The 72,089-nt window shown below is 35.0% G+C and overlaps 1 pseudogene; it reads left to right on the top strand.

The window, feature by feature from the left end:
• The first annotated feature begins 50,022 nt into the window (after positions 1-50,022).
• On the top strand, positions 50,023-50,412 carry LOC110197626 (small ribosomal subunit protein eS17 pseudogene; annotated as a pseudogene).
• Positions 50,413-72,089: the final 21,677 nt, after the last annotated feature.

The following is a 72,089-nucleotide window of genomic DNA, read 5'->3' as shown; positions in this document are numbered from 1 at the left end:
GGGCCTATCCTAAAGGTCCTTAGGATTTAGCTTCAGGGTAAATGGTAAGGCCTGGCGATCCAGTGCAGCAAGTCAGAGGGCAAGGTTTTTGACTCATCTTTTGGCCCAACAGGAAGAGCATATGATTCAGCACATTACTGTAGGAGATCACATTCTCTTTCACCATGGGCTTCAATTCCTCCCAGTTCAAAATGTGATTATAGTACAATGATACAGAACTGAGGAAAAGAGAGTCAAGTGATTTACGTAGGGTCATAGAGAAACTTTAACAGTATAACTAGGAGAAAAACATGTTTTTCCTCATTCACAATAGCTTTTTGACACAGTTCAATATATGCTAATAAATGTTTTAAAAAAACAAAAATGAAACAAAACTATATTCATTTTCAAATTACATGCTGGATGGCACAGCAGAGTTGGGAAGACTCACATTCAAATATGATCACAGACATTTAATAGCTTTGTAACCTTGAACAAATGACTTAACTTCTGTCTCAGTTTCCTCATCAGTAAAATGAAAATAATAATATCACCTACTTCCAAGCATTGTTTTGAAGATAAAATTTCCCTGGCTGTTCTCCATGCTTGAAATGTTCTCCTTCCTCAGCTCTATCTACTGATTTCTCTAGCTTCTTTTAAGTCCCAACTAAAATTTCATCTTTTACTAGAAGTCTTCCCCAACCCCTCTTAATTCTAATATCTTCCCTCTGTTAATTATTTCCCATTTAGATGTCATTCTTTCCTTCTTGAAGTTGATTTCTGGGAGAAGCCAAAAATAATTTGACTGAAACAAACACTATAGTAGACTAGATCTGAGATGAGACGAGACAGTAGATAGTAGAGATATCATAATGGTCCTGGAGATGAAAATCTTGGTTGTAATCCTGTCTCCAACATTTTCATACTATGTCACCATGGAAAGAAAAGTTAATTAACCTTTAAGAACTTCAATTTGCTCATGTGTAAAGACAAGGTGATTACAGTATCTATAGGATCTACCCCATAAAATAGTTATGAGGCTCAAATGTGATAATACATATAAAACATTTGTGAACCATAAAGCCAATTTAAATTATTGAAAAGGTTAAATCTAGCGTAATCTGTTCTGCCATCAAATTTGTAAAACGTATTTATTAAGCAATGCTACTTGTGTTTAATCTAACATCACTTTTTTAAAAAATGGCAGATCACTATAGCCCTAATTGCACTTCCCCACTATGAGTGAATGCTTCCAATAATGTTCACTTTATCATAATTTGACTTTGTTTTCTCTTCCTCTGAAGGTTTATTATGGCTGTCAGTCTTCTCAAATAAATTGTTTATGTTTTAATGTCTCTGTAATGAAAAGAGTCTGTTTCTGTATTTGCAAAAACAAATTCTTTTCCCAAAGGATTTCTTCAGTTTTATGTATGTCATCGAAATTTCAAAGAGAGTCACAAATTGTTAGATGAGCTTTAATTACTATAAAGGTATGTTTTACAGTATTTTTTTAAAAGGAGTAGAAATCAACTTTAATATCTTACTAAATATGGGAGTATTTTTATAGAATAGATACATTGGAGACCTGAAAGAGTAAGAAGTGGCTAAGAAGACAATCCAACTTCATCTTAATTGTTTAAATATGAGGTGTTGACCTTTTTGATCTGCATTATTTACTAAAAAAAAAAACAACAAAAAAAAACAAGGACACGAATGAAAGATGACCAGACATAAGGGAGAGGTATTGATACTGAGATTAGCAATGCGGAGGGAATATGTGTGTGTGTGTGTGTGTGTGTGTGTGTGTGTGTGTGTGTGTGTGTGTGTGTGTGTGTGTACACACACACATTTTATCATATATGTGTGTATATATATATATGCATATGTATATGTATATATATGTATATATGTGTGTATATACATATATATATAATATTTTTAATAGTTTTAATGCTGGTTCTGCCACTGGTTAGCTGTGTGACCTTGGGCATATCACCTAATATCTCTCAACCTGTTCTATAATAAAATGAGTGTGCAGGACCTTTCCAACTCTGAAATCATGTATTCTTATTTTTTAAAAATAAATTAGAACTTTAAGAACAAACATAGAATCTGCAATAGAACGTTGTCTTTTATCAGATTCAAGAACTTGCACAATCGAAGAAGCAGTAAAGTAACAAAGCCATAATTCAAATTAAAATCCTCTGACTCTAGGGCCTTTCCTTCCATAGCACCACCTGCCATCTAGTCAAATATCTTCATTTTATGGAAAAGGAAAATGATGCCCAGAGCAACTAAGCTATATGGCTTAATTCTGACAGGTAGTAAGTAACAGAATAGCACTTAAACTCAGTTCTTCTGCTTCCAAATAGAGCAATCTTTCTGTTGCTTCCAAACTAACACTGAAGCTAAGATGAAGGCAAATCCTTCAAAAGGGACTTCTAGAGGCTGCCCATTTTGGTGCCTTCGGCTTATTCTTGTTCTTGAACCTCTCCACCAGCAAACTCTTCATCTTTAATTCAATAAGGCCTCCTCTTTTGAGGTTTATTCTTTCCAATTTTTTTGCCCAGTTCATATACTAGTTGCTATTATCTCTCAGCCCCCAAATCATTTCCCCTACTTTCTAATGGAATTTAGTGTCTGGCTCACAGTCTTCGTCTTCACCACTGCTTCCTTTATACAAGGAGATTTCAACATATATGCTAATATCTCCTCAAACATTCTAATCTGCATCTTTTCAAGTTACTTAACTCCCATGACCAACCACTCCTTCACACTATCTCATCTATACACAGAGATGGCCACATCCTTAATCTTCCCACCATCCACAAAAGTTCTGCTTCCCAAGTAAGGTCTTATAGTTTCATTCTTTTGATCATAATCTCTTATCATTCCATTTCTCCATATGCTTTATTCATCCTAAACTAATTCTTCATCCTCACCATGATCTCCAGTCTCTTTATCCCTCAACGTATAACCAGACCATCTGCCAGGCTCTAAATTTACTTTCACCCTTTTCCAATATTGACCCTTTAATTAAGTACTTCACCTCTGTACTAATCTCAACTCTTGAATCCTTTCATCCTTGTCCTAATACTGCTCATGTATTCCTGAACCCAAACCCTGGCATCGTCACACCATCTAATTCCTTCACTATTATTCATGAGTATAGCTAATGAAAATGAAGCAACTATGCTTACTGGGTCCACTACAAATTTATGTTATCTAACCTTAACTGGACTCTCAATGCAGCAAGGAAGTATTTTTACTGTTCTTTAACTGATTCCTTATTTCAGTCCCCTCAGCATGTTTTCCAAATCTCCTCTTTTATCTTGAAACCTCTCATTTCCCTGCATTCTCACAGCTGAGAACCTCACTTCACGCTTTACTAAGAAAATAGAGGCCATTCTCCATGAGTATTTTATCCTCCCTTCCTATAATTTCACTATTTGTTGACATTCTCCTACATTCTTTCCTTCTTTACTCCAGTTTTAGATGAAGAGGTAAAAAATTTCTTTAGGAAGGTTAATTTCTCTACATGTGCTCTTCAGCCCATCTATCCCCACATTCTTCAGAAAATTTCCCCTCAGAATCATCCCCTTTCTCCTCCTTACTTTAAATCTCTTTCTATCTCTATTGTCTACTTCCCTATTGTCCATACATTTACCTAAGTCCATCATTAAGAAACTCTCTCAAGACCCTACCATAACTTCAAAGTATCTTCCTATATGTCTCCTCCCTTTTTCATCCAAACTCCTAGGAAAAATTGTTTATGGTTTTTCTGAACTTCCTATCCTATCATTCTTATCTTGGCCTGGGCAATTTGAACTCATTGCCAAAGACTGCTTACTTGTCTAATCTGATGATTTTTTTTTCAGAATCTATATCATTCTTAATTTCTATTCAGCTTTTGACACTTTTTTATTTCCTGCACATTATTCCCTCTTCTCTGGGCTTCCATGGCCTCATACTTTTCTTAGTTACTACAGGCAGAAATACTTCTCAGTATCCTTTCCTGTCTTATCATTAAGGTCATGATCTTTAATTGTAGGTGTACTCTCAAAGGATTTCTTCTGGTCTTTTTTTTTCTTCTTTCTCTTATATTCTTACACTTGATGATTTTAGTAGAAATAATTAACACACCCTTGGCCAATCAAGATGAAATAAAATTAAATTCAATAAACAGTCTTTGAAGAAATAATTAAAATATTTTAAAAACTTAAATAAATGAAACAACAAAGAATAAATCATAGAAATAGTAGAAAATTGTATCAAATAAGTTGACAGTAGGAATTATGTTTCAACTAAACTGATAATAAATTAAATGGTTCAATATGTACAAAAATAAGATTAATGTAAAGTGTAATCAGTTGTATAAATAACCCCATATCATAAAAAGAAATTGTACAAAACAAATTATTTTCTAAGAATACACAAAAGAATACAAGAAGAATCTCCAAGAAATGATTCCTTTACAAATGAATTTCATCTACATTGAAGGAACATTTAATTTCTATAATTAAAAAAAATTATGAAAATAGGAAAGGAAGGAAACTTTAAAATTACTTTTGCTATTATAACGTCATTGTGTTACTTAAAACAGAGATAAAGCAGAGAAAGAAATTACAGACCAATATCTACAGTGAACCATAACAAAAATGTAAATAATGAATTAGCATATAGGATATAATATATTGAAAGTATTATACAATATGATCAAGTTGTTTTTTTCCCCCTAGAAACAGAGGCTCATTTAATGTGAGGAAATTTATAAATATGATAAGCCATATTTATAGCAAAAATAATGAAAATGACATATCAATAGATGCTGAACAAAATCCAACTTTTTTTCTGTTTAAAAATACTAAAAAGCATAAAAATAAATTAAATTTAGTTTCAGGTAATAATTATCAGTTCTCCAAAACAAGGAATAAATTTTGTATGTAATGGCTAAAACGTGGAGACTTTTCAAATAAGAAATAAGGTAAAGCAAGAATGCCCATTATGATTGTTAGTATTTAACTTAGTGCTAGAAATGTGAAAGAAAGAAAGAGAGAGAGAGAGAGAGAGAGAGAGAGAGAGAGAGAGAGAGAGAGAGAGAGAGAGAGGAGGGAGGGAGGGAGGAAGAGGAAGGAAGGAAGGAAGGAAGGAAGGAAGGAAGGAAGGAAGGAAGGAAGGAAGGAAGGAAGGAAGGAAGGAGGAAGAGAAAGGAGGAAGGAAGGAAAAAGGAGAGAAAAATTGTGAGAAGTAACATAGGCAAAGAAAAAACAACTCTCAATTTCTTCAGATTATATGATGGCTTATCTAGAGAATGTCAAAAAAAATGAACTAAAATAATAGAAGTAATATATCCAGAAATTTAGGTGTGATATATGTCTGGAGATTATTGAATGTAAAATATGGAATGTACCCATTTCTCATAGGTATATATAATCTTTACACAAAATGCACTCTATTCCAGGACATAAAAACAGGAAGATCACATACATAAAAGCAAAGTTTTAAACTCATTTACTTATGCCAACACTATAAATACCATCAATAAAGCATATTTGAAGAATTGATTCCAACTAAAATACTTACTGAAAAGTTTACTCATAAAGAAATGGTTAGTTGATGAAGAAGTCATGAAAACTAAAGATTATTTTATTAAAAGAAAGACAACCCTGAAACAATAAAAGAAGACTTTAAGAATGTAACTACAGCAGTCTTTGGCGGGAATTGGGGGCATTATTTCACTAAATACTTTCATCAATAAAAGGTAATAAGAACAGATGAATGAATTAACATGTAAGTTTGAACAATAGCAAAGCAACAAATAAAAATAATATAATTAAATACAAAAATGGAGACACCACAAATGAAAAAATAAAACCACAAGTAAAAATAAAGTGATAAAACTAAAAGATGGTTTGTGAAAGTAAAAAAAAAATAAAAACTACAATTTTTAAGTTCAAAGAAATAGAGTATGTAAGTAACCCAGTCTGAGGAAAAGGAAATTCAAGAAGCTACAAAGGAAGTCTCAAAGAGGGAAAAATGGGGCCAAATCATTTGCAAGTAGATTCTGCTAAATTACTAAAGAACAAATAATTCCAGAATTACTTTAACTGTTTATGAAAGTAAAGAAAAAAAAATCTGACAACTTGTGTGATGCAAATTTGAAACTGATACCCAAACCATAAGTAAAGAATATGTATTACACATCCATCTGTAAAGCATATTTATGCTAAAATATTTGTTGAAATATTAGCAAAGGAGTTAGCAACATAATAAAAAAATTATCTTATGATATGACAGAAATAAAAAGTTGGTTCAATATTAGAAAATTTGTGAACAATAAATAATATTAATAATAAAAATCATTTTCTAGTAGCAAAATATGGAGGAAAAAGCTTTTTAATAAAATATAATCTCTAATCATGTTTAAAATCTTTAAAAGCAAAGGAATAAAAGTAGATATTTCTCAATATGACTTATCTGTTAAAAATAGAGGTTTATAATTATAAATTATGGAGAAACATTATCTTTCTTTCCAGTAGGACCAGGTATAAAGCAAGGATTTTCATCATCCCTTGTTTTAGAAACAAATTTTTAAAATTCTACCTATAGGCTAGTATAAGAAAATAGCTTGTGGGAATAGGGATAGGCAAAGAGGAAAAACATTTCAGTTTTTGCTGCCAATATAATAATTTATTTAGATAATCTCAATGACTCAACTAAAAATAACAATCATTTCAATAAAGTTGCACAATATAGAATGGACCCATATAATTCATAAGCTTTTCTGCCTATAAACAACAAAACAAACACACACAAAAAATAAATTAATTTGATTCAGAATAATTTTAGAACACATAAAATATCTAAGAAGCCATCTACTGACATACATACAAGAGTTACATAAATACAACCACAAAACACACTTATCTATAGTTGCTTTATGCCAGTGTAGCATCTGGTATGAAGTCTGTCAGAAGCTTGCTCTGAAGTCTGCTTCACTAACCCCAGAAATACACTATCACTGGTAGGTCTGGGTTTGCCAATATGGACTGTTTGGCCATGACTCAAACTTTTGCAGCATTCTGGGGGAAATTTTTTGGGGAAGGTCTAATCATCACTATAGTTCATGAGCTCCCAATTTTATGGATTTTTTTTTAACCTTCTTTTGCTATGTTGCTTTTTCCATTCAAACTAGAGGTGTGAAGTAAGAAGCAAGCAGATACTTCTGAGAGAATTTCATCTATCTCAAACTATGGTCCTATATATTTTCTTCACTCAATACACAAAATGTTTCTCCTCTAATCAATAGCCTACATGAAACCTTCCCGTTAGCTGTCTGCTCCTGATTCCCTCTTCTTAATTGCTTTCCTACTTGATTTTTCATTTTTTTTATAGCTCAAAGAAGAACTGGATTTTCTGTGACTCATTTTACTTCATGAAGTAAAATTCATGAATCTAATATTCGGCTAATCATGAAACCTAGAGTTACTATTTAACTTTCTAATTTTCTTAAACAAGTATTGTATTAATCATTTTATAAAATTTAACTTTTCATTCTCTAAAAACATTGAATGCAAATTTGCTAAGAGACCACAATGACCTGCAGCCTGGGTCATTTGCCTGCTCTTACGTTCTGTCATATCCCTGCTTCCTTCTCCTAGGTCTATCTTCATTATTTTCATGGAAAAGAAATGTGTTCCTTCATAGACACGTTTTACTAGTTTGTTTTCTTTTGCAACAAAAGTTATTTTTCTACCAGTTTCAGCAAAAGTCCCTACAACCTTAAGAAATCAATTTTTTTTTGCTTCAGATAACAATTTATTTTCTACCCCAAAGCTCATTTTCTGTACCTTTTTGTAACCAAACTATTTACATACAGGGAATTGCCTTACAGTGAGATAGTCAAAGTTATAATACTATCTAATTAATTTATAGATTCAATGCCATTTTTATCAAACTACTAAAGAATTAGTTTATAAAACAAAACAAAATAATCATGGAATTTATCTGAAGGAACAAAGATCAAGATTCTCAAATGAAATCATCATCAAAAAGAGAATAGGAAGGAAGGGGGCCTAGTAGTATTAGAACATAAACTATATTACAAAGCAGTAATCATCAAAACTATTTGGTACAGATTGAAAGATAGAGAATCTGATCAGTGTGTAACACCAATTTCAAAAGTCTCTCTCACAGACAGCATAGTTATTGTCTGTTCAAGACTTAATAGAATCTTGAGAGACTGTCAGTTTAACTATAATTCTGCAGTTGTCTATCATTGTTGAAGAATGACTGTGATACAGTAAGAAAAGGAATGAACAGAATTACTTTTCTGAGAGTATTATTTTATAGCCTATCTTATAAAGAACATAAAGAGAATTCTTCAATCAATAAGCAATAATTCATTAAGTACCTACTGTTTTTCAGGGACAGTGCTAGGGGTTTAGGATACAAGAACAACAACAACAACAAAAAAAGAAATAATCCCCTTTCATAAAGTTTACATTTTTTTTTAGGATAGGCAATGGGGTTAAGTGACTTGCCCAGGGTCACACAGCTAGTAAGTGTTATGTGTCTGAGGCTGGATTTGAACTCAGGTCCTCCTGAATCCAAGGCCAGTGCTCTATCCACTGCACCACCTAGCTGCCCCCAACACAAAGTTTACATTTTAATGGTGAAACAAGTAGATATGCAATTATATGCACCATAAATGTACTATGGAAAATAGAAATTAATCAAAGAAGTTAATTATAGTGTAGTGAGTGAGGAAGAAGACTAGAATTTGGGGAGGCATGATCAAAAAGGATTCATGAAGAACATAGTACTTAAGCTCCAGAGAATTCTAAGGATTGAGTATATTCTTGGCATGTGGGTCAGACAGGGCAAAGGCACCAAGATGGGAGATGGGTTATCATGTATGAGGAATAATGAGAAGGCTAGTCTAGCTGAATCACAGAGTACTTGAGTGAAAGCTTCAGTGATACTTATATGATGGATTGAAGTGAAGCCATCGAGGCATAAAAAATAAACAGCTAATATTATATTTTATTCTATGAACAATAAAAAATTATTGACTTTAGTAGTTATCCCAAGAGAACTGATTGAAATGCTACCAGATCTGTTTTTTGTCAAAACATGACTAATATAGAAATATCTTTTGCATGACTGTCCATAATCTATATCAAATTTCTTGCCTTCTCAAGGAAGGGGGAGAAGACAGAGGGAGAAAGAAAATTTGGAACTGAAATTTTTTTAAGTGCTGAGATTTTTTTTACATGTAATTGGAAAATAAGATAAAATAGAAATCAGACAGAAAAAAAAAGAAAAAGAAATGATACCAGAATTATATGCTTTCAGAATTTAGAAGTCAATACTTGTATTGAAGAGATGAAGATGGCTGGCTATGATCTTTCTCACAACTAGTACATTAGAAATTATTTCTATAATTGTTTATTTATTTGTCACTCTGCTAATAAACAGTTTAGGCAGTAACCTTGATGCTTATTTAATAAATCAATAATACTTCATAAGCAATAATATTTAATGAACTGCAGTTGAGACTAATTAATTAATTGATGAGTGAGATGTTACAATTTTAATAATTTATGTAGAAGTATCAGAAGATAATTCTTGATTACCTTAGAATTTGGGAGGGGATGAATAAGGAAAAATGAACCATTAAACAGAATAATGATCACTCCACATACATAACATGTGACTTCTATTGATTATAAAAGCTGACTAGAATTGGAACAGATTAGGTACACAATATGTAGAATAAAATGAACATTAATAGTAAAGTTTTCAATTAAAGATGACTATTAGAATAAGAAGTTTGTTTTCAACAAACAGCTGGCAAAGCTGGAAACTAATCTGGCAGAAATTGGTCTAAACCAATATCTCATACCATATAGCACAGTAATTGATAAATGAGTACATGACCTATTTTGTAATTTTTTTGTACTTTTCTTTTATTTAGATTATATTATAAAGAATCTAAGGGGCAGCTAGGTGGCGCAGTGGATAAAACACCAGTTCTGAAGTCAGGAGGACCTGAGTTCAAATCCAGCCTCAGACCAAACACTTGACACTTACTAGCTGTGTGACCCTAGGCAAGTCACTTAACCCCAATTGCCTTAAAAAAAATCTATAGAACAGAAAAGAGGATACTTTTCACAGCTAGGGAGAGAGGAAAGTTTCTGTCCAAAATAGGGATAGAGGAAGTCACAGGAGGTAACATGGGCAATTTTAATTGTATATATAATAATGGCCATGCTTAACCTTGCCTTGCCCAATTCCAGTGAAGCATATAGGACATTTGGGTCTGTTTTTGTCCATGTATTTCTCATCACACGTACTGTGGGATATTGAAGAGCTAGCTTCCTTAATAGCTATAGCAACAGAAGAGCTAATGTCTCAGTGGACGCATGAAATGTACCCCATGACAACCACCACCACCACCACCACCACTAATACTAATCTTTTCTTCTATTCAAGCTGCAAATTGTGCAACACTATTTTTCAGCTTTGATAAGAGTTGAGTGAAAGTGGAGCTAAGTAGACCATCACAGATAAAGCAGGTGTTTTGTCTAGTTAAGCAAACCAGTCTGGGTTTGGCCTCTTTTGTTCTTTAGTGTTTCTTTCCACAACAGGAAAAGAAATCAAGCAACAACCTCAAGGTAGAAATGTCCTGTTGTGGAGGTAAACTTGTGTGAGCTAAAGGTTCAGAGATCTGTGAGGATGGTAGCAGCAATGTCCTTTGGAACAACAGTTGTGGCATCCACTGGTGTGCTTGGTTGAAAGAGATACAGCTACCCTTGACCACAAAAGCAACTATGCAAAAAGTTCATAGGAGATTCAGGTTGTAGTGGGTACTGCATAGCTGAGAGTAAATGTAAAATGCCTGATAAGCAATTTGACAAATAGCTTCATATTCTGATGAAGTTAAGCATCATCCTTTCAGAAGACTGCAATAGTAGTTACATTACTGAATTATATTATTAATGTCTATTTATGACTTGGGTTTAACATTTTTCTATGTGCAGAAGTAACCTTCCCCATACCTAAGTCATATTATATATTGAGTGTATTTATCGAATTCATCCTGCAAGGATAAATTAGAAATGAGTCACAAGTAAATCATATTCCCAGGCAGTGGCAATGGGGGACAGAGTGAGAATTAAGAATCCAATGAGTGTAAAAACAGAGTCTAAAGCCCTTCATCAGAGGGAGACTGTGCCAGGACTGAAATCCATCCAAAATTATGGTTAGGTACAGAATCGGGAGTAACTGCAAGTACCCCCTAGTCCCTGTGATTACCAAGAAGCATTTCATCAAAGTCAGACATAAAAATAACATTTTTGCATTAAAAAAATAATAATGTACTTAGAATTAGTGAAGTAGTAAAATAAAACCTTCGCAGCAAATTTCTTATAAAGATCTGATACACAGATTTTATTGGAAACTGACAATATTTTTGTTGCCTTTTGCAGATGATAGGATTGTTTATTTAGATAATAGCCCTAGCAATTCAACTAAAAATTGAAACAACAACATCAGAAAAGTAGCAAGACATTAAATAAATTTAAGGAAATCATTATTAGCTTTGTTGCATATTGCCAACCAATTTCAGCAGGACAAGAGCCATTCGCCAAAAGAGAAATAGTTAAAAGATGCTAAAATGAATTTCTCAAAACAATAAATGCAAGCTGTCAACAATCATAAGAAAAAATGTTCCAAATCACTAATAATAAGGAAAATTTAAGCTCTCATTAGGTTGGTAAAGATGATAAAAAAATAGATTCTGACAATTACCAGAATAGCTGTGAGAGTAGAGACATATTAATGCACTGTTGGTTGGATATGTGAATTGATACAACTATTCTGGAAAGCAATTTAGAACTGTACACCAAAAGTCATTAAACAGTGGCTAGTCATCGACTGCAGAAATGTAATTACTAAACAAAAACTCTAAATAGAGTTCAAAGAAAATGGAAAGACCCATATGTACCAAAATATTTAAAGCATTCCTTTTCATTATAGTGAAACAAATAAACAAACCAAACTCCAAAAACAAAGTGAATGGCCCTCAATTGGGGGATGACTGAACAAATGTTGGTATATGAATGTAATGGAATATAATTGTGCCATAAGAAATGACAAAAGGGATGAATTCAGAGAACAATGATCAATGAAATGACCAATCACAACTTCAGATGATTGATGCTGAAGTCTTGGCAGGTAGGTGACAGACTGGAGATGATGAATGAGACACATTTTCAGGCAAGACCAATGTATTGCTTTATTTTGCCTGACTCTACTTATTTATTACATTGAAAAGCTTTGTTGGGGGGAGGCAGAAGACTTATGGGGATAGTAATAGTGATAAAAAAGAAAGGAAAAACTGTCAATAGAATATTAAAGAATGCACAGAAGAAAGCCAAAGCAAAGTCATAAGATGATTTTAAAAAGAAGCAAGGAATCATTGGTATTACCATGTTAATTGATTTTATACTATAACAAAAACAAGTTATAGGTAAAAATATTCAGTTTCACATACAATCATCTTTTTTCTATTCTTTGTATATAGAAACGTTCATGTTTATTGATGTTTATCAAATTCATAATTGAAAAAAGTGAAATGAAAAATAAAGTACTCCACTAGGTTTATGCTCGGGTATGCTACCTAGGTAGTTATATTTCATAAACATACATACACACACACACACACACACACACACACACACACACACACACACACACATACATACATTTTCGTTTCCTTGGCCAAAGAGAAAAATGCAATTTCTGACAAGGCCTTGCTCTTAGAACCAGGTAAATGTCACCTGCAAAGAATAAATTACTCTATTTGAAAAGCCCTTTAAGATAGCTGAATGACAAGTGAGAAGATTCCACTTGGGAATGCTAACACTACTCAATTTTCCTTTCTGACTCTTAGCAGTAACTTCCCTTCATTTTTTAAAAAGATCTTTGAAGAATTTCAATGCACATGAAATCTTAGTCATAGATTGATTCTCTCATATAAAGTTTTCCATTTCAATACTAATCTGCTTCCAGGGTATGAAACAAATCTTTTCCATTTGCATGAATATAAGCAACTTTATTCAAATCTCGTCTCAGAAAGAAAATTCTGCCTTTCTGTTATTGGGATGCTATCTAATTGTAAATGTTGTGTTGTAGGATTGTGGTTTGCTTTTGAATTTTCCCTCAAAGATATTTTAGATAATATAATAACACACTTTCACATACCTTAACAAAAATCAGATGTCATGGGGTCCTACTATGATCAATAGATTATATAAACAGTGTTGAGATGCTTTGCAAAAAAGGTGATTATTTTTTTTTTTGCAATGCAAAGTTCATTGTAAAAGTGAGTAAGGCTAAATGATAGCCTAACAGGGTTTTACTTAGCAGTAGTATACACAACTCCTAAATTTTACAACTGCTGAGCTATTTGTGTATGTGTTTATAAATTTATTTTATTGTGTATTAAAATGGAAAAATAACTGTATTTCACATCAGGAGACTCAGGTCAAAATCTGAACTCTGCCATTTATGACAAATGGGGCCATAGGCTTGTCATTTAAATACTCTGGGTCTCAGTTTTCTTCTCTATAAAATTAAGTGTTGTCTAATGTCTTTTCTGGCTCTAAACTTCTGACCCTATTAATTTACTCTTCAAAGCCCTGATCAGTAAGTGATCTAGAAGAGATACTTATTAAAACTGAATAATGTGAACCTTTTGATAAGAAAAGTTGAGAGCTTTGTTTTTTTCAGATGTCACCTTCTCAATCAATTTTTTGCCTTCCTAAATTATTTTTTCCTGAAATTTGGTCTTTGTCCAGTAACAGGGATGGAAATACCACCAGTGCCCTTAGGGCTTCAGCATCTTGGTCAACACTTCCTAGCCTTTAATAATGTTGTCTACAATCCTTTTGTCAGTATTTCCTGAGGCCAGGTGAATTACCAGAAGTAGATAATTGGCATCTGTTGTGATAAACCTTTGGGGGTTCTCTATCATCTCTTGGATACATGACCTGGGAAAATCATAGAGTTTTTACTGATTTTATTAGGTTGAAATATCATTCCCTCAATAATGCTCAGCAGAAATACATCACTACTGTTATCATAAAAGATACAATGTACATTTTTCCTATTTCCCTGAATGGATGATCTCTTACCTGGGCACACCTGGGAGTCCATATAATCACTCCTTAGTAAACAAAAATCTGGTCATCTTGCTCCATCTTCTTCTTGTATTTATTTCTCAGCTTCAAGTGGTCTTTTTCCCATTTCTCTTTTGCAACATTCTTCTACCTTCTAATCCCTTTTCACAAGTTTTGATTCCTGTCTCCACCTTTTAAGCCTTTCTCTTCTTTGTTTTCACACTTAAGCCTTTCTTTCTCTATTTGATTATTTTAAAGGAAAACTTCATTTTGTTTGATGATCTTGAGTAGAAAGGTCTTCTTTCATGCCTCTTCTGTCTTATCTTCTAGAATGGAGATTAGCTACATTCCCTAAAACCAAAGCTCACAATCCCCCATGGATGTATCAGGCAAGGCAGACACCCAGTTGAAAGCAAAGCCATTTAAGGAGATAAAAGTGTACCAGTAAAATATTTTCTCCATAGGTCAATGTCATACTCTTGAAATGCATACAGTATGAATAAGAAGAATAGACACACCTCAGTAACACATATGGAAAAGCAAAGACATGCAATACATATGTGGCCATGTGGAAGGAATACACACAAAGAAAACATATGTGGTAAAGGAATGTACATGGAGGAGCAATTTATGCCCCTGACACTTCAAGGCTACTGATGTTTTCTGGTGATATCATTAAGATACTCCCACCAGTACTGCTTACTGCTTAATTATTATTCTCACTAAATATTGTAATAATCTTCATGGAAAGCTGTTCAGCAAAACATACCCATTCCCAAATGCTCCTTTGCTGTATTCTCTGACAGACTGTGTTTTGGTAGACACTGCAGTACTAGACACTATTTCACTGCAGTGTCCACTGAACTGATGAGCTCTAGTATCCATTGGCTCTGACTCATCTAAAATCTTTGACAATCTCAGGAAAGAATGAGCTGTTCTGCCATGTTTTCCTAGCTTAAAATTTGTACATAATTACTTTTTTCCTCACTATTTTAGAAAAGGCAAAAAAAATTGACCTATGACCCTATCTTATTTCCCTCAACGTCTTTACCACTAAAGCCTCTCCTCTCCCCAGAAAGATATCCTTAGCCACATATGTCAAGCTCTTTCAGAGAAAGAGCATGGTAACCCTGCAGAAATAATACCTAAAAGGTTAGTTTTATTCTTTAGAGCCTTTTCCTGATCCAGAAACTTGAGTGTCCTCCTCAGAGAGTTCATCATACCTAATCAAGATAATTTCATGTATTTCCCAATTTCTAGTTTCTGAAGGCTAGATTATATACTATGTAACAGTTATTTCTCTAATAACTTATAAAACAGATCTGGAGATTTGGAGTTCCCCAGTTTGTTTTTTTAATTCTTTTGTTCTCCACTTTAGATGAGTGGGTAAAGTCAGCAAATTAAGCTGAAAGGACAAGGTCTCTACTACCTGTTTAATTACATAGTAGGCTTTTGTGGATAAATATTTGGCCAAAGTCTGAGGTTTTTGCAGTGCCTATCACTTACATCAGTAGCATAGTGGTGGCAGAAATACAAATAGCACTTTCTATGCAAATTAATTTGACATTAGTCTTGCTCTCTATATTTGGAAGTCTTCTTAATTTTTGCTAGAATAGTTATTCTTATTAGAACAATTAGACTGTTGTTTTCAATGATCCAACTGATCATTGATACAAAACCCTTTTCTTCAATGACAATATTGTCCTTCGATGTTTTATGCCTGCAAAACGTGCAATGTTATTAACACAGAAAAATCTAAATTGAAAATAATGCAAGGGAAGATGCAAGATGAACAAGGATACAGAATGCTTATTTGTAAAAACAAAAATGACTTGGTCATGATAAATATATTTAATGACATCATCAATGCCATAAAAAGGATAAGGTAGCAACAATGACAGTGGTTCTTCTAAGATAAGAGGAAAATAGAGAAAGACCTCTAGTACATTGATTAGATTCCCTATGAAGGATCTGTGGAAATGCATTTCTAGGAGTGAGAGGAATGGAGGGTTTTTGATCTCCAAAAGTGGGGTGATCCATTGTAATGAACTGCACTGATAAAATCACAGATCCATCAAAGGACCAAAATTGTTTAGCTTTGCCATTTTGTAGACATAGCCTCTGGCTGGTGTGATTTTCCATATGTGATATAGAAAACACTCCCTTTTTATCATCTTTATCTAGGCTATTATAAAAGTCTCTTTGTACTCCTTATGGGGTATAACTAAATAATAGAAAATAACAAGAATAATTAACAATATATTTTGAAAAAGGGAAAGTTGACATTAATTACAAGATGAAGGATGGTTAGATTGGTAAACAATGTTAGTACTGTGGTAGAATATGAGTATTTATAGCCCCAGTCATTTTGATAGAATTAAATCTATTTTTTCCAAGAAAGAGGCACAGCATCTAGAAGAAGACAGTTTAAATCTATGATTGGAGAAATTTCAATTAGAATCAAAAGATAATTTAAAAGTTTTGACTTACCTTAGAAGGCAGTTATTCTTAATATATTTAAAGGAATAAGGAGACAATAGTTAAAAGAGTAGCAGCAAAAGATAGTCCCAACTCTGAAGGAACTTACACTCTAATGAGGGAGACAACTTACAATTACATACAGACAAGAAATGTACTAGATGAATTGTAAATGTCATAATGCTGAGAGCTACTTTGGATTTTTTCCGATTCTATATTAATTATTTCCTCATTGTAGTAAGTGAAGTTTATTGTTCCTTGACTCAGTGGCCAAATTCCCTCTTTGGTCACAAGAATCAAAGGATTGTTACAGCATACAATACCACCAAATTCTCACATTTGTGTACTTAGAAGTGGCTAGAAGCTCAGTTCAGCTCCCACCATGGGGTATCCTTTAATCAAAGCTGATTGATAGTGGGAAAGGGAGGGAGAATTGCTTAGCCCCATTACAGCAGGCAAATATTGTGTGTGTATTTATATAACGAATACATATGTATGCATTTACATAAATTATATACGTGTGGTAGGAAATATGTATATTATATATAAATATATTTGCCTACATATGTATTATATATGTATATATGCATATATATATATATATATATATATATATATATATATATACTTCAACTTTATAGCTAAATAACTTTGCTAGTCAGAATTGAGAACATTAAATATTTTTGGTTTTCTTTTTTTTTTTTCATTCTAGCTTTCAAAGCTTCAGATGTGAAGTTCAATGAGCCACCAATCCAAATCCACCTTGGTTGATTTTTTTATCTAAATTGGTGTTGTTCTCCATAGTATTTAGATTATTGTATCTTAAACACCATATAGCTAGATCCATATATAAGTCTTTTTCCTCCTGGACCTTGTTTTAGTTTTCCTTTTGGGGAGAGAGCTTAGAGAACTATGTATTAATTAAAGGCTCAAGTCAAGTGGGAAGCTTCTCTTTATATTCATAACAATAATTGACTTTCATAGAACACTCTAAATTTTACAAAGCACTTTATGAACATTACCTCATTTGATCCTCACAACAATAAACCTTTGGAGGTAGGTTTAAATGTATTATTGTCCCTATTTTACTAATGTGGAAACTGAGGCAGAGAGAGGTTATGTGACTTGCCCAAGATCACATAAGTGTCAAAAGTAGGTAAACTCTACAGACTTCCCCTATGGATTACACTTTGTTGTCTTATATTGATGGTGCATGGAGAATGGCATTCAATAATGACACTGAAGGACTTGAAGGAGAGATCCTTGCCCTCCTTTCCCCTTTCCCACCTTGAACCCATATTTCTCATTGTCATCCCACAATATGGGGGAGCTAGGTGGCAGAGTGGATAGAATACTAGGTGGGATTAAGGCAAACTCATTTTCCTGAGTTTAGATCTAGCCTCTGACACTTACTGGTTGTGTGACCCTGGGCAAGTCACTTAACCATGTTTGCCTCAGTTCTTCATGGGTGAAATTGAGCTGGAGAAGGAAATGGTAAACCATTCCATTATCTTTGCCAAGAAAACCGTAAATGGAGTCATAAAGAGTCAGATGCGATTGAAACAACTGAATAACATCCCTCAATCTAGTTAGGTGGTATGTTAGACATTTTATATAACAATAAAAAATTTCACTTTAATTATCTTTCCTAAATGTGCATTCAGTAGCTTTGGCTTTTCTTTATCCCTGACATTAGTATCCTCCCTAACCATGTGATTCTAACCCTTTTAGAAGTAAGTTGATGAGATAAGGTAAAATAAGACATAATGATGATTTTACTAATGTTCCTTCTTAGTCCCTAGACCTTAGCAGTCAGTGAAAAAACAGGTATATCTGGAGTAAATGCAGTACTGGCAAGGCAACTTAGCTACAATACTGTTCAATCTCACTTAACGGTGATCCCTATGTCAACCATTATACAGAGTAAATTAGACATGACAATCAAATAGGATCTAAAGATTACCATCTTGAACTTCTGCAGGAAAGGTCTGAATTTGTTCTCTTTTTTCCCCCATTTTTGTAACAGCCTGTTCCTGGATAATAGATGAATCAAGTGTCATTTCTTGTTCTCTTCACTGTCTATGTCCAGTGGAGGAGGTATTAAAATTCTAATATAGGGTTGAATCCTGAGAAGATTGCAGAGTGAGACATTTCCTAAGGGTAGTTAACCCTTCACCATAAGAAATACTCCAAACAAAGAGCTTCCAAATATAGAAAATTCAACAAAGACAAGGAGAAAATAAGTGAAGGAATCCAATGCAAGAAAATTCATACAGAAAAAAAAAACAACTCACCAGCTTGCTGTTCCTGGTGTTCTTACCACTTTGGGCCCTGGCATCTCCACAACTCATGTGCAGGAGCAGAGGAAACCTGAAACCTTTGCTGTTGTGGCAATTTTAGGCTGTCTTTTGAGCTAAGCCATTGGAATTCTACTTACTGGTGGGAGAGATGTCCCACCTCTTAGGCCAAATGGAGTTCTTGTAAGTCTGGGTGCTCCTAACTTTAAAAGTGAATGCCTCTCACCAACTTCTCACAGCCAGTTGGAGATGTCCGCGTGGTCAAATCAATTTTAAGCACTTTATTTAATGTAACCCCTTCGTAATGTCCCAAGAGGGAACCTATTACCAGGGCAATTTAAGGTCCATGAGTCAGATTCAGACTTGAGGTTCAGGAAGAAGGAAAGGGATGTCTGTGAAGAAATATGGAACCTGGTAGAAAAGAAAGCAGAGGATAAGGACCATCAGAAATACAACATCAATTAACATTAGCATGATTTAAAGGTGTGACTAAGACTTAGAAATAGGATTCATGTACAAAGGCTTCTAGTAACTCCACTCTTAGAACCCACCTCAGATTCTGCCCCCCTTTTCTTTTCTTTACCAATCTCATTCACTACTTTATGGATTTAAGAAAAAGTATGGAGCCCAGAATAATATAGATGATAACAATGAAAAATAAGCCTAACCACAGTGGCCATTTTCATCTTCCTGAGCAATGCCCAGATAGCCATGTTCACCCTCTGAGGAATACAGGCCTTACACAATTGTGCTAATCAAAAACAACAGAAAACAGGCAGCAAGTGCTGGGAGGACAGGCACAATTATTTGGGACCTCTAGGAGGGAAAGGATTGGTGGTAAGCATATTTTTATCAAGGACACAAATCAGTAGAAAAGTTGATTAAAATGTCCTTTTTTAAACTAAGGAAGTGAAAAGAACAAATATTCAAAGAAAAATAAGTATAATTATGGTGGAAAAGCCCAATGATTTCAAAAATAATCTAAAGAATTAAGCAAATGCATCAAATAAATAAATAAATAAAAAGATTAGAGCTCATGTGAGGAAAAAAATAATCTAAGCAGAGATTAATGAATTCAGAACAAAAACCAAAGACATTCTTTGCAACAGAGAGTTTTAATCTGTTGGATTAGGATGGAAAAAATCTAGAGACAAAAAGAAAAATAATGGAACAAAGTTTCAAAAAACATGACTAGAAGTATGCATGAGAACTTTTCAAAGAAAATTTTTAGACAAGCTTCACAAAATATGTAATTATCAATGTTCCAGAAAAAAAAAATTAAAGCCACACTTCAGGAGATCACATAGGGAAAAAAAATTGTCCAGGAATATTGATAATAGATGAGGCAGTATAGATTTAAAGGATGAACAAAGATATACAAAAAAAAAAGATATACAAAATACCAACTGAAATACAATTAAATCACTAAGGAACAGTTTTGGTTTTTGGTTTTTGGTTTGGTTTTTTTTTTTTGGTCTAAATACAACAACATCAAGGAACAAATTCTGTAGACAGCATTAAAAAAAAAACCCTTAAATTCCAAATTACAAGATTGTTTCATGCTTATGAGAAGTCAAAGAAATACATGGAATATTAAATTCTAAACAGCAAAGAAAATTGACAATCACTTCAAAATAACATATGTTTCAAATCTAAGCCTAAATATTGAAGAAAATAATTGGATATTTAGTTGGAAAATAAAAGTTATCATCATTTTCTCAAAAAAGCACAGAGGTAAGCCAAAGACCCAGAGTTAATCAAAACATCAATCAATCAATAAGTATCTGGTAAGTGCTTAATATGTACTAGTTATTGTGCAAGGGAACCAAACAAAGGCAAAAATACAAAAAAAAAAGCACCCTTACCCTCAAGGAATTTACATACTTAATGAGGGAGATAGTGAGTATATAAAGATTTTCATACAAAATGGGTAAAGAGTACAAGGAAGATAATCTTAGAAAAGAGGACTGAAATGGCTGGGAGGAATTCCTCCATTATAAGGTGGCATTTGTCCTGAGTATGGAAAGAAGCCAAGGATATCAAGAGTTGGAACATGGAGAAAAAATGCTCCAGGCACAGAAGACAGACTAAGAGTGATGGAGACAGAAGACGGAATGTTTTGTCTAAGGAACAAAAAGTAGGATAGTATGTATAGGCCACAGTGGGAAGGAGTTACAGTGTTATAAGACTACACTATGAAGGAGACAGATTAGGAAGAGCTTTAAGTGGCAAAGAGCAGATTTTATATATGATCTTAGAGTTAATACGGAGCTTAGAATTAATATTGAGCAGAAGAGTGTCATGATCAGAACTACTCTGTCAGGAAATCACTTTAGCATAGAGTTTGGATTGAATTGAGAAGAGAATGAGGAGGGGAGACCAACTAGAAGGCGATATTTGGTATTGTGAAGTAGTATAAAAACCAAATATCAATTTGGAATTATAAAGCATAAGTGAATAAATAGTCCATACTATTTGACTCAGCAATCCTACTACTAGGTACATACCTTTATGAAATTTAATAAGAAAAACAAAGGTTTTTACTTGTGTGTGTGTGTGTGTGTGTGTGTGTGTGTATTATTGAAGAGCAGCAATTTGAGGTTGCAAAGAGATCTACACTAAGTTGGTTCCTTTCATCTAGGGAGTTGCTGAAAAATAAAAAAAAAGCTATATTGTATCAATGTAATTGAATTTTTATGGTTAAAAAAATGTTAAAAATGGGGGATTCAGAAACCAATGGGAAGATTTGTATAAACCAATGCAAAGCTAAAAGTCAGAACTAAGAGCAGTAGTAACGATGACTACAATAATGTATATTAACAGATTACTGACAAATGGAACTCTGAGTTAACTGGAAAAAAAAAAGTTCCCACAGAACAGATCAAACATATCTCCTTCACAGAAGAAAGATGAAGTGCTATTGGTACAAAATATTATACATACAATCAAATGTAATCATTGAATTGGATGTTTCCTCTTAATTATTTTGTCATAAGATAAAGTTCAGTGTGGATAGGGGGAATGGCTGACATAAAGACAAGGGCTATCAATAAAATATGTACGTTTTTATTGATTTTTTTTTCAAATCAAATTCTTCCTCCCACAAAGTTTCCTTATCTCCCCTATTGCACTGCCATTGATAAGCCTGACTGCAGTGCAAATTGGCCTAGAAGCTTTGACCTACATTTGAGTTCCATTTACAACTTTAACAGTTAAGCCTTTCCTTAGGTGGCCTGATGACCTCTTGCTTCCAGGGTCTCACCATGCTGCTGCTGGATTTAGTGTAGATGTTCTATTGGCTTATCCACTGTAGCTCAGAACTCCCAAGCTCTAGCTTCAGCCTCTTTGATACATGGAATTACATAAGTGTACCACAATCCTTGGCTTCACATTTGTTTCTGAATATATCATTCATACGTTTTTATGCCTAGCTATGCAACTCTTGCATCAAAGATTTTTTAAAAGAATGATAACTTATAAAATATGTGATAATTTATAAAATATTCTGCATTCATAATCTCCAACCTCTGCAATGTAGAGAGGAGAATTAACTTTCTCGGTTTTTCTTCAGGGTTAGTCTTCTTGGTCAACACTGAGTTTCTTTCTGTCTTCTTTTCTTATATAGCCTTAATTTCTGAGCATGTGCCTTGCCCTTTCTCTAACCAAAAAGCTAGCTCTTGTAATAATGAATGAAAAGAAAGGGGAAAAAAAAAAGAAATTCAGCAAACCTTTAAACAATTAACATATCAATCAACTCTGTGTTACATAATCATAACCCCTGATTCCTATAAAAACAAGGCAAGCAAGTGATTTAAGAAGAAAAAAAAACACTTTTCTATATGTTCCTTTTTTAAAAAACTATAATTAAATATTATAATATAAATAAATATAAATAAATGTAATTATACACATAATTCAGTTTCTTCCTTTCTTTACATTTGTCTTTTTTCTTCCCTTCTTTCTCTCTCTCCTTTCTTCCTTTCTTTTTTTTCTCAATCTCTTTTTTTCTTCTCTCCACTGGTTCTCTTACTGGCTCTGCTTACCTCACTTTGGTCAACATTCAACTTCATAAAATGTATTTTAAAATGTAACAAACCACCCAAAGGGCTACAAAAATGTGCATACCCTTTGATCCAGCAATAGCACTTCTAGGGCTATATCCCAAAGAGATCAAACAAATGGGAAAAGGACCCACACGTACAAAAATATAAATAGCAGCTCTTTTTGTGGTGGCAAAGAATTGGAAATTGAGAGGATGCCCATCAATTGGAGAATGGCTGAGCAAGTTGTGGTATATGAATGTAATGGAATACTATTGTGCTATAAGAAATGATGAACAGGTTGACTTCAGAAAAACCTGCAAAGACTTATATGGTCTGATGCTGAGTGAAGTGAGCAGAACCAAGAGGACTTTGTACACAATAGCAGCCACGTTATGCAGTGACTAAGAATGTTAAACTGAACCCTTCTCAGCATTACGAGGATCTAAGACATCTCCAGAGGCCTCGGGATGGAAAATGCTGTCCACATCCAAAGAAAGAACTATGGAAGTCGAATCACTCTCACTTATTTTTACCTTCTGTTGAGTTTTGTTTCACCTTTATGATGGTTCCTCCTATTGGTTTTAATTTTTACTTACAACTTCACTAATGTGAAAATATGTTTAATGGATATGTAAATGTAAAGCCTATGTCAGATTGTGCGCTGTCTTGGGGAGGGTGGGGGGGAGAAAAGGGAGAAAAATTTTCAATTCAAAAGCATATGGAAAAAAAATTAAAAAAATAAAAATTAAAAAAAAGAAGTAACTGAAAAAAATAAATAAATAAATGAATGTAACAAACCCATATCATGTCAAACATAATCATATGTGAGTAAGTTTGACCCCTTCAACTTAATTAGGTAGACACTTCACTCCTTCTTGACAAGGTAGGAATATTGTAAATAGGTAAAGAACTAGAACTGGCAGCTCATCAGATTATCAGACAGGTCCCTTCCTTGTCCTACTTCCTCAAAAAAAAAAAGTAGGAGTTGGAGCCAAGATGGCAGAGTAAAGCAATGACTTGCTTAAGCTCTCCCCCCAAACCCCTCCAAATACATGTTAAAAATGACTCTAAACAAATTCTAGAGCAGCAGAACAAAAAGACAGAGTAAAACAAATTTCCAGCTCAAGACTACCTGGATGGTTGATGGGAAAGGTCTGTTGCATCAGGATGGGAGAGAAGCACAATTCAGAATGGGTGGCCCAGGCAAGGATGGAACCCCAGCAAACCTGGAGCAGGCCTCAGGGGACTGAATCACTAGCAGTTGTGAGAGTTTCCATATGTTTCAACCCATAAATGCCAAGGACAACTTATGTCATTAGGAAAGTTCTGTTGGAACTGGCTGAGAGAGGAGCAGTCCAGCCCCAGCCCAGAGGAGGTTGCAGAAGCAGTAGCAATGTCTGCTTCCCAGGCTCTCACCTCACAGACAGTGGGGGGATTGAACACCTGAACACAGGGGGATTACAGGGATCTCTTTGCTGACACTAAGGCAGGATTCTCTTGCTTTGCCCATGTTTGGATCTGGGTCACAGTCCTGGGTGGTGCTCCTGGGGTGAGGAGGGGCACTGGTATGGCAGTGTTTATGGTGGTGGTGCAAAAGAAATCCTCCTCACAGTTCCGAGGCAGAAAAAAAGTGCTTGTGGACACTCACAGACCAGAGCAGAGACCAGGAGAGGAGTAAACATCTCTACTTTGATCATACCACCTTGGAAGAACTGAAAATTTATAGGTCACTAGAAGGATCTCTAAAAACAGCCGCAGAAAACACCTGAAACTTGAGACAGTACACCCTCTTCACTGGAAGCAGAGCCCTACCATAAGAACAATTAAAAAGTTAAGCAATTGTCAGGAAACTTGAGCAAACAGAGGAAAAAACTCAGATTATATAATCTTACTTCGGTGATAAAAAAAGATCAAAATATATAACCAGAAAAAGACAACAAAGTCAAAGCTCCTACATCCAAAGCCTCCAAGAAAAATATAAATTGGTCTCAGGCCATGAAAGAGCTCAAAAAAGGATTTTGAAAAGGAAGTAAGAGAAATAGAGGAAAAACTGGGAAGAAAAACAAGAGGGATGAAAGAAAATAATGAAAAATGAGTCAACAGTTTGCTAAAGGAAACCCCCCCCAAAAAAAAAAAACTGAAGAAAATAACACCTTAAAAATAGCCTAGGCAGGTATGTGGTACAGTGTATATAGCTCCAGCCTTGGAGTCAGGAGGACCTGAGTTCAAATCTGAACTCAGACACTTGACACTTACTAGCTGTGTGACCATGGGCAAGTCACTTAACCTCAATTGCTACACCAAAAAGAAAAATAATAACCTAACCCAAATTGCAAAAGAAGTCCAAAAAGCCAATAAGGAGAAGAATGCCTTAGAAAGAAGAATTTACCAAATGGAAAAGGAGGTGCAAAACCTGACTGAAAAAAATAATTTCTTAAAAATTAGAATGAAGCAAACAGAAGCTAATGACTATGAGAAATCAAGAAATTATAAAACAAAACCAAAAGAATGAAAAAAATAGAAGACAATGTGAAATATCTCACTGGAAAAACAACTAACCTGGAAAATAGATCCAGGAGAGATAATTTTAAAATTATTGGACTACTAGAAAGCCAGCATCGAAAAAAGAGCACAGACATCATCTTTCAAGAAATTATCAAGGAAAACTGCCCTGATCTTCTAGAACCAGAGGGTAAAATAGAAATTGAAAAAAAAAATTCCACCAATGAAAGGGCTTTGAAAAGGAAAACTCCTAGGAATATTATGGTCAAATTTCAGAGTTCCCAGGTCAATGAGAAAATATTGCAAGCAGCCAGAAAGAAACAATTCAAATATTGTGGAAATACAATCAGGATAACACAAGATTTAGCAGCTTCTACATTAAGGGATCAGAGGGCTTAGAATATGATATTCCAGAGGTCAAAGGAGATAGGATTAAAACCAAGAATTACCTATTCAGCAAAACTGAGTATAATTCCGGGGGGGAAATGGACATTCTATGAAATAGAGGACTTTCAAGCATTCTTGAAGAAAAGACCAGAGCTGAATAGAAATTTTGACTTTCAAATACAGGACTCAAGTGGAACATGAAGAGGTAAACAGAAAAGAGAAATCATAAGAGACTTGTTAAGATTGAACTGTTTACATTCCTACATGGAAAAATGATATTTGTAACTAATAAGACCTTTCTCATTATTAAGGTAGTTGGAGGGAACATGTATATATGTATTCAAAGAGAGAGAGGGGGAATACACACACACACACACACACACACACACACACATATATACAGAGGGCACACACACACATACAGAGGGCACAGGGTGATTTGAGTATGAAGGGGTGAGATTTAAAGAGGTGAAAGAGAATTGTACTAAAAGGAGAAAGGGAGAGGTAGAAAGGGTAAATTATCTCACATAAAAGAGGCAATAAAAAGCTTTTTACAGTGGAGAGCAAGAGGAGGGAGATGAGAGGGAATTAGTGAAGCTTACTCTTACAGGATTTGGCTTAAGGAAGGAATAACATACACACTCAGTTGAGTATGGAAATCTATTTTACCTACAAGAAAATAGGAAGGAAGGGAATAAAAGAATAGAGGATGACAGAAGGGAGGGCAGATTGGGGGAGGGAGTAATAAGAAACAAACACTTTTGAGGAGGGACAGGGTCAAAGGACAGAATTGGATAAATTGGGGGGATAAACGGAGGGAGATAGTCTTTTACAATACGTCTATTATGGAAGTGTTTTGCATGACTACACATGTATAGCCTATATTGAATCACTTGCCTTCTCAATGAGAGTGGGTGGTGAGGGATGAAGGGAGAGAATTTGGAATTCAGTGTTTTAAAAATGAGTACTAAAAATTTGTTTTACATGCAATAGGGAGATAAGATACACAGGCAATGGAGTATAGAAATCTATCCTGCACTACAGAAAATAGAAGGGGAAGGGGAAGGGTGATAGTAGGGAGGGCAGATTAGAGGAAGGGGTAATCAGAATGCATGCCTTCTTGGGGTGGGGGTGGGGAGAGATGAAGAGAAAATTTGGAGCTCAAAATCTTGTGGAAGTCAATGTTGAAAACTAAAAATTAATTAATTAATTTAAAAAAGAAATAAAAATTCAAACCAAAAAGAAAAGAATTTTTCTCTAAAAAAGGTCAAAAGCAAACTTTTATTTGTTCTGTCCAAAGATGTTTCCTTTTGATTTTTTTTCTTTTTAGAAATTGATATGTATTACCCAAGGAAATATTCTCAATTATCCATGGCAATAGAGGATATAGTCAAGTAAAATCCAAAATCTTTAATATACTCAATATTTAACTTCAGATTCTTTACCATGAATCGTTTACCAAATTTGTTATCAAATGGCAAAAAAAAAACACCTTTTCTTGTTTTACTTTATTCTCTCAGCTTCTATCCAATAGACTTTTAGCAAGGAAAGCCCTTGACTAGAGTTTCTTAACCTTTTGTTTGTTTTGTGGACTTCTTTAGGAGTCTGTTAAAGCCTATGGAACCCTTCTCAGAAAAATGTTATTAAATTCAGGAAATGCACACAATTTATAAAGGAAACTAATTATATTTACATATAAATGTGTATCTATACATATGTAGATATCTACATATAATATATGTGTGTATGTACGTATATGTGTATATATAACGAGTTCAAGGAAATATTCTCAATCATCCATGGCAATAGGTGAGTTGAGATGGGGGACAACAAGGAGTGCCCAGCATGAAGCAACTTATTTTGCAGGGTTGAAACCAGGAAAAGTACCAGATTCAGAGTAGAGTGAGCCCCAAAGTGACATATCTGCCCTCTATAGGGGCAGGTATTGGGAGAAGTTTGGCATTTTATCCTCCAAGCTTCCAATCAGAAGAGAAAGGAGGCTAAGGGAAATGGTATTAGTCAAGAAACAAGGTAGCAGCATGGTAATGAGATTAGAATCGAATCAGGTTGGTAAAGGGGGGCAAGGAATGAGAGGCATGGCAGAGGCAAGGAGAGAGAGATCCTGAAAGGTCTTACATAGTGCTTGGCACTTGCGCTATGCCTTGAATAAGAACAAAGGATCAGAAAGACTGAGGTGAGGAGGCAATAAATTCCAGGAATAGTTAACTACCAGTGAAAAGAAAGTAGATGGTATCAAGAATAAGGAACAGCAAGAAGTGTGGTGGTGAGTAATGTGCAATAACCTGGAGAAGAGGTTGGGGTCATGTGGTGAAGCTTTTTAAATAGCAGACAAAGGAATCCATATTTTTCCTGGAAGTATTAAGGAACAACTGGAATATATTGAATGGGGAGTAATATGGTCAGATTTGTGCTTTCTACACATATCAGTTTGGCAACTGTGTGGTACAAGGATTGGAGATGGGAAAGACTTGAGGCAATGTGGCCAATTATGAGGCCACTGTTATAATCCAAATGAGAAATATTATGAGTTCTGGGTGTGTGAATGGAGAAAATGGACAGATATGAGAAGTGTTGTAGAATAACACAATTTAGCAAACAAGTACTTGAGGGGATGAGAGAAAGAGTCAAAGACAACACCACAGTTGAAAACCTGGGTGACTAAAGAAATGGTAGTTCCCTCAAAAGAAATACCTTAACATACAAGCAGGGAGGGGGGGGCAAAATCAATAATAGAAATAGGAATATCCATTATTTTGATGTTATTACTTTCAAAACTAGGTTAGAGGAGAAAGGAGATATCCCATTTAAGAGATATTAGACAACGCTCAGCTCCCATCTTGTCCCCAAGAAGTTTGTTCAAGGTTGAATTCAGTTTCTGCCTTTTTAAAAGCTCATATGGCAACTCACACCCCCTCCCCCCACCACCTTCTTAACATTCCTCTGGGTAAGAACCAATGTCTCTTTCAATCTGCTATTTTTCACACAAACTAAGGAAAGACACACCAGCTTAGATTTTAAATCATTTTTCTGTTGTCAAAAACTCTAAAAATAGATTCAGACACATTTTAATTAGTCTGGAGCATCTATAAAACTGAAAGGCCAGCAATTCTCCAAATGCTGTACTTTCCATTTTTTATATACCTTTAACTCTACCCACTTGTGAATTAAAAGCAACAACTAGATATAGCCAGTATCCTTGGGTTACCTGAAGGACAAACAAAAATAAATTCAGATATCTAAAATAGTACATTTGGTAGGATTGATTGCACAAGGAAGAGGCTTGGGGCAGAAAATGATTGCTACGTTATAGATGCTTGACAAGCATTTTAAGCTATGACCTTCAAATAAGATCAAGAAAGACACCAAGAGTAATTTTTATGACATAGTGTTAAGGATAGTCACTATCAATTCTTGCTCAAAGATGAATGCCAGTACTGGAACTTTTATGCAAATGATGCAAAAGTTAAATTACATTCTTAAAAAAAAAAAAACACAGGATCATAGGATTTTCCAGTTGGAAAGCACCCTAGGGATCATCTAGCCAAACCAATTCATTTTACAGATGAGGAGACTGAGGCTTAGATGCTTGTCCACAGTAGCAGAACTAAATGTTCAAACTCCCCTAGTCCACTTTCAAGGATTTTCCTATGCTGCTGCATGGCTTGTTACTCTTCAAAATTTTGTGCTACAAATACATTTTCAAATTTCCTTTGTGGTTTATAGATTTTGTATTGCAAAGTTCAACAAAGTGAAAATAAATTATGTTAAGTTCAATGAATAAAATCTGCCTTTTGTAATGTTAAGTCGAAATGTCTGTATCTGCATGTGGGTGGAGTGAGGGCTCATTTAGCCTCAAATTGTTTTATAACTATTTTCTAATGCTTATTAATTTGTGAACTTGTGGTGATATGTGATGATTAATTGGGACAAGCAAAAATAATTAGGAGATAGTTTCCAATTTTGGCATCTATTGGTCATTCCACTTTTACTAGATTGACTCAGAATATCTAACTTCAACCAAATGAAGCCTGATTCAGTTGGATTCTTTAGTTTTAGTCAATTGATTGCATGTTATACACAGTTTACGGATTTTTGTTGGTGTTCGTGTGTGTGTTTGTGTGTGTGTCTTTTAATTTTATGATGTTTAAGAATGGATATTGCTTAAAAACATGCAAATATTGTAGTTCAAAAAAAGTATATTTCAATGGCTAATGATACTGCAGTGGCTGTTGCTGTGGGGAAATCAAAAATTTTAATAATCACTAAAGCACACATTGAAATAAGATCAGCCTTCATTGAAAAAAATTAAGAAAAAAGTAATTTTAAGTGAAAATGTCAACAAATGACAAACTTATTGTGGTACAATAGAAAAGCATTAATTGACTCTGAGATAAGAGACCTTGGTTCAAATCTCGCATATGATACTACCTATAGGATCTTTGGCAAGTTACATAACCTCCCTGGGCTTCAGGTTCTTCATTTGTAAAATTAAAGAGTTAAATAGTATGATTTCTGTGGTCCTTTCGAGTTCTAGATCTAGAATACTATGATACTCAAAAAATGAGCAAAGACTTTCAGAAGGATTTGGCAGTTCAAGAGGTTGTTATTTATTCCTCTACAGTATATGGCTTAAGCTTCTTAAAGTTGGAAGAACAATGAGAACAGTATGGAAAAAAAACTGCTAATGATTGCTATGAAGAGAAAAAGGTACTTTCTATGGCCATGGAAATACAAAAAGTTCAGTAATAAGTATTAGAAAATATAATTTTTTATAGATGAAACTCATTTTTGTGGTGAAGATTACACCAGAAGTCCAGGTGAACCTCTATAATCTGGACATTTCATCAGACTCTAAAATATTCATTCAAAATATTTTTGTTTTCTTTAAATGACTGGAAGTCTTGTCACCGTTGTAGGAATGATAAACTGATAAATACGTCAATATATTCAGAAAATAGAGTAGATAATTATAAAAGTGATGAAACAGAGATGAAGGTCTGGAGTAAACAGAAAAAGAGAATGGATGATGAAGAAAGTGAAAGAAACCTTCTTTGGAAAGGGATGCAAAAATGAAATTTAAAAAACTGATGAACTGGACTAGTAAAAGAGGGGGGAAAGGGAAATCTACATGATTAAGCTAAAAAAACTGAAGGAATACAATACTATGTTTAGAGCAGAAGAAGGAAAAATCATCTTTGGAAACAATCTAATATTGGAGACAAATGGAAGAATATATAAACCTAATTCTTATCATTGTAAATGTGAATGGATTAAACAATCCAATAAAAATTTTAAAACGACAGTTTGGAAGATAATCTAAAAATAGAAATTGCAATCATACATTCTGACAAAGGGAAAATGGAAAAAATAACAAGGAAACTACATTGTCCTTAAAGGAATTATGGCAAAAAAAAAAAAACAGCAGTCATCAAATCCAGATGGTGTTGGTTAAAAAAAAATGGAAAGAGAAGTGAATGGAACAGACTAGACAAAAGAGAATCAGAATACATAACTCCGTAACCCAGTTGTTTGATAATTTGGAAAACATAACCTACCTAGAGGGAAAAGGCCTCCTTTATAAAAACTGCTAAAAAAAAATTGGAAAGCATTGTGGTACAAATTGTTTAGACCAACCATATTCCCAAAGTACATTCTAAATGGATATGTGACCTTAATATTAAAGATCATATCATAATTTTTTTAAAAAAATAGAATAGGAGCAGATCATATAATTCTTTTAGCATGGGTAAGAGATGTATGCTTAACCAAATAAGAAATAGAGGCAATTATAAAAGAAAAATAGATAACTTTGTTTACACGAAACCATAAAGCTTTTACTGCATCTAGGATAAGAGAAATAGTGAAAAAGGAAAAATCTTTGTTTTGTATTTCTCTGATAAAAAGTTTGATATCCAAGATATATGAAGAATGAATAAATATACACAAGAATAATAGCCATTCTCCAACTGTGTATATATCTTAGATACTACACCTTAATCAGAGAAATATGAAAAGTTGTGGAATGATGGGCACACTAATCACTAATGCATTGTTGATGGAGCTGTGAAATGGTACAAACATTTTGAAAAACAATTTGGAATTATGCAAATAAAGTGACTTATGTCCACACCCTTTGAACCACAGACTATATTAATGGGCATATGCCCCAAGGAAGCTAAAGATAAGAATAAAATCCCAAAATAAGACATAAATCAACATAATTGTAGCAACATCTGGCTTCTTGCAATATTTTCTCCTTTTCTTGGGAGCTCTGAAATTTGGCTATGATATTTTTGGGAGTTTTCATTTTGAAATTTCTTTTATTAGGTGACTGGTGGATTATTTCAATTTCTATTTTATCCTCAGGGCAGTTTTCCTTGATAGTTTCTTGAAAGATAAAGTCTAATGTCTAATTTCTTTTTGATCATGCCTTTCAGGTAGTCCAACAATTCTAAAATTGTCTCTCCCACATCTATTTTCCAGATCATCTGTTTTTCCAATGAGATATTTCATATTTCATTCTATGTTTTCATTCTTTCAATTTTGTTTTATTGTTTCTTGATGTCTCATAAAGTCATTAGCTTTCACTTGTCCAATTCTAATTCTTAAGAGATATTTTCTTCAGTGAGCTTTTGTACGTCCTTTTCCATTTGGCCAATTCTACTCTTCAAGCCACTCTCACTGGATTTTTGTGTCTCTTTTACCATGTGTACTATACTGTTTTTTTAAGGTGTTATTGTCTTCAGTAATTTTTTGTGCCTCCTTTACTGAGCTGCTAACTCTTTTTTCATGATTTTCTTACATCATTTTAATTCTCTTCTCAATTTTTCCTCTACCTCTCTTACTTGATTTTTAAAATCCCTTTTGAGAGCTTTCATGGACTGAGACCTATTCATTTTTTATTCTTTGAGGCTTTAGGTGTAGCAGTTTTGACTTTGTTGTCTCCTTTTTCTCTTGTGTTCTTCTCTTCCCTGTCACTATAGCAACTTTCTATGGGTCAGTCTTTCTCTACTTTTTTTTTCATTTTTTCTAGGCTATTTCTTGACTTTTAACTCTATGCTAAAGTGGAGCTCTGATTCCTGCATTTCAGGGATTTTGCGCAGTTGTTTTCAGAGATACTTCTAGGGACTTGTAAGTTTTCAGTTCTTCAAGATGATATGATCTAGGGAGAGGTGTGTTTACTACTCTCTTGGCCTGTGCTCTAGTCTGTGTGCAATCACAAGAACTCTTTTCTGCCCTTCAACTATGACAAGAATCCTTGCTCCCCTGTGGCTGCAAGCTCTAGTGCGCTAGTGCTCCTCACCCTGGGACTGAGACCCAGGACTGTGATCTAGATCCAAGTATCATCAAAGTCATTCCCCTGGTGCCTGCCCCTTCCCAAAGTCCTGCCCCAGCACCAAGGGGCATAGTCTCCTTGTGACCAGTTGTCTGATCTATTTACCATCTGTGAGCTGAGAGATCTGGAAGATACCACTGCTGCCACTCATTCAGTTGCCCCCAAAGCCTATTGTTAGTTTTCTGGATCTGGGTCTGTGCTGGTGCAGCCCATGCTGGACCCCAGGGACACAGACCTTTCCTATTAACATTACTTGCCTTGGGCTGAAAAATTGTTTCACCTCATCCTTTTGTGGATCCTACCATTAAAGAATTTATTCTGGGATGTTATTTAAAGCTGTTTGGAAGGGCAATTGGGAGAGCTCAGGTGAGTCCCTGTCTTTTCTCTACCATCTTGACTCTGCCCTCATGTTCACTGTGTTTGAAAATGTATACTTCATTCTGTACCTAGAGTCTAGCATCTAATAAGATTAAGCATTTGCTCTTCTGCAATAACAATAACAATTAATTACTAATGAGAACAAATTCAAATTTTATATATAGGTTGGACTGTATGCATTATATAGAAATACACACACATAAGCATTAAGATCCCTTTCTCTTCTATTTTTTTTACATTTTTAGTAGATATTATGTAACGTACAAATCTTTAACTTTCGCATCTGTAATTGTCTACACTAATGTTATAATTTAAAAAGATGAGTGGATAGCTACCTAAATGACTAGATATATAAGAAAATAGTTTTCAAGTTTCCTTTATTGACATCTAAGCTAAGGGAAGTTAATGTGAAAATCTTAAAAGCAGCTGGCACAAAGTTTAGAAAAGTTATGAATTTCTCACACCTATTACAGTATTTAATTTGTTTAAATGAGTTTTTCAAGAAGGAACCCTCTGGTCATTCATATATGATGAAGCATCTAATTTAAAATAAAACTAACTAAGCATTTTATTCCAAGTCTAATGATTTTTTATTGCCTACAGAATAAAAACCAAACTTCTTAGATTGGTATTCAAGTTTTTCTAAAAATTGTGTGTTAGCCTACCCTGCTGCTGTTTATTTATAGCACACTTATCTTCAGCAAAACTCATTCATCCATTCCGTATGACTGAATTGCTCTGTCTTCTCAATTTATTGAAGGCCAACTCTTTGAGTCCTATTTTGTGTTTCACCTCTACCAAGAAGGTTTTTCATAAGCAAATGTAACCTTTTCATGTATAAATAGATAGAAAATACAGTAGGAAGGGTCCTGGGCCTATAGTAAGGAAAACCTGAGTTCAAATTTAAGCTAAAATTCTGCAACCCTGAGCAAGCTACTTAACTTTTGTCTGCCTCAGTTTTATCACTTGTGTAATGGGGATAATAATAGCTCCTACCTCTAAGGATGATTGCGAAGATCAAATGAGATCATATTTGTAAAGTATTTAGCACAGTGTCTAGCACATAGTAGGAGCTTAAGAAATGCTTCTTCCCTTTCTTTTCTTCCACAATTATACCAAGATTCTCAACGAAAGGGACTTTGTCTCTTGCCTCCTATTGTCTCCAGAAATTACAACATTGCATTAGATACCACAGATGCTCAATATGTGAAGACCAGCAATAGTCTATATTATAGCATGCTATCTTTACAAGCTGCACATCCATGAACAATGAGGCCCTGTGTACATTTCCTTGCACAATAGCTTAATAACATCTATTACCTCAATAGCTCCAAAACAGTGTTTTATATGTGTTCAATAGATATTTATTGAATGAATGAATGCAAATAACAGACATAATGATCTAGAAATTATTTTGTTTAACTCAAGTTAATTTCATTCATTCTTTTTCTCAAGTCTCATTTTCCCATTATCTAATTTTCCAGTTTTTTGGCTCTATTGATATAGATGTTAGGGGCAAAATCATTCTTATTTAATGCTGTTACCTAATTTCTCATTCTTCTCTTCAGAGTTTAATATTAATATGCTTCATTTAAAGAAAGGTCATAGCACTAATTATCACTACAACATGTCAGACACCTACAATAAGTAAACAATTCCATTGTTCCTAAAACTGAGCTTAAAATGTCCAGTCTCCCCAATTAAACTGAAAAACATTCGCAAGTGTCACAGACTAGCCAATCAATAAGAGGGTATTATAGATGTTTAAACACTGCCACAGAAAATGTTTTTTTAAGTGTTCACAAAGTAGAATCACATGGCATTTAGAAATACAATTGCTCACATTCAATCACTTCTCAGACACAATTTTAAGAAAACAAAATTTTCAATATTTTTGGCCATCAAATAAATGAGAATTGGTTTCCCTTTATTCATTTACATTTAAAAGTATAACTTATCAAGTGATTTTTAAAAAGTCATGAAAGACAGGTGTTAAGTGCTCCAAGATATGATAGCTCAAATGCAGAAAAAAATTCTGAATATCCAAAGTCTTTTCCTTCTGGTGTTTGCATAAATGAAAAGAAGGTGGAAAGTAATGTATTCAGCATTCTTAGCCTGAAGAAAGCCTTTCCAGCTCTATTGTTATATATAAAGAAAAAGTACCATGGGAAAAGGAATGCTTTGCAGTTTTCTTGATGGTTTAATTTTACTATACCTACCATATTCTAGTTTATGACTTTCCCATGTGATTATTCTTGGACACAGCTCCTTCAAAAATAGCTCACTCTACAGCCATCTGGACAAAGTTGATCCAAGGGAAATTTCAGTCAAAGAATCTGTCTTAGTCTCTTAGTCTTTGGACACCCTCATCCTTGTATGATCTCTACCTTCATCAGTGTCTTGGATTCATGAACCCATTGGCATCTTATTCAAAAGATTTTTTTTTCTTTTTTTAAGCTTACCATCTCAGTCCTTATATTTTGCCTGTATAGACTATCTTCCAGTGAGAATTGTTTCGGGCTTTTTGTTTGTTTGTTTGTTTTTTAAGCATCTAGCTCCATCTCAAGTAAGGCTGATCTTCAAAGGAATGGTTGTCTTACCTCTTATATTGTACTCAAATAAATCTATGATTTCATCAGTGTAGTAAAGTCCCTGAATAGGATCTCCTTCCATTGATAAAGATCACCCTCTTATAATTTAGCAGATATATCCCAAAAAGTTGGCCAAAGCACTTCAAGGTTACCTAGGGTTATGCAGCTAGTAAATGTCTGAGGCAGGATTTGAACTCAGATCTTACTCATTCCAAGTCCAACATTCTATACATTAAACCATGCTTCATCTACTCTGGAACATGTGATTTAAAATAATTGTCAAAGAATTACTGTATGTTTTATTAGATGACCCAATGGCTAGACAAAAAATACTTGGGATTCATTCATAGGAGCAGTAAACATGATTCCATTGTTGTTTAGTTAAATATTCATTTTAATTTATTTTCCCCCTGATTATTTATATCACTCCAGGCAGTTAGAAAAGACTGTCAGAAAATGAAGTTATTCAGTGCTTCCCTATTTGGTGAAAATAAATTACCAAAGTTGATGCTTTTTGGAAGAGTATTATCTACCTTTTTTTCTTAGATTTAAGCAAGTTGAACCAACAAGAGAAGTTAGAGAAATATATAATACTTATTTACACACACACATAAAAGTATCTTTGCCTTTTAAACCAATCAAATACAATAATCCTTATAGGCAGGAGCTATTATTATCTTCATTATACAAGTGATGAAACTGAGGCAGACAGAGATTAAGTAGCTTACCCAAGATTGCAGTTTTAGTAAGTGTATGAGGTCAGATTTGAACTCATGAAAAGGTAATATTTGCCTACTTGGTTATTTAAGTGTCTCCAGAAAGACACAAACAATAAATACTGCAGGATCTTAAAAATGGAAAAATCACTGCAAGGCAGAGATGATTAGAAAACCTTTCTTGGCAGAGGTCAAACACAAGGTAACACTCAAAGAGTAAGCCTTCAATAAATTGAGAAGACAGAGTGGAGGCATTCCAGTCATATGACTGATATTAATATATGTATTAGGCAAGAACCATTGCTTAAACTATTAGGTACCATTAGGTAAAAAAGATTTTAATGTTGATTCATTGGCCTAAGTGTGGTAGATAAGAGGTTTCATTCAGCTATAGAATGGAGAGTCTCAGAAGAGCAAATCATATATAATCTAGATTCTTCCCTAAAAAAAAAAACACTGATATATATGCCTGCTGGCCATTTATGAGTTGCCCCAGATAGACAAATTTCCCTATTTATGTGTCTCACTGTTATGTTTCTATAAATCTATGCATTGGTGCAAGAATGTGACTTATTTTTATTTTTAGATTATATCTATGTTATTCCTGATTTTGACTTCATTTGAGTAAATATTATGTTATTACTTTTGCTTTTGCCCTCTTGGTAAATATGTCATGTTAAAGGATTAATGGTTTTACTGTGAACGATAACTGGAAATGGGAAGCACACTGGTGGAGGCTAAGAAATTTCAATCACAAGCATAGATATGTATTTCCCCCAAATCAGAGTAACTCCTAGGTTTTAGTAGTATGTCTGTCTGGGGCTGTCCCTTCTCCACCTCCACCCCTGGAAAACTTCAAAGATCTGCCATAGTGAGTACAAGTTGGCATGATTGAGCTAAGACCCAGAGAATGAGAAGTGAGGCTTGACTGTCATTTCAACTGCCTATGACTTTTGTACACACTAAATTTACATTTAGAAAACTGTTTTGCATAATTTTTGCCAAAAAAAAAACTAAGAGGTGAAGTAAGGGGATTTTATTTGTTTTTTAATTCTCTATTTCACAGCTGGAAACTTGGAGGCATAAACAGAATACATTGATGACTTTCTCTCAAAGTCACCAATGACTAAGAAAGAGAACCAAAAATAGCACTCCCAGTCAGCTACATTTCAGGTCATACTGCCTAATTCTTAGCACCCTGCTAATAAAATTTCATCACGCTCACTGATACATAATGATGTTTTCTTCAGTATTTCTAAGTAGTTGCCTCTAGGGATAAACAAAGAGCCCTGTCTTTATAATAGAAACTCAATATTGTCTAAATGACCTAGCATGGAAGCTATTGTTTTCAGGCTCAATAAGCAGACTAAAATTTATCTCATGACATTATGCATGTAGCTGTGAAGTCCCTCCACCAAAAAGTAGGTTATCTGAAAACAGAGTTTAGGTCAACAACTCATCTCCTCCATTTTACTAACAGTTTGACAAGCAGGAAAACTCAATGACCTGAGGACATATATATATATATCTTTAGTATTAAAAAAAAACCTATATATTGCTTGCCAAATAGCATTGCACAGACAGATATATAGCTATACATAGGTGTTCGTGTTCTTCAAAAGTCACAACAAAGGTTCTCTCCATCTCAAAGGTTTCTTAAAATGACAGCATGTTACTATGAAAGCTGAACAGTCAGTCTTTGATCTTAAAAGGCAGAAGGTTGACTTGTGAGTTCCTATATTAGGAGATATCCAAATTAAACTTCAAGGGGCTAGGATTTTGCATAAAGGATTTGCAATGCAAGTGACTGAATAAGTAACAATTATAATATTTCATTTTACACAACTGTTAATATATAAAAATAAACTTCGTCAATTTATGCTTTCCATCTCTGGTCATGGTATGACTTGAGGGAGAGTTTGAACTCTTCCATTTTCCTGTTACAAAATAAAATTTCAATAACATTTTAAAGAAATGTCACTCAGGAAACAGTTGTGTAGTGGTGTACAATGCATTGTTTTTAAGTGAATTCAAGACCCACAACCTGACTCCATCCTATTGTTCAGTTTTTTCTTGCATTACTCCCCCTTACCAAGTCATCACTTCAACTAGACTAGACTAATTGCCATCCCCTGAACACAATTTGCACTTAACTCTTTTTAAAAAAAAAATCTTTGTTAATCCTTTTTCCTATACCTGTAATGACTTCTCACCTTGTAACAGACTGCTGACATACTACACATCCTATAAAATTCAACTCAAATTCACCTTCTCCTATGAAGGAAAATAAAATAGTGTTTATAAAGCACCTACTATGTATAAGCACTGTGATAAGTGCTTTAAAAAATCACTTCATTTTACTCTCATAAAAAGCCTAAGAGGTAGGTCCTATTATCAACTCCATTTTACAGAGCAAACTGAAGCAAAAAGAGGTTAAGTGACTTGCTCTGGGTCACACAACTAGCAAGTGTTAGAGGCTGGATTTGAACTCAGGTCTTCCTTTGTCTTTCTATCAGGCACTTTTTACCTAAAAAAAAAAAATAACTGTCCTTCAATATAATTGATTTCCTTTGTATTCCTATATATTTTATTTTATGCATTTAAAGTTATTATTCTGGAAAGTGATCCCCTGGCTTTTCCAGAATGCCAAAGGGGTCCATGACACACTAAAAAAAAAAAGTTTAAAACTCCTGCTCTAGATGAAGGCACATTTTCTGGCTCAATTTCATGATTCATCGACTTCCTCTTGTGTTCTAGGTTACATTATATTTGTGTACATGTCTAATCCTTAATGTATGATAACATTCTTTAAGCAAAGGACCATATGTCATTCATCTTTGCGCCATTAGATTGTGAGTACCTTGAAGTCAGGAATGGTCTTTTGTCTTTTTTTTTTTATCCCCAGAATTTAGCATAGTGCCTGGCAAAAAGTAGGTACTTAATAAATGTTTATCAAGTGATTGTCACCCCTAGCTTCTTGCTCAGTGAAATACATAAAGTAACTCAGTGAATGTTAAGTGAATCCTCTCAACAGTAATCCCCTCTCATAAATCTTCAGCTCTCTCTAGTAACGCCATACTCTCACCTTAAAGACATCCTCAGGTGTTTTTATCCAGAAATGAAACAAACACCTTCTCCTTGACACTTTATCTCACCAGTCAACTTTTCTCTCTCTCCTTTGCTTCACAAACAAATTTCTGGCAAAAGTACTTTGTACTCACTTTCTGAACCTCTTTATATCTGTCATTTAATATACATAATATTTTCCATTGCACTCTTGTGATTGTCCTCCTCCCTCTCTGGCTCTACCTTTTTTGTTGCTTTTTCAAATTCCTCATCCTACTTCCACCTCATAAGCATAGCTATTTCCCAGAGTTTCATCTATAGCCCCTTTCCTTTTCTTAATGCTCTTCTTTGAGAATCACTTTTACTCCCATGCTTTCACCTCTATACAGATGACTCAAATCTAATTTTCTACTCCCAAAGTCTAGACCCACATTCTTAACTTCCAACTGAATATTGCCACCTTGGATGTCTTTTGAATGCCTGAAATTCAACATGCCACAAAGACATATATTCCCCCCGACACTGGTCTCTTCCCCTAACTTGTCTACTTTGGTTGATAGCACTACTATCATCCCATTCAATCATACTTATAATCTTAGAATCATCTTTATTTCTTCCCTCTCTCTAATACCTTACATATTTCAGCAGTTCTTATATTGTATCAGACATCAAGCATCTGTCAAATCAATCCCTCCTATATAACATTGAGCAAGTAAATTAACCTCTTTGGACCTCAACTTTCTCATATACAGTATGAGGGATTTGGACAAGATGGTCTTTAAAGTCTCTTCCAGCTCTAATTCCGTGACCTCTAATCTCAGCAATACCTTAAAACCACCTTAGTTCAAAGCCTCATCCCATATTACTAGGACTATTAAAATTCGTCTCTAAATGGTCTTCTTTCCTCTTTCTAATCTCTCATGAAACAGTTCAATTTTTCTTCCTTATGGTATTTCTCAATTAGAAAAGTCTCGATTGCTTATGCTGTTATTTACCCAGGAATTCACTCCCAGCCTAAGTGGAATAAGTGGAACTTATTTCTCATTCCTCAAACTTTTCATGGTATTTTGACAGACCTCTCCTTTGCATATCTCTTATCATAGGTATTTTTGTACAACTCTCCTTCCTCGACTACCCACCCCAATAGAAGGTGTGCATACAAGCACATGTGTGTATATATATATATATATATATATATATATATATGTGTGTGTTCATACATGTGTGTATTAATATTAACATACTCATGTGTGATGCATATATTATATGTTTTTGTATAGTATGTATACACATACATTCATGCATATATGCATAAGTATACATACTACTTGCCTATATGTGCATGTGTACATAAATGTATGTATATGTGTGTATGTGTATAGATGTGTGTACATAAATGCATATATGTGTATACATGTGTATATGTGTGCATATATACATACATATATACATATACATATATACATGTATAAATATGTGTGTGTGTGTGTGTGTATATATATATATATATATATATATATATATATATATATCACATAAACCAATGCTTTTCTTTTATCAGGTTCATAACAATTTCTTGAATCATCAAAACCACACTGATGGAGGTAAGTTGTAGTACCTGTGATCCACAAAATCTGGCATTCCATTCTATCTTATTTTTTTAGTGTAGGCTTCAACACATTGGTTGCTGCTGAAATGAGTGGGTGGATAATCAGTGGCTTGGAATTGAGTGGTGATATTACACATGTGGCTGTGGACATACTAAGGCTATATAGTAAGCAATCTCCTAAACTGAATACACATATTCTGCAATGAAGATTCCTCTTCAGTTAACATCTGTCAAATCAGGAGAATATCTCACAAGGTTGTTTTGATGATCAAATGAGATAACATGTATAACACTTTAAAAAACTTAAAGTACTATATAAATGCAATTATGTTATCATTTTTGTTTTATTCATTCCAAATGTGGAACTTAACCTCAACTGCATATGCCTTCTCAATAATCTGAGGACAGGTAATTGAGAAGTTGACTATATTATTTTGTAGACAACTGGAATTTTTTAAAAAATATTCTCAAAATGAATAGATAATACTTTGATAATTACTTAACCAGCCCTACAAATAGGTACTAACCTGCAAGCAAAGAGTTTAAACGGGAGAAATGTTTGAAGTCCCGCAAATTGTGAAACAAGGGAATGAAAATATAACCTGCAGCTCAACTGGGCAAGTAGAGGTAAGATACTGTTTTATGCCAGACAGTGGGTCCAAGATGCTGAAGGTACTATGTTGCCAGCAATATTAGATTTCTCTTACATTTTATAAATAAAGAATAGTAACACAAAATTTCAGAAATGGAAAGGATGTCAGATGCTTAACCAAAACTGAATGAGAATCCCCTTTGCCACATACCTAAGAAATGGTCATCCAGACACTAGAGATAGAAAATGTGCTGTCTTACATAGTTACCAATTCCCCTTTTATATAACTATAATTATTAGGAAGATTTTATTTTTTAAAATTTTCTTTTTCTTTAAATTAGAAACTTGATAAATGGAAACAAACATGGTCATTCCCCTGTAAAAAGAGGATCAGAAAGACAGGATTGCATACTGAAGCATAAATATCTATTACATATACCTTGGGTTTTTTAAAGTATACATTAAATTCAGTATGGCAACATCAGTATTTACCTTCTTCTTTGTGTTATTACTAATGATTTGGAGCATTTTTAATACAGTTTTTGGTAGTTTGCTTTTCTTTTGATAACTACCTGTTCATATACTTTGATCATTTGTCTGTTAGGGAATGGCTCTTTTTTCTTATATATTTAGATAAATTCTTTTATATAAAAACTTTCCTATTCATAAAGTCTAAATTTGCTTTTTGCAGTTTTCATCTATGGCTCTTAGTTTTGCCCCTTAAGGTAGAAGAGAACCAGTTTAATCCCTTTTCCACATGATAATCCTTCAAGTACTTAAAAAAGCTATCACAAAAAAAAACTTCCCCCTTACATTTCTGATATGTAAAGGGCATAATTAGTGGAATTATCACTTCTCCCATACTGAACACCGTAACAGACTCTTGACTATGAAAAATGCACACATGTATCACATACTTTGGATGCCATTGATCATTTCAAATTATTCCTGATTTCTGTATTTACTAGAATTAATATTCTCAATTCTTCGTTAAAAAAAAAAAACTGCTGAGGGAAAGCTAGGTGGAGCAGTGAATAGAGCACCGGCCCTGAAGTCGGGAGGACCCGAGTTCAAATCTGATCTCAGATCAAACACTTGACACTTAACTAGCTGTGTGACCCTGCGCAACTCACTTAACCCCAATTGCCTGAAAAAGAAATGTGGGAGGGATGAAATAGGGGAGGGGTAGAATCTTAAACTCCTGAGTTGTCAGTCTCCTCATCTAAATAATACATCTGCATTTTTTTCACCAACAGTGACAGCCAATTATCTTCCCCTTACTTTGCTGACCTTTTATCTTATTTTATCAACTTGGTTTTACCAACTTATTTTATGATCTTCCTTCAGCTAGGTATTTCTCCTCCTTCTGCTGCTGTTGACCCCCTTTCCTTCTTCTTCTCCCTCTTGTTCTTCTCCAGATGTCTGACTACTTCCTACTTATTTCTAACTTTTCTTAAATGTAGGTTAATCAAATTAAAGATTGCAGTCAAGTTCCCATTTCCTTTTTTTCCCCTATTTTGTGGTTGATACACTGGTCTTAACTGTCAACTTTCACTAAGAAACTAAGAAGTCATGTGCTAGGAAGCAATTTGTGATTCCGTAATATATAAAAAAAAATTAAAGTGAATTGTGAACTCTGTAATGAGGAGCTTATTTCTGCATTATTATTATCTTTCCTTAATAATGTGGAAAAAATAACATAGATTTGGCATGGAATTGGCAGCCTAATTTGCATTTATAAGCAATGTTTAAAGCTTCATAATAAATGAATTTGCATCTTTATTGAATGTACTGAGGTTAAAGTTGAGAAATTATATTGTAATAACTAGAGATCTGGTTTTTGTAATAATACTTGCAATTTTGTATTTTATAATTCATGGTTTTATTTCTGTTCTTGGGCTGTCACTGAGTCACTTTGTGAAATACCACAATTTTGAAACTGAAGAGGAAAAAGTGATGAATGAATGACTCAGAAAGTAAAGATTTTGCTTTTCAAAACCATTAACTAATCATATCATAATATATGTGTGTATATACATGCAAATATGTATGTATCTATAAGTCAATATATAGATATAGATATGATAGTGAACATTTATATAGCACTAAGTTATAGGTACTATGCTAAGTGCTTTATAATTATTATTTCATTTTATCCTCACAACATTATTGGGAAGTGGGTGCAATACCCCACTTTTGTAGTAGAGGAAACTGAGTCAAACTTCAATTAAGTGACTTGTCCAGGCTCACACAGATAATAAATGAGACTGGATTTGAACTTAGGTCTTCCAGACTCCGGGCCCCGCATTCTATCTACTGTGCCACCTAGCTGCCCCTAAATATATATATATACTCCTATAAAAAGATATTAATCCCCCAACCCCCACATTCCAGAGGAGAAAGTGAGGTTAGCGACTTTGCACAGTCTTTCTCACCTAAATCCAATTCACTTGCAAGTCATGGCATCACCCTCCCAATGTCATGGTCTTCTTTGAGAATGAAGGACAAATAAAAGTAACATAGAAGCCTTTATATTATAAATATAAATACCTCTATCTATCTATCTATATACATACATACACATGTGCACATATATGCACACACATACACATGCACACATGCAGCGAGGTGTATAGCTCATTGGATAGAGTGCCAGGTCTGGAGTCAGGAAACTCATCTTCATGAATTAAAATTTGACCTGGGACACTTCCTAGCTGAATGATTCTAAACAAATCATTTAGAGCTGTTTGTCTCATATTCAAACTTAATTAAGTATCCTCATCTGTAAAATGAGATGGAGGAGGAAAATGGCAAACCACTCAAGTATCTTTGCCAAGAAAATCCTAAATGAGGTCATGATGAGTTAGACACAACTGAAAAATGACTCAAAAACAATAACAACAAAAGATAGATAGATAGATAGATAGATAGATAGATAGATAGATAGATAGATAGATAGTTAGACAGACAGACAGACAGACAGATAGATAGATAGATAGATAGATAGATAGATAGATAGATAGATAGATAGATAGATGGATGGACAGATAGATAGACAGATGGATAGATTTAGATGGATGGATGAATGTATTATATTGTTTGGAGGGGTGAATAGACATAAGTATTGATATAGACATTGACACATAAGTATGCATCAAAGTGCATGTATAATTCATAAAGTGCATTTTATACAAGATGTTTTAGAATATCCACCAGGCAATAATATCTCAAACTAAGCAGTCAGAAAAAGTATCAGTGATTAAAATGCAATGAGCCAAAATACCCACAAGACATAGGTAATATATTTGGCCATTACCTAGTAGTTCCTACCTGATTGTGGCAGAATCAATAAGAAAATACTTAGCTTAAGGCAGAGTTTTAAGGAGGGTGTGGAGTGTATGAAGAAAGAGTAACACATAGGTAGATAGATAGACAGACAGACACAGACAGACAGACAGACAGACAGACAGACAGATAGATAGATAGATAGATAGATAGATAGATAGATAGATAGATAGATGAGTGAGTGGATGGATAGATGAATGAATGAATGAATGAGGGCTTGAAGCATTCAGAATTGCATGCCCCCTTCCTAATCTCACAAGGCACATAAAACTCCTACCCCATTAATTTCAGAAAATAGTTGATTAACAAACATTTGTAGATCAGCTACTATATGCAAGACACTGTGCTAAGTAATAACAGTAGTAGTTTAAACGGCAAAACCATCTCTTCCCTGAAAAACTTATAATCTAATTGGAAAATTTAGACATTGCTGTTGCTGTTTGTCCTTCATTCTCAAAGAAGACCATGACATCAGGGAGATGACACCATGACATGCAAGTGAATTGGATTTAAGTGAGGGAGGACTCACAAGCATTTCAAGCTATACCACTATCATACCAATGTCAATTGTAGAAAGCAAAATTTTGTGCTAGTAGATTTTAGTGGAAGTAGAAGAATTTCATGCCCATCATAATTAGTGAAGGTTTCACTGGGGAGATGTAATTTGAAGCTGGGCCAACTGTCAGGAGAAATATTGATTCAAATCATGACTTCAGTACTTACTATTTGTGTGATTATGGACAATTACTTAACCTCTCTTAACTTGTTTCTTCATCTGTGAAATGAAAGAAATGTTATCAGAACTACCTACCTGATAGTATTATTATGAAGAAATATTTCTAAAACTTTACTATATAAATTTTATCTATTAATATCAATCTAGTTATCAATATAGTTTATCCTAGTATATACAACTATTAATATAGTTGTGCATACTCTGAAACTCCAAAAATTTAATTTGCACTAGCAGGCAGGGTCCCCAGAGGGCAGCTAGCTACTTCTCCCCTCTACATTTAGGGGATAACCTGAGGAGTTGATGTCTTTCTAATATGGTTGTTCATAAGCTCTCACTGATGTGCTTTCCCATTGATCATTAGTTTACATAAATTAGTCAGCTACAATTATTTAGCTTTCAGAAAATTTCTAGGGTGGTATAGTGAGAATAATTTTCTAGGGTGGTATAGTGAGAATAATCCACCCAAACCAGGGCCATGATACATACTTTCCACCAGTACAAATAGAGCTTTTGAAAAAGTAGGCTCAGGCTAAAAAAGTACATTAGCAAAGGAGTTTTTAGAAGTCAACAATTGGTTGCTAGAAATCCTTTTTTTTTTTTTTTAAGAAATCCTCATGAAGTTCCCCTTAGGTGTAATATAAGTTTCTACTGGGCTCCATAGGTCATTTTCCTTGTAGACTCCTAAAGATGTCTTACCCATTTAAATAAGCATTTGCTGGTTCTGGGTGACATTGCTAGAACACTTGATGGGAAAAAAAGAGATCTTCCAACCTTTCAAAGCCCCCAGCATTATTTTATAATTGAAGTGTGTTGGGGGATGTGCAGGCATGGGGTCAGAGACATCTCCTATTCCCCTCCCAGAGATTCTCTCTCAGGAACTTAGATTCCCCTGTTATAGAATGTTGAATTCTCACTGGATTGCTTTCTTATTCAGGCTTTACAGGGAATGACTTAGTCTCCTCAATCAATCTCAATACATTTTCCATGCAGCATCAATTCATTCAATGATTTGAAGCACTCTGTCTCTTCCCAGTTTTAAACATTAGGTTGTTCACATTTAGCCTAATGCCTTTGATTCACAAAATAAAAGTATTCTTACCTGATAATGTTATCAAAGTATAGATCGTCTTATTAGTTATGCCATCTGAGATGAGAATAATTGGTCAGTTGATTCAACTGATTCTCAGAGAAAAGAGAGGAGAATATTCAAGGCAGAGCAAAGCAAAGACTCTTGTCCAGCTAAGAAAAAGATATATTCAAGAACTGGGTCTTCACTGCAATAAGACAATCCCTTTAAACCAGCTCAATCAATTCACTATCCCACTCACTGAAGTAGTTTTTGTAAACTTTTTCACCCCTCCTTAAACCTTCCATGGCTCCTTTTACTCCCGTCCACCCACCTGAAGATCTTGCCTCATATTTCACTGAAAAGAATTAAGGCCATTTGTGTTATCTCCTTTTTTACCTCTATGTAACAATAGGAGATGACTCTATTCCTTGACAAATAATACATTTTATCCCATCTTTTATAGCAATCCCATTTTTTCATTAATCTTCAATCTCTCTCTAATTGAAGCTCCTCTGCTACAAATATACCCATTTCACCTCCCATTCTTAAAAAAAATAAGCAAAACTTCTCTTGATTTTGTTATCTCCACTCCTTCTTTTCCTGCATAAATGCCTTGAGAAAGCCATCTGCATTGGTGCCTCCACTTTGTTTTCCCTCACTCTCTCAATTCTCTGCTGTTATGGCTTTTGACCTCATCATCAACTCAAACTACTTTCTCCCAAATTACCAATGATCGCTTGATTACCATCCAATGGCATCGCCTTTTCTCAGTCATCATCCTTCTTGACCTCTCTTGCAGACTCTAACACTTTTGATCACCTTCTTCTCCTTGACTAGGTTTTACTGCCGCTGCTCTCTCCTCGCTCTACTTCTATACACATTATTGTCCCTTCTCAGTATCTCCATTAGTTACCGCTATGCCAGGCACTTAATAAATGGTTAATAAATCCTTGTTGACTTGACCTAATGCCTAACCATAGTACCTTGCACATAATGGGCAATTAATGTATTTTTAATTGAATATTCAATTATATCCAGAAACATTGTTGCATTTTCTATGGCTCATTTCAGGTGACAAATTAAGACTTTCATAACAGGTCATGAATTTATGAGCAGGAGGGAGATATGCTAGAAAAGTATGCTATCTCTTTAAGGATTCCCACTCCCCCCATTTCCAGCTTACATTCTAATATTATACAGGGCTAAGGTTGGTAGGGTGGCATTAGCCACAAGACACTGATTAAGACGATAGCCCTTAGATAGGCCTGAAATAAGTGTACATTGTTTATTGGCCCTTGAATATATGTAGATATGCTATCCTCCTCCAATCTTTAATGTTTATATCTGATTTTATATCCTAAAAAGCAACCAATACTTGTTAGCAGATTGACAGATGTTCACAGAAAAAGAGAAATAATTATCATCCTTTCTTGGCAGGACTTAAAGCAGCTGTTCTAACACATGACTCAACAACATAAGGAAAAATGTTCTGTTGTTTCAACTTCACACTTCATTATTTGACAAAATGTTCAACTACTCTCTAATCTTTTAGACATCAACATTGTTCTTGTCATGAATCTGCATTCCCACCTCCTGAATATCTAATCTGATTTCATTAATAGTCTTAAGAGTCTATGGCACCATATCATTAACATCATGGAAACTCAATCAGTCAAACAATGGAAAAGCATTTATTAAGCATTTACTAGGTATCAGGCAAAAGTAATTCATGCAGTCTCTGTCCTCAAGGAACTTATATACTAATGGTAGTAATGTGGAAATAACTAAATATGCAAAAATATATGGAGTACCTCTATAATCTGTCATCTATATGGCTTCTAAAAGATCCCATGAGATTTAAAGCACTCCTGCTTCATGAAAATTTCTTTTTCCTGGGTTTGATTTTTCTTTCACATTTCTACTAAACAGCTTTTAGTTTAATTATAATGAAAGAAATATGTATGACATTTCATAAAAAGTGATTTATCTATATTATCTCATTTATTATTCCACCAAGTTTTTCCTTTCTCCTGGGCCTACCATTTTCATTCTCCTTCTTTGTCTATACTTTCCAATCCCTATAGTCCCCAGTTTCTAGTTCTAATTTGTTCAGTAACTTACAGCACAGAATTTAAAAAGCCAAAATCATGAGTTTATTTATTTGTGGGATCCATTTAGTTTTGTTTTATTTAATGGAAATTTGTATATAATTGAGGTTTCTCCCTTAATCCTTACCAATCATCTTGTAGTTGAGTGCCACTGGAGACAGATACAATGGATTAGTGAAAATTCATAACCAGCACTAGAGTCCACAACTACTGAATGATGTTTGCTGTATGCTAGGCATTTTACAATTACTTATTGAATTGAATTGAGTGGATGAATGGAGTCATCTTCATCTACAAAAGACCAGGACAGACTAATATGGAACCCAAAGTTCAAGTTTTTTGCACAAACTCTCCACATTGGTCTTGCATCAGTCAGTCAATAGTCAATGAACATTTATTAAGCTTTTACTGTGTTCCAGGCACTTTGTTAAGCAATGAGGATACCAAAAAAAAAAAAAAAGCAAAAGATACTCCCTGACCTCAAGGAGCTCACATTTAATGAAGGAATACAAGATGTAAAAAGAAGCAGAAAGGATAGACCTTTTCCTGGCAGCCTCTGCTCCCTTCACCCTCCAGAGCCAACATGGGTCATGTTCAGACCAAGACTGGGAAGAAGGGGTGCAAGTCATCATCAAAAAGTAATAAACCCACCTGGCAATGACTTCCACACCAACAAGCGCATGTGCGAGGAGATCACCATCATCCCCAACAAGATCATGGGGTATGTTACTCATCTGATGCAGTGGATCCTGAGAAGCCCTGTGAGAGATATCTCCATCAACTGCAGGAAGAGGAAAGAGAAAACAGGGATAACTACATCCCTGAGGCCTCTTCTTTGGATCAGGAAATCATTGAAGTGGACTCTGAAACCAAAGAAATGTTGAAACTGCTGGACTTTGGCAATTTGTCCAACCTGCAAGTTGTCCAGCTCATGGTTGGGATGAACTTCAAAACACCAAGAGCAGCTGTTTAATATTTATGTTTGCCTTCTTTCCAATAAACTTAGGAACCCTTCCAAAAAAAAAAAGAAGAAGAAAGGGAGAAGGGGAAGAGGCATGTTCAGAGTTCAGAGGTATGATGAAGTCCTGCAGCTAGAGTGGGAAATTATGAGGTGAATGCCTGGGGTGCTTTTTAAATGGTGGAAGATTTTGGAGGAGATCCCTGATGTTTAGCCTCTACACTCTCCACTCAGAAGGAGGAAGGGGCCCCAGTAACAGGGAGTACTGAGGAGCAGTGAATTTCAGAGATGATATCATTTTGAAAAACGATGAATTTCTGGAAATCATGAAGCTCAAACAAGCAATTGAATAGGAAATGAACACTGGTAGAGTTGATGAGAGTTCAAGATAGGGGTGATCCTGTTCTTTTAGCTTCCAATTTCAAGAGGAGATGTGTGTTTCCATATTCTACTTAGTGAATGGTCCCTAAGGGAGAGAAAGCCTCCGGAAGAAGTCAACAGGTACAGAAGCTGGCACGTCAATCATATCTCTAACCCCATCTTGTTATGCTAGAGGATTTGGAAAATTTCCCCTTGGGTGAAATCTGAGACTCTCTTATGGCTGAGCTAAAATATCTCACTCCAAGTGAAAGAATTCATTCACTCTCTCACTCTGATCTGTAGAACTTTGATGATTTCAGTTTGCTATCAGCTTGCATAAACAGGTTATTTGGTATTTGCTATGTTTTGTAGTCTGTGGAATTGACATTTGGTGAGAGAGTCAAGGGAGGGGTTGTTAATCTTGTTATTATTGTTGTTGTTGTTTGCCCTTCATGCTTAAAGAAGACCAAAATTACATCATGATGTTAGGGTCAATGTACAGTGTGACCAGCTGTGGCTTATTGCACCAATACAAGCTCAGAAAGCTCTACCACAAGTAGGGCAAAAAAGTCCATATGAACATTTGGAGTGGAAATATCTCTGAATTTGTACATCTCACATTTCTTTTGAGCTACTGCCATTCTGCTTTGCTCATAGAGCACAGCATCTTCTTTGATGCAGGTGAGCCATGCTAATCTGTTCTATGCCAGTGTTTCCCATATCTCACAATCAATACCAAAGTTCTTCACAGAGACACTGAGAGTGTCCTTGTATCTCTTCTTCTGACCATCACATACGTGCCTCTTTGTGTGAGTTTTCTGTAACATAATCATTTAGACAAACATGTGTTTGGCATTCAAACCATGTTGCCAGCCCATTAGAGTTGAGCTCTCTGTAATAGAGTTTGGATGTTTGGCAGTTCTGCTTTAGAAAGAACTTCAGTGTCTAGTACCTTATCTTGCCAGATGATCTCCAGGATCTTTCTAAGATAATTCAAATGGAAGTAGTTCAGTTTTCTGGCATAGCACTAGTAGCCTGTCCAGATATCACAAGCATCCAACAATGATGTCAGGACAATAGGTTTGGTAAGCAGTCTAATACCTCTTCTCTCCCACACTTGCCTTCAGAGCTTTTCAAACACTGAGATAGCTCTGGCAATGCATATCTCAACCTCATTGTCTATATGTACATCCCTAGAAAGTATACTGCCAAGTGAACTTATCCATAATATTCAAAATTTCTCCATTTATTTTAACTGATGATTCCACACGTGGATGATGTAGTGCTGATTGGTGCAGAACCTGTTTCCTTGGTGTTAATTGTAAAGCCAAAATTAACACAAGCGGCACAGAATCGATTCATATTTTGCTCCATCTCAGCCTCAGAGGCTACATTGAGTGTACAATCATCTGCAAATGAAAATTCACATACCGACTCTCCCTCCACTGTAGTCTTGGCTTGTAGTCTTTTTTAAATTCAATGACTTGCCATCAGTGCAGTACCTGATCTCAATGCCGTTTTTGTCCTCTTTGAAGGCATCTGACAACATCACTGAAAACTTCATGCTAAAAAGCATGAGAACAAGCACACAGACCTGCTTCACTCCATTGGTGCCTGGGAAAGCACAAAAGCATCATCCATTACCCAGGACCCATGAAAGCATGCTATCTTGAAACTGGCATACAATACTGATATTCTTTTCTGGACCCTCATGACTGATAGTATCGAAAGCCTTGGTTAGATTGATGAATGTTGTGTACAGACCTATGTTCTGCTCCTAGCATTTCTCCTTGAATTGCTGCACAGGAAACAACATGTCCACAGTTCCTCAGCCATTTCTGAAGCCACACTGGCTTTCAGGTAGATTAACATCTTCCAGGTGAAGGATTAGCCTATTAATGAGGACTCTGGCAAAAATCTTGCCAGCAGTGACTAAGAGAGAAATTTTCCTATTTTCCCCATGATTATCACAGAACAACCTATTCCCTCTATCCCTTTCTTTTATATAGAGGGACAGTAGAGGCATCCTTGATCTCCTAGGGCATAGCTTCTTGCCGCATAACCCAAAAGATTTCCATCAGCTTTCATATGAGCAACGGATTTCATGTAGATCTCTGCTGGAATAGAATCAGAACCAGGTGTTTTGCCATATGAGAGGATCCTAATGGCATTCAAAACCTTTTCTTCAGTTGAAGTACAGTTTCAGAAGATGTGCAGCTAGACATTGACTTTTATCTGAGGTATATGATCAATGGCTTAAGCATTGATTGATGATGGTCTGTTGAGAACGCTATGCAAATGTTCAGCCCATCTCTCCACGATCATGTCCTTATCACTGATCAGTATGACTCCATCAGCACTGGGTAGTTAAGATGCATCAGAACATCATAAAGATGCTTTGGATTGTTACTATCAGCACAAAACTGAATTGCATCATTCCTCTTACTGAGTCAAGAAATATGCATCTCTCTAATCTTTGCCTGCACTTAACTTTTGTTGGAGTTAAATGCTGCCTTTTTTAGAAATGGACAAACTTTCCTGCTTGTAGATCCTGTAGAGTTCTCATTTTTCTTTTAGTAGCTTCTGAATTTCCCCATTTTTTTAATCAAACCAATCCTGCTGTTCAGGAGTGTTCTGTCCCAGATGTAGTGCTATACATCAAATCTCTGAAAGATGCCCTCTCCTTTTCTGCTCCACTGTTGTCAACAGTGTGCTAGCTCAACTTTCCCTCCAACTCAGCAACAAATTGTTCACAGGTGGGCTGTAATCTATTGACCTTGATTCCTTTGATAATTGTCATGTCTTGGGGCCGCCACTTTTGTTAAATGCAAATGTCTTCAATGTTAAGTGACATTGCTGTTGCCATTTCCACCTCTAGTTTTAAAGCCAGTCAGAATTATAAGCTTGTCCTTTTTTGGCACATTGATGATGAAGGTCTCCAGGTCTTCATAAAACCTTTTTTTTGACCCTCACAGGTTTCATCATGGTGGGAGCATACACACTGATGATGATGATATCTCACTTTCCTGCAAGTGGCAATCACATTGTCATGAACCTATCATTCACTCCTTTTGGGAGGATACAAGCTTGTTTACTAGATTAGAATTGATTGTAAAATCTATACCCTTCACTGCAGACATTCCAGAAAAACAAGTATTCTCCCCTTACTTCAGTAAGCTGGCCTTCATCTGCCATCTTTTTTTCACTCAGGGCCGATATTTTGATGCGATACATGCTGAGTTTCACAATAAGAGCTGGTCTTCTTTCAGGTCTACTAGATTTCTTGTTGTCAATAAGCATGCACACATTCCATTTTTCAATGGTAAATGGAATTATCTTTGCAAAAATTTTTGTTCATGGTTTTGTTTTGACTGCAGGCTGGTGTTAGATGAAACAAACAATTTTAGGGCACCGTTTCTAACCCCTTCCTCATGCCAGGAGGTGAGCAGTGCAATCCTTAAGAAGGGGTTGTTAACCTTGTTTGTATCATGAACCTTTTTGATAGTCTGATGAAGCTTGTAGATTTCTTCTTAGAATAATGGTTTTAAGGGACAGCTAGGCAGCACAGTGGATAGAGCACCAGCCTTGGAGTCAGGAGGACCTGAGTTCAAATCCAGCCTCAGACACATAACCCTAATTAGCTGTGTGACCCTGGGCAAGTCACTTAGTCCCATTGTGAAGAAGAAGAAGAAGAAGAAGAAGAAGAAGAAGAAGAAGAAGAAGAAGAAGAAGAGGAAGAAGGAGGAGGAGGAGGAGGAGGATGGTTTTAAATGCTGGTAATAAAATACATAAGATTACAGAAATAACCAGTGGTATTGAAATAGAGTTGTATCAATCTAACTATCTATCTAAATATACGTATCTAGATATATGGAGATTAAAAGAGAGAGACAAATACAGATACAGAGATAGAGAAGAATATTCAAATAGATGTACGAGTTCACAGACACTAAGTTAAAAGTCCCTGTGCCAGGGGCTGTGAAGTAGACATAGTAGATACTTAATATGTCTTTGTTGAATGAATAAATGAATGAATATTTAATGGGTCCAGACATACAAATGGCAATATAATTAGATTAATAATTGGGTCCCAGTATAGCCTGACAATATAAAGAACCACAGGCCATAAGAAAAGATCTGTTCATATGTCATTTCTTCAGGTCTCCTTTACTATTACTGAAACTGTGAATAAACTGGGGAATAGCCTAAATAAGATAATTTGTTCTAAAACTCATTAATCTATACTTTTATACAGTAATACTGCTCTTAGGCATATACCCCAAGGAAATCAAGGACAGAGGCAAAGGACCCATATGTTCAAGAATATTTATAGCAGCATTGTTTTATATAGCAAAGAATTGGAAACAAAATTGGTGTATAATAGTTGGGGAATGGCAGAACATACGGTAGTATATGTGTAACAGACAATGTCTACTGGAAGATAGAAACCCCCACCACACTTCTTTTCAAGCCCCTGGGGAAATGACCTGTTATGGACAGGGCCTATACAGTGCCTAAAAAACTAGCATTCCTATTCTGGAGGATAGGAAGGCTAGAAAACATAGCTTGATATGGGTAGACCTGAAACATGAACCTGGGAACAAACACACACTGGACAGGTAGAAATGATGTGAGGTACCAGGTATAGACTGGCTGTGTGGTCACTAATGCAATGGAAATCAGTGCTGAGAAGAAACTGAGAAAGAGTAAACAGAATAACACACAGGCAGAATTGGTATTGAAGTATCCAGCCAGGATTAGGAGAGATGCCAACGCAGAAGCCTCAAGAAGTGAATACCAAGACACTAAGACAAAGACTGTATTACCAGGCTATATAGAAGCCACAAGGTGTAGAAGTATATCTGTCTGAGATATCCATGTTGTTGATAATAAAACAGGTGATTATTTAATTACTCTATCCTTTTGACTCCCTCCCTGCTCTCTTTAAGGAGGCACCTAGGTGACTCAGTGAAATAGAATCTGGGGCCTCAAGTCAGGAAGCTCTAAGTTCAAGTCCAGACTCAGATATTCCCTAGCTGTGTGACCCTGGGCAAGTCACTTTACCTCTGTTTGCCTAAGCCCACTGGAGAAGGAAATGGCAAATCATTCCAGTATTTTTGCCAAGAAAACCCCATTCAAGATCACAAAGAGTCAGACATGACTGAACAATAGCAACAACAAGTCTCTGACGGCAAAGACAAGCCTATTCCTCAATCTCTTCTTCTTAAGAATTTGTTTGCCTTTCGTTTCATTATTGTTTTAAAGCTAGTTTCCCTGCCATAAACATAGGTGAGCATTTCATTAATGATCTATGTACTTCACTCCCCAAATACTCCAGAGAAAGAGGAAGTGAGTTATGGAGGGAAACACCTAGAACACATGAGAAATACATTCCTAAACTGCTATATAAATCTTCACCGAGGAAAATCCTGTCTCGGGGCTCAAGCTGAACAAAAGAGAATTATTGATTCATATGTTTATTACTTCCTAGAACAGGGAGAAAAAATGTGGAATAGATTATTTCCAAGTAAACAAATCAGAATTTTTGTTGGGTAAAAGGTTTTTAAGTAAGCGGATATATTTCTTTTCACTTGTTTTTCCACTACTAGTTTGAAAGGAAAATAGTTACTCCAGGTTAGTGGATCCAAGGGAATGAATGGAGGCAAAATCATCCTCAAAGAAGAGAAAGGAGAGTGGTTAGGAAGTAGGGACTCACTCTACATAAAGCTTTGGGCAAAAAGAGGGGGAAAACTGGCCAGTTTTCCTCAGCCCAGAGCCCAGTCTTGCAACCATAGTATAACAGTGATAAAAGTAAGAACTCATGCAGAGATATTTTTGGTTTTTCTAATTTAAAAAAAAAATAATGTTTTTTCTATGCTTTCAGAGTTTGAATGCTAATTTAATTCTTCATTGATGATTTTCATTATTACTGCTTCAAGCAATGAGAATATGCCCATTATTTTATCTTTGCACATTTAATTCTTGTATGCTATCTCAATTTTCCATTGATGTTCTAAGTTTGGAACTGAATTTATCTTAATCTTCTTGCTACATTTAGGACAAGTTGTTGCTTGTTGAATTTTATAATTTTAAAATAAAATTTCGTTTTCTTTTGGAAACGCGTTTTCTTACTGAAACTTTATATCCTATTTTTATAAATTCCACTTATTTTTTATTTCTTTACATTTTGCTTTTATTTCTGTTTTATACTTGATTTCCTTCTCTCCCATGGGAACTTTCTTCTAATAAACTGAGGCTGCTACATTCCTATAATAAATTTAAATATGAAAGCATGCTATTCCATTCTACTAATTGCATCATTAAGTGTGATTTAGCTGCCTTCAGTGTACAAATGAATTTCTGGTACTGTCCCATTGCTACTAATTTGTGTATTTGCTTTACTGTTATTTGCTAAGTATTTCCAGAAAATTGAGAAGCATTTTGGTGTTAGTAAAACACCAAGCCAAGCAGATGTTGCATTCACTGGAGTTAAATTGCAGGAGAGGAAAAGCCTTCTACCTTTGCAATGTGCATGCCTACATTTAGTAAGTGTTTAATTGACAGTTAAATGGATTAAACAATGCAATAAGGCAATAGATTGGCAGAATGGGTAAGAAAGTACTATTTGATTCCTAAAACAAATCTAAAAAGTAAAGACATAGAATAAAAATCAAAGACTGGAGAGAAATTCAGTGATGCAGCTACAAAAGAGTTAGAATCTTGGCTATATGTACATATATATATATATATATATATATATATATATATATGTATGTATATATATACATATACATATATATATATGTATATATATACATATACATATATATATATCCAATTACAATAAAGATATCATAAAAATTGAAACAATATCAATTATAAATACACAAACTGCAAATGGCATAGCTTCTAAATTCATAAAGGAAAAGTAAACTCAACTGAACAATGACATAAATAGCAACATAATAAGCATACATGACCATAATAATCCTTTCGTATAACTGGCTAAATTCAACAAATAGATAACAACAAAAAAGTAAAATATGTTTAGATTTAAATTTTTAGTAGTCTTCTAAATAGAAACATTATAAACTATACTTTTTCAGCATCATCTGGTATGCGTACAAAAATTTACCATGTTTGGGAATAAAAAAATTATAAATAATTTTTAAAGCAGAAGCATGAAATATATACTTTACAAACAACAATGTAATAAAATAGTAATCAATACCACGAGCAGAAGGGAGAGACCCTCAAATGAAGATTTTAAGAAATATAAACAAAGTAAAGTAAAACAAAGAAGAAATCATAGGTACACTAATAGATATGTGAAAAAGAATAACCATTAGACAACATTTTAAAATATCTGACAAAAAGCAATCAAAGCATTTACTGTATTCCAGGCACATATCTAAAGTAGATCTCAAATAAAAATGTTTCTTCAAAAACATTAACAAAAAAAAAGAGATTTTATTGAGCTATAAATTCAATTAAAAAAACTAAAATAAGAACAAAAGAGGAAATTTAGAAATTTAGAGGTGAAATATATAAAATGGAGAACATGAAGTTATAACAGCATGACCCTGAATAGTTCAAGAGAGAAATAAGAAACATGAAATCAGAATTTGTGGCTGGTAAAGTAAAAATAATTGGAAGAATAGAAAATGTTGAATCTTCAGTGAAAGAGATGGAGGGAGAAAGGAGAAAGAGACTAAGGATGCAAATACACAAAAGTGAAGAATAATTTGTAAGAAGAGAAATGAAAACCAATAGCATTAAAAGTAAACATATTCTCTATGCAAAGTATAATTATTTTGTAGAAAAAACAACATAAGTATGTATATATCCCAGAGGAACATGACAAATCAAAACCCCTGAACATCATAATGCAAGAAATAAAACTTACCAGAACTTCTGAACAAAGACAAAATAACAATTAAAAGAATCCACAGAACATCTTGGGGAAAAGAAAGAGGAATTTTGCTATAAACTTCAAGACGCATAGTAGTTAAATTTGATAATTATAATGAAAAACAGCAAATTCTTCAGGAATGAGAAGGACCTTCACACACCAAGAAAAGAGAATTCAAATAGGACAAGATTATTCTGGGCAGCTAGGTGACCCCCTGCATAGAGCACCAGACCTTGAGTCAATAAGATGCATCTTTTTGAGCTCAACTTTGGTCTCAGACGCTTACTAGCTCTGTGACACTGGACAAAGTCACTGAATCCTGCTTGCCTCTGTTTCCTCATCTGTAAAATGAGTGGGAAAAGGAAATGTCAAACCACTCTAGTATCTTTGTCAAAAAAACAAACAAACCAACCAACCCAAATGGGGTCACAAAGAATTGGACAAAACTGAACTACAACAACAATTCTGAGTACACAAGAAACCATAGAAGGAAATGGATAATGGAGCTTAAGGTGTAACTGAGGTTATAAAATTAAGAAGTCTGAACTTCATAGAGAAAAAAAAGATAAAATTCTATAAAGAGAAACAAATGAAACATTCCCATAAAAAGGAAACATTTTGGCTGACTTACATATTCTCCAATGAAATAAAAGAAAGGCAAACAAATGTCTCAGCCTAGGACACATAACAAAATAAATTACTCCAGAAAAAAAAAAGAGTGAAAAAAAAGAAAGAAACACCAATGGAGTTTTGAAAAAAAAACAATAACAATAATAAGACAACAGAAAGACCATTAAGAAAGTTCTTTAAGTATACAAGGAGTCATGATTGAAAATGTAATTAAATGGATAAATTGATGGGGGAAGAACCAGCCTGAAACACCATGTACATCTTATGTATAACATATACGTACATGTAATCTCAAACTCCACATAGAAGTGAATCATTTCAAGCTGACGAGGGGTCAGAATTACTCTGCAAGTTGGGAAGGTACTTAAATGGGAGAAAGGAGGAAGAAGACAGAAATAAATGTTGATGTACCTTAATCAAGTCAATGGTAGACAGTGAAGGGAAATTAAGTCCTTTTGCCTCTTAGGAACAAGAGGGCCTACAAGAAATTGGGTGAGATGGCAAAAGATGAAATTGAAACAGTGGCAAAGAAAGGAGGAAATCTTAATTCCATCTTGGAAGCTATTGGCTCTTTCAGTAGAAAGAATGAGATGGATATAAGAGATATTATACATGTAGAATTGACGAGATTTGACAGTTGAATAGATATATATGGTGAAGGAGTTGAAAAAATCACAAAAAAGTTATAAATCTGAGTTAATTAAAGAATAGTGGTGCCCTCAACAGAAATATGGAAGTTGGGGGAAAAGTTAAATTTTAGCTGAATGACAATGAGTTTTATTTCGGATATGTTGAGTTGGAGATTCCCATGGGAGAACCAGTTAATTTTCAATAGTTCAGTCAATGAATAATTGGTGAAGCAGGACTGCAGGTCAGGCAAAATTCTAAATCTGGATAGAAAACTCTGGGAGTTATCTCTGTAGATATGGCAATAGAAACCATGCAAACTGATGAGTTCATTTTAAGGAAGAATGCATACAAATATGAAGAAGAACTAATAACTTTTTGGCTACAGTCATATTTAGGATGTGAGATATAGGTAATGACCCAGCAAAGGAGACTGTGGCAGAGGGAGAAATAAGAGAGAAAAAATGTCATAAAAGCCCAAAGAGGAAAGAATGTCTAGAAGGAAAAGGAAATCAAGAGTGACAAATAATGCAAAGAAGTCAAAAATTGATGAGAGTTCAGAATAAACCACTGGGCTTGTCAATTAAGAGATCATTAATTGTGAAGAGAGCAGTTTCAAATATGTGATGAGATCAGAAGTCAGTTAAGAGGGGCTAAGAAGTAAGTTTATTGTTGTTGTTTGTCCTTCATTCTCAGAGGCCCAATGACATCAGAAGGGTAATGTCTTGACTTGCAACTGAATTAGATTTAAGTGAGACAGAGCTGTGCAAAGTCATCAACCTTCCTGTCTCCTCCAAGGTCATCTGAGTCCAGTGGCAAGATATAGATCAAGATGACTGGAAAAGACCCCAGATGCAGTGGGAAACCTTGCCCTTTTTAAGCTAAGGTCTTTCCCAGATCTCAGTTTGTCTGAGGCAACAAAAAAGAAAGGGTAAGGCAGTAAGTGTGGACAATTTGTTTCCTTGGAATTTGGCTGTGAAAGGGAGGAGAGACAACAGCTTGAAGAGATACTAAGACATTAACTTTTTGTTTCGTTGTTTGTTTCTTTGTTTAGGATAAAGGAGATCCAGGTATGTTCATAGGAATAAGAGAAAGAAAGAGAAGTTTAGAGACAGATGATTAGTGAGAGAGAAGAGATTTCCAGTGCAATTCTACTACAGTGGGTTATGAGTATTCAAATAAGTTTTCATAGCAGTACTTTTTGGTAGCTGCAAACTAAAAACAATTAGGTGTCCAACAAGGGTGGAATGACTAAATAAATTGTGGTTCATGAATGAAATGGGATATATCTACATCGTGTGAAGCAACACAAATGAAGAATTCAGAGAAGCATGGGAAGATTTATGTCAATGGATGCAGAATAAAGAAAACAGAATCAGGAAAATAACATAATAATGACTGCAATAATGTAATCAGAAAGATTTTTTAAGGGGGAGGTAGGGAGAGTGATGTAATTATAATGACCAAGATTGTTCCTGAAAGAAAATGAGAAAACGTACCTTCCCCCTTCTTTGAAGAGATTCTCTATATACTGTAAGAATTGGTCAAAGTGTTGTTCGGATTTCCTAATTTTTTTCTTTTTTTTTAACTAAAGAAAGATCTCTGTTTAGGGGAGCAGGGATATGTTCAGAAATTATATGAATGACGTAGAAACAAAAATGAGGTAGGTAGTTATACATGCATACATACATAGATAATCAAAGTTAGAGTCTTGTTTACATGTGGTATAAAAGACTAAAAAGAAGTAGGAAGTCACCATTTTCTTTATATTGTGGCTGGCTAGTGTAATCCGGATAAATTGTGTCCTTCCCCAGGAAGGAAAAGGTGGAATGTGGAAACAGAAAGAGCTTGAATAACTAATGAGAATGAGTCCATTAAGATGAACCTCTAATTCCAAAGGATTGCACTGATATATTTCTCACTGGGAATTCCCTATACTGATTAAATCATATCAATAATAATGATAATAGTGATGAAGATGATGATGATGACTTTGTTATTATAAAAAAGAGTCACATCTGATTTAATTCACTTTACATCAAAGACATGGTTATTAAGCATTTGATACGTAAAAGTTCAGTTTTAAAGGAGCATTATACAGTCTAAGACACTTAAATAAGTATAATGGAAAGATTCTAAGTTTGGAATCAGAAGATATGGGTTTAAGACTCACCTTTTTTCATTTACTGTGTGACCATGGGCAAGTTTCTTCACCTCTCTGGTACTCCTGTCTTAACTACAAAGGAAGTATAGCATCTCTATCGCTCTATACATCTACCTCTTCTCAACTTACAATCACATTTGCGGGTTTGGCCCCAGTGTGGAAGCTTCTATTCAAGGCTCAAAGGCTACTCTGTGGATGCACACTCTTAAACCCATAGCTCATGAGCCCTCACCAGTTCAATTATCTCTAACAGTCAGCCAGGAAAAATAATCTGCTCAAAGCAAAGGTGTTACAAAGATGACATAGTAAGAAAAATAGATGCAAAATATTGCACCCATAAACCTGGGGGAAGTGAAAGAAAACAAGCAATTATCAAGCACCTACTATATGCCAGGAACTGTGCTAAGTCCTTTAAAAATATTATCTCATTTGATCTTCACAACCCTTTCATGTAGATGCTATTGTCATGATATATTTAAAGAAAGCAAGGCAGACAGGGGTTGTGACTTACCAGGGTCACACAGCCAGCAACTGTCTGAGACTGAATTTGAACTCATGAAGATGAGTCTGACTGATTCTAAGCCCAGTGTTCTATCCACTGTGCCATCTAGTTGTCCCCTGGGGAATCAATATTAATCAATAAATAAATATTTACTAAGCACCTACTATGTGCCAGGCTCTTTGCTAAAAAATGGAAATACAAAAATAAGCAAATGACAACCCAGACTTGGGCAGTCCCCTGAAGGGCAGCCCTGTGATCTTGTGTGTAGAATACGTGAGGAAGACAGGACTCCTTAGTGGGAAAAAGAGTGAGAGACAAAGACAGAGACTGAGATAGAGATTTAGAATGATATGTGGGAATTCCAACAGCTACACATGTAGGAAGAAGCAAGTCAGTGAATGAGAACTTATTAAACACTTACTATGTACCAGGCACCGTACTAAGTGCTAGAGATATAAAGAAAGACAAAACAAATTTCTTGCCCGGGTCATCAACATGTCCCTTGATTCCTTGTGCCTAAACTCCTAAGATTTATAAGAGTGTGTACGGCCATCTTCTCTTTGATTGATCTGAGTTTTCAAATCACTTCTCTGACTAGAGCCCTTTGAAAGACAGTAAGTATTAAAGAAAATCATTTACCTTTCTTTATAGATTTGACTTTTTAAAAAAAAGCTATTAATGTCTTAATTGTGAGTTGTGACAATCCTACATGCCAGTAGATTTTTTTTTGATACCAATGTTAAAGAATTGATCAAGTATACTTCCTTTCTAGTTTAGACATTAAGACAAATTAGACTTTAGACAACTCATTCTTTATTCAAGTAGCTTCAGGGAATAAGCCAGATCATAGGTACACTAAGAGGCACCACAGCCCAAGTTCTTACCTTGGCTGAACCAGACTTGCTAATTTTTTTAGTTTCTACCGTGGGATTGAGTAGGCAAAAGACAAATGAAATTAATACAATGTTGAAAGATAAACAATATTCCTACGGAGCCAGATAAGTGGAATAAAGTAACTGAGTTGTGATTGGACTATACTGGAGAAAAAAAGTAAAGTAACATTAACAGAGAGAGGCAGTGTTGCGCAGTTGATAACAAGTTAGCCTAAGAGGCAGGAAGACCTCTGATCCACACTGCCTGTGACCTTGGGCAAGTCATAACCTCTCAGTGGCCCAGGCAAGTTTCTAAAGATCAGAAAGTACATAATGCATCTGCATTGTTTTTGTTGTCATTCAGTCATCTCAGTCCTGTCCAGCTCTTCATGGCCCCATTTGGGGTTTTATTGACAAAGATACTGGAGTGATTTACCATTTACTTCTCCAGCTCATTTTATAGACGAGGAAACTGAGGCAAACAGCTTTAACCCTTACTCAGGGTCATGCAGTTAGAAAATATCTGAGTCCAGATGTGAACTTAGTTCTTCCTGACTCTAGGCCAAGTGCTCTATCCACTGTGCCTTCTACATTGTTAGTAGCTGTCTATTTTCCATCAGTGGCTCTGCTTAATTTACACTTCAAGGGGCATCCTGACCCTTGCCCACCCTTTTCAGCCTCCTTTTGTGTGTTGTGTTCCCCCATTAGATTGTAAGCTTCTTGAAAGCAGGGCTCATCTTTTTATTTGTATCCCTAGTTTAGCACAGTGCCCAGCCCATGGTAAACACTTATTAAATGTTCATTAAACTGAATATAATTGAATTGAAGTGAGACCATGCCTATTACATAAAACATTATCTATGCTCCATCCTATTTTTAATACTTCCCAGTCACATTTAGTCTAGATCAGAGGCAGTTAGTAGTGTGGTTGTCTGGGCCAGTGGGCCAGGTTTTTGACACCTCTGCACTACACCAGTGAAATAAATGTCATATTTTCTTAGTGGTCACAGAAATTTTAGATACGCTGCTCTACCCAGTAACAGAAGAGTTTTCCATGAGAAAGACAAACTGCTGAAGCATTTTGCTACAATTATAAACTCTAGAAGTATAATGAAAACAAGTGGGGCTACAGTCCTGTTTACAAGCCAAGTAGGGATGTAATATGTACAAAGTGTTCTTTCTCTCTCCCCTTCACTGGGACCTGATTGACACATTTTCAGTTTGTGCAGATGTACTGCACTGAGTCAACATACTAGAAGACTGAGAGGTTCCAACCTTCAATTAAAATAACAACACTGGCCAGTTATAAAAGAGATACCTATGTACTAGTCAGGTAGATTAAATGTGAATTGTTTTTTTGTGCCACCCAGGGCTCCCCCTCAATCCCAATTTACCTCTGAGGTCATCCAAGAACTGACTATATTGGTTGTGGAAAAGAACCAATTTTATACTTAAGTCCAGGATTTATAAAACAATACAGATATTGATGATTTCTTTTTCTTCAAGTTGCAAAAATCCAGTTTACATCTGTTCCTAAGCCATATAAGATACACAGATATCATGTCGTACTCCAAAATAGACTGGGCCCAGAAATAATTGCCTTAGCTCCTTACCCAAAATCTTGCTTCTATTGCCTTCAAATAAACCTAAACAACATTGCTGCTAATAAGGAAGTTGTGGTCTGGGATGGTTTGAAGAAAAGTTACTTTCTATTTCTTTGAAGCCTGGAATCACCAGCACTTGCGTATACATAATATTGGTCAGTGAATAGGGCAGGTAAAACTGAGAAAGGATTAAAGAAACTCAGACATAAGCGGGAACTAAGTAATTCTCCAGAGCAATGGTGTCAAACTCAACTAGAAACCTGAGCCATTAAACCAGAAGGATCCCTATAGGCAACATATTCACTTAGAAAACCATATACTAACATTAATCATACTTTTATTTTGTTAATTATTTCCCAATTACATTTTAATATGGTTCCAGCCATATGCAGTAGTGTTGTGGCCACAATAAGGCCTGTGACTGTTTGACACAACTGCTGTAGAGAATTCTTGAATTGAAAGAGAGGTAAGGCCAAATGAACTCAGATAGTATGAGAAGTGCATATAAGGGAACCAGGAAGATCTGAAACTTGGTCTTGGAGGATAGAAAGATAGGGAATACTAACAGTAAAATCATTCAGTTAAATGGTGGCAATAGCAGTTCAATTGATATATCATCTTCTGGCAAATATGAAAGACGGGTCATGGAGGAACCAGTAAGTATGGACAGCTACCACTTGAGACTGTGGGAGCTACTAGCTTTGCCCTGGTGCAATGAAGTAATAAAACGTATCTTAAACTACTCAAATTCCTCATGCCCCATTTATACCTCCCTTCAAAGGGGTTATTTTAGGTGGCTATACACTTATTCAGCAGCTAAGTGGTACAGTGGATAGAGTGTTAAGCCTGGAGTCAGGAAGACTCATTTTCCTAAGTTCAAATCTGGCTTCAGATAGTTATTGCTCTGCGATCCTAGGTAAGTCATTTAACTCTGTTTGCCTCAGTTTCCTCATCTGTAAAATGAGCTGGAGAAGTAAATGGTAAACCACTCCTGTATCTTTGCCAAGAAGACACCCAATGAGGTCATGAAGAGACACCACTGAAATGACTGAAAAACAAAGGCTTATTCAAGATATGCTGACATTATACAAAACCTTTTTAGTGTTCCTTCTTTGGAATTGTCTTTAGGACCAAGGATATGTGTGTATGTGTGTGTATGCTTATATGTATATCTGTTATGTATATATGTATATCTATGCATGTATGCATATATGTATGTATGTTCATTGTGCATATGTATGTGTATATATATTTTATAGGCATATACATTCATATATGCATGCATACATGCATGCATGCATACATATATCCTCTATGGTAGAGAGACAGATGCATGCTTGGAAACTTGATCTGTTTTGTTTTGTTTTTTTCAAATGGACCAAAGTAATTTGCAGCCAAGTCTGATGAATTATTAAGGTGACCATAATGGTCCTGCTAATGTCAGACAAAACAAACAAACAAAAATAATACTAGTAAGGGGAAGAAATACCAGAATTTTAAGCCCACCAATGTCTCACCACCACAAGTTGGTGACATGGCTACCATTCTAAAGGTACCTAGGTAGCACAATGAGCACTGGGCCTGAAGTCAGGAAGACAAGTTTTATGCATCCTCATTTACTAGCTGTGTGACCCTGGGCAAGTCCCTCAACCTCAGTTTGCCTCAATTTCCTCATCTGTAAAATGAGGATGATTGTAGCACCTACCCCCCAGGGTTGTTGTGAGGATCAAATGAGATAATTGTGGGTGTGCATGGTAGTAGGGAGATTGATCAAGAGCTCTCTGATCAATTTAATATTCCCTTCAACTCTCTTGAAGAAATTACGGGATATAAGGGTCAGGCAACTAAGTCAATATGCTGTTCCCTCCCCCCCCATTCAAACTTTGAATGCTTGTATTCTAAAGATCATGGAAACCCATGTAGCTCACATATTCCAAGATTATAAAGGGAGAAGATGATTCAAAGCTTGTAAAGAAGCATTTACACTTTTTTCCTTCTTTAGGAGATATGAAAATATTTCTCCACCAATTTGTTGAATTTATAGAATATGCAGCCATTGAACATCTAAAGGATAATAGGATCTTGCTTTGAAACTGGGAGGGACTTTAGAGGTAGTCTAGTCTTATAGATGAGGAAACTTAAGCCCAAAGAGGTTAAGTGAATTATCCAATATCATACAAATAGTTAAGAATTAGAGGAGGGATTTGAACCCAGGTCTTAAGAGGTAGTAATCTCTTCATTGTACCACATTGCCTCTCTAGTGGCTTTTTAAAAAAGTAATCAACCCCAAAGACAGAAAATACACACTTCAAGAAGTCAATAAAAGAAAGCTAACTCTTAGTAGTGATTCTAGCCGAGTTCAGCAACATGGAAAGGGATTTCTTTCCTGAACCTGGGATAATGATTATACTGGGGCCCAAATCTGTTAGTTCAAATTGGGAGGATAACCCAGAGTATAGGCTACAATAAAAAGACTTCAACTGAGGCTAGAACAAGCCAAGTCACTCTTATGAAGCTGAGAAACATCATTAATACTTAAGATATAACTGTCTGGACATCTACCCTTTGAACAAGGTTCTAGAGGAAGGAAAATTCAGTTATAAGAAAAGCATACACTAAATTTTATCCTTCCTAAACCAGCAATTGCACGTTGTGGCTTTACTCTAAACTTCAGAGACTCTTCAAACAAAATCCAGTTTATCCCTCCAAGACCCATCTAATTCATCTTTTCTTATACCTCAATTCAGCCATATAAATCTCCCACTCTCAATCTAGTTTACTCTATGTCCACTCTATCCTAATACCAAAGGTTTCAATTTAACAAGCATTTATTAATCATCTTTCATATGCTAGGCACTGTGTTTGGTGCTGGAGATACAAAGCAAAAACAAAATAAACAAACAAAAAAATAAACAAAAAAACCCACAGTCCCTATCCTCAAGAGTTTATATTCTATTCTTACTTGTACAGTTGTTATACCAATATACCATTATAATGTATATATGTATACACACGTGTGTGTGTGTGTGTGTGTATATATATATATATATATGTATGTGTATATGTGTGTATGTATCATTGTATAGTTATACCATTTCTTGGGTTCATCTTCTGTGTCCTAGATCTGAATAATATGTCTTTCCCATGCCCAAACCAAGCTCTACCTAGGAAAAATGCCACTTAGCCATGTTTTATTTCATTGTTCTCAGTACCAGTGCTCATACCAGTAAATATTCAAACTCCCAAGAACAGGATATCATTTGCAAGAGTTAATAGTTCTTAATCCAACAGTTCTGGAGAGTAATTTGGAACTACATCCAAAAGGCTATAAAACTGTGCATACCCTTTGACCCAGCAATACCACTTCCAGATCTGTATCTCAAAGAGATCATAAAAACAGGAAAAGGACCTACATGTACAAAAATATTTGTAGCAGTTATTTTTGTGGTGGCAAAGAATTGGAAATTGAGGGGATGTCCATCAATTGGCTTATGGTTGAACAAGTTGTGGTATATGAATGTAATGGAATACTATTGTGCTATAAGAAATGATGAGCAAGCAGACGTCAGAAAAATATGGAAAGATTTACGTGAACTGATGCTGAGTGAAATGAACAGAGCCAAGAGTACATTGTACACAGTAACAACCACAGTGTGAGATGACTGACTTTGATAGACTTAGCTCTTCTCAGCAATGCAAGGATCTAAGACAACTCTAAAAGCCTCATGATGGAAAATGTTATCCACATCCAGAGAAAGAACTCTGGAGTCTGAATACAGATGGAAGCATACTATTTCCTCTCCTTTTCTTTTGTTGTTTTGTTTTGTTATTCTTTCTTGTGTGTCATCCCATTAGTTCTAATTCTTCTTTACATCATGACTAATGTGAAAATATGTTTAATATGAATGCATAAGTAAAGCCTATATTAGATTGCACACTGTCTTGGGAAGAGGGGAGAAGAGGGAAGGGGAGAAAATTTAAAACTCAAAATCCTATGGATGAGAATGTTGAAAATTAAAAAATTAATAAATTAATTAAAATTTAAAGAGACTTTGCTTTCAAACACTAGTCTAAAGCCAGAACACCCACATCAACCAATGCCATAGACAGCCAATATCAGAGCCAATATCAATATCTCTCTTTTTCCCACTCCCAATGAAGGAAAAACATATTCTTATACTAATAAGGACCAGAGACTATATTGTCTTCTTTGTTCTAAAAGCTTAGGTCTGATCATATAATCTTCTATTTCAACTCCAATGGTGCCCTATTAACTCTAGCATCTGATATAAACTCTTCTGTCCAGTATTGAAAGCCCTTCACAATTTATCCTTTTCCTAACTACAGTTTCATAATACATTTCTTCCCGCCATGCACTCTTGGCATATTTTATTTTTTCCAACGGTCTCACTATGTGTCTGATCTCTGTGCCTTTGTATTGGCTGTCTGTCACAGATGGATGCTCTCCCTCTTAACCTCAACCTCCTAGAACCCTTGGTTTGCATTAAGACTCAGCTTGAGCTGAAACTCCTATAGGAAGCCTTCTCAGTCTCCCAAGCTTCTCGTGATCTTTTATATACAAATTTGCACACAAGTTTTCCCTCTTATGATCATTTAAACTTCTTGAAAGCAAGGATAGTTTTTGGTTTTGTTTTTTCTTGGTATGCCTAGCATTTAACATAGTGTCTGGTATGTAGGAGGCTTTTAATATATACTTGATGATTGATGGCCTTCATGCAGCTGAATAAGTTAAGGTCTGTAGTTGTCTTCTTGCTATTGACTGCTTGGCATAGTAGATAGAGTGCTACCTTTGGATTCAGGAAGACCTGAGTTCAAACCCTGAATCAGGCACTTACTAGCTATGTGACACTGAAGTCATTTAACTTAGCCTGTTTCCTCATAGCAAACTGGGGCTAATAATAGCACCTAATTCACACAGTTGTTGGGAGGAGCAAATGAAGTGATATATGCAGAGTGTTTTGCAAACTATAAAGTACTCCATAGATGTTAGTCTTTTACTATTATCATAGGTGCTAATCAGTAATAAAAGACAAAAATGTCTCACAGTGGCTTCTGCTATCTTGTGTATATCCTTAGCACTTTCTTAAGAGAAAATTTGCAACATCATGGAGGGGGAAAAAAGATACAGTAGAACTCCATAAAGACCCCCAAAAGAAAAAAAAATACTTCAGAAAACTGGGTATCAGATGTTTATATTTTACATGCTTTATGAAAATTTCTAGGTAAAAGGAGAGAGAATAATTCTAGGTGTAAGGGTAAGAACGAGCTTAGATTTTTTTTTCAGACTTCAGAGAAGGAGCTGGAGAATAATCTACAAAAGTTAATAGAAATGGACTAGTATAAGTACAGTATCTGGCCTAGCTGATTTTTCTCTGAGGATAGAAGGAAAATATTTCATGCCTGGAGGAATTCAAAATTTGTCAAAGTCTCACAGCTGCGTGAATCAAAAGAATAGATGAACCTTGTGAGGTGTTTTTGAATGTAGCCTAAGGCCAAGTTTAATCATATAAAGGGGGAGGGGAGTCAGTTGGATAATCAGATGGTATATTGTGACTATTTCAAAGCATAGACATAGGATTTCTAACAGTTTCAAATAATGCTGGCAATACTGATGTGGACCTATTGTGAAAGACCTTGAATGACTGGCCAAGGATTTTAGAGATTATTCTCATGCTTTAGTCAGTTAGTAAGAGTTTATTAAATACCTACTATGTGCTGGACATTGTGCTAAATAGTTGGGATACAAAGAAAGGCAAAAGACAGTCTTTGCTCTCAAGGAGCTCACAGTCTAATGGGAAAAACAACATGCAAGCAACTGTTTTATCAATCAGACAGGATGAGATGATATTATCCCATTCCCATCCCCATAACCAATTATGGTTTGGTTTCTAACACAACTATAGCCTCTAATTCTTCAATACCTTCAATACCTTCCCATTCTTCCCTCTATTATATCTGGCCTTGCATGGCTGCTCCTGGCATCCTCTCAGGACAATCATAACCCATCTTCACCTAGGCACTAAGCTGCTCAAGCAAGATTTTGTGACCTTCCTTGCCCCCAGCCAGCATTCCCACAATCTGTTCGCCATCACAACAGTGAACTCTTGACTCCCAGGGCATTTGGCTTGTAACAATGATCAACACAAGGATTCACAATTCCAAAGGCCTCAGAATGAAAAATGCTATTCACTTCCAGACAGAGAACTGATGGACTCAGAGTACAGACTGAAGCATATTGTTAAAAAAAAAAAAACATGACTAGTGTGGAAATTTGTTTTATATGACTTCATATTTATAATAGATTTTGCATTTCTTGCCCTGTTAATGGATGGGGAAGAGGAAGGGGAAGGGAGAGAACTTGGAATTATAAATGAAATAAAATTGAATTTTAAAAAATCTCTCCCCTGTCTAAACTACCATCCATTCAGCATCCAAAGTGATTTTCTTAAAGCACAGACCTATGTCACTCCCCTACTCATTAAAATTAAGTAGACACCTATTGACTCTAGAATCAAATATTTTTTTCATCTTTACCTCATCCTTTTGAGATTTATGTTTTGTTTTATATTGTATACAATCGTTAGTGTAGTAGTATCTGCTTATCATTTTAAATAAATACATACAGTATGTACACATATAGTAGGAATGCATTCCAAAAATTATTTGCTAATAGGGGTGAGTGATTTTTTTTAAAAATTGGAGACTATTAAGACAATTATAGGTAGACCCATTGACAGAAACTAATTTCATCAAATCCCATGGATTTAATTACTATTTCTTTGCTGATGAGTTTCAAACCTACCTTTCCTGACCCAATCTTTCTGCTTACTTGCAGTCTCACATCTCCACTGTGTACTAGACATCTTAAACTCAATATGTTCAATCCAGAATTCATTCTTTCCCCCCAACTTTCCTCCTTTCCTATCAGTGTAGAGGACAATACTATCCTCCCAGTCTCTCAGGCTCACAACTTGGGAGTCATCCTGGATTCCCCACTATC

This window comes from Phascolarctos cinereus, unplaced genomic scaffold (genome assembly GCF_003287225.1).
Source record: "Phascolarctos cinereus isolate Bilbo 61053 unplaced genomic scaffold, phaCin_HiC Scaffold_4;HRSCAF=312, whole genome shotgun sequence".
In the NCBI taxonomy this organism is placed as follows: domain Eukaryota; kingdom Metazoa; phylum Chordata; class Mammalia; order Diprotodontia; family Phascolarctidae; genus Phascolarctos; species Phascolarctos cinereus.
This window is presented reverse-complemented; position numbering and strand designations above follow the sequence as displayed.